Here is a 72,089-nt window from a genome sequence, read left to right as displayed (position 1 = left end):
GGGCTGACTTCTTTTTCTGGATTCTCCTGCATAAGTAAGAGCAGACAGTGACAGAACAGTGAGAAGCTAGCCTGAAGAATCTTTTTTAGCATGGGCAAGGAATATCGTAAGTGGTAGGTTGTTAAACTTTCTAGAATAAGAATGCAATTTTTAAAGATTTTGTTTCTTGGGTCTGTGGATTTCTCTGTAGTGACTTTATACAAAGAAAAAAAAAAGCCGTGTCCTTTGTGTAATCCATCTTGTTATTTCCCCTCCCAAGTATGAGGTTGTTTTTTTAAAAACAGTTTTTTGGTGAGTGTTTTCAAAATGATTTGTTTTCCCTAATACAGAATATAAAGAACAAAGAGGCAAGTTTACTGGTAGACACATGTGGGAAGAACCCTCACTTTTCCTAGAAGACTTCTTTTTTTTTTAATTTTTTTAATGTTTATTTCTGAGAGAAAGAAAGAGAGAGCATGAGTGGGGGAGGAGCAGAGAGAGGGAGACACAGAATCTAAGGCAGGCTCCAGGCTCTGAGCTGTCAGCACAGAGCCAAATGCGGGGCTCGAACACATGAACTGCGAGACCATGACCTGAGCCGAAGTTGGACGCTTAACTGACTGAGCCACCCAGGTGCCCCTAGAAGACTTCTATTGTCAATACAGAACATAACCACATTCAGTCTTGGAGACATTGCTTGTTATAAAGAATTATTTCCCATAACTAGATCACCAAACATTTTCTTTACTAATGTAGGTGAGTCATAAGACATGGAAATAGCTTCATTGAAACATATGTGACAGTTATAATTCCGGCATGGATAAGGTTATTTTATGGTTTTTATTTCTATTTAAATCCTTATTAGTATGATGTTTTAAAATAAGTCTAAGAAGCGGCTTGACATATATAAGACAGTTGCTTTAAAATATACATGTAATAGTATTACTTTTCATCTGGCTCCACTGTTGATATCCAGATGGTGGATGTGCAAGTGGAAGTTCACTTATTCATTGTATAACCTCAAAATGGAGCAAAAAGAAATCAAGGCCACAGCGTATTTGCCAGCCTGATCTTACATGAAATGTAAAATCATTCAAACGTTCTTATGGATTAATGCAGCTTACTGCTGCCTGCTGTTTGAGATTTCTTTGAAGAAAGTGATAGAAAGTGGACTTGATCAACATCTTATAATGAAGGCACACCTAGCCAGTTAACTCTCCTTCTGCCTCTAACTTTTTTCCCTCTCATGCAGTATCCAAACACCGTGGAAGCCATCACTGAGTTCTAAAAACAAAACGTCTAAACATATTTTTTTGCTTTCCCACAATTATTTAATTGTCTTCCTAATTAATTCCACGGTCTGAAATAAATTATTGACTTACCAGACTTGCCTATTTTCTGTGACAGCTTCAGCAGTAAACAGGCCATTAACAATTCATAATGAGCAGGACAAGTTTGTTTCTTCCATGTGCTAATTTGGTACCCCATTAGAGACTTCCTTTGACTCTTCTCTTTCCTGTCGACGCATTTTGGAAAAGGGTGACAGACTGCTATATGTTTGAATAGAGAGACATTTACAAGGAAAAATAAAACTCTATTTTGTTAAGTCCAACTACATATGCAAAGATGGTGCATGGAACTTTTGTCCTTTTCTTGTCCACTTATTTCTTTACTTTGTAGAGTAACAGTGGTGTTCCACACGTGGACCGAAATGTTCTTGACCTGGGCTATTCATCAATAATCAGTGAGTGCTTCCAGACTAGGTTCAAACTGATCTTCTATGAGAAAAGGCTAATATATACCATAAAAATAGATCAGAATATTCCCTCATAAAATATGCCTTGAAAGATGGGTAGGAATTTGCTAGAGGACAATATCCTTACAGGAGAAAGATTATGGGCAAAGAGAAACTGAAGAAAAATCCTGATAGGATGGTAGGTGGTATGGAGTCAAATAAAATTTGAATGGATATTGTTTAGTTTGGAACATAGGGATGGGAGACATTGGTACATAAGATACTTTATTTTGCGAGGGAATCAAAACACCTTGTTGGAGAAAATCAAGAGGACCTGACGGCTAGTTGTCCTGCTAGGTGTTGACCTGAGCAGTAGATCTGGGTAGTCGGAGGCTCCTTCCCCTCTCTCCGTCCTTAGAACGTACGTTCTGCCTACTATTCCCATACTAGCAGCTGTTTCAAGGATGTAGGCTTGAGAGAGGAAGGTGTTGTTGAGACCATCTGGACTGAATACATTACTGAACCTAGTTAAATCCTCTATATAAATTTTAAGATTCCAGTGGGCGGGTGTGGAGATCTATTCATCTTGTGGATGCCCAAGACAAGCCTTGTATGTGAGTTCCTGCCCTTATTAAAACTGTCACCAACCAACCTGGAGGAATCTGCCTCTTCTTTTGATCTCTCCTTGCCCTACATGTAGGGGGTCCGTTTCAGATTCCACCCTGGAAATTCCTGAGGTCAGTAAGAGTGGTTGTTAAATTTAGAACTGAGCATGGCAGATAGGGAAGCATCTTGGACAAATGCGGAGACTAATCGGAAATAACTCTTGTCTCAGGTGGGAGTCATTACCTGGGTTGGCTTAGAAGAGGAAAAGGTAAGGCAAAAATGAAGAGAAACAGGATGGCGTTGTCTACACTTTAATGTAATGTACACTTTAACTTTGAGGGAGTCAAGAGTAGAAACAAAGGACATTGACTAGAGAGGGTACTTTGGAATTAGGCATAGGTTCACGCTTAGCTCTGGACCTCAGTTTCTTTATCTGTAAAATTGGGGTAATGATGTATACCTCACCAAATGAGAACTTAATGCAGAGGTTGGCATATAGTAATGATTTAATAAATTGGAATAAATTGTTTAGTAGATAATTGTATTATTGCTATTTATATTATATATTAGGTTTGTCTGTGTTTATATTATTTATTTATAAGTACATTATTCAGTGAGATACATGGTATTTAAAGAATCTCAAAAGTTTGGTTGCTGAACCTTTGCTTTAACTTTCTGGGTAATAGGGGCACCTGTGTGGCTCAGTCAGTTAAGCGTCTGACTCTTGGTTTCAGCTCAGGTCATGATCTCGTGGTTAATGGGATTGAGCTACACGTGGGGTTCTGCACTGACAGCATGGAGCCTGCTTGGGATTCTCTCTCTCCCTTGCTCTCTGCCCCTCCCCCTCTCACTCTCAGTCCCCATTCAAAATAAACAAATACACTTAAAAGAAGTATAAAATAATCCTTCTTGGACAAGAGAGAGAATGATGGCTCTATGATAATAAATCAAGTTTGTAGGAATCTCAAGAAGTTGAACAGCAGAATGACAGAGTACACTGTGTTCCTTTAAGCTTCTTTTCAATCTGCTCCTTTTGAGCACAAAAAAAGATTGCTCAGTTAAACCAGGACATGAAATCTAGGAAATGTGTGCCCTTTTAATCAGAAGTTCATGTGTGCGGCCCCAACATTAGATGGATTGTTTTAATGTCTCCAAGTCGTTGTTCCTTGTTGCATCCATGCCCTTGCTATGTGACTTCTATCGAGAGGAAGGAGCTTTTCCTTACCTCTTGAGCCCGAGTTTGGTCATGTGACTTGCTTTGACCAATAGGATGTGTACAGTTGCAGTGCAAATAGAGGCTTGAAAAAGGTCTTGCTGTTTCCCCTTCTGCTCTTGTTCCCCTGCCTTAGGCAGGAGAACATAGTAGGTCAGCTTGTTAGAAGATGAGTCACAAGGAACAGAGCCAAGTCAACCCCAACATCCTGACAAAGGTCATCTTGGGCTAGCTGACTCTCAGCAAACTTCCAAACGTGTGGGGAGCCCAGTCGAGCCCAGCCTAAATTGCTGGCATGCAGAGGTTTGATGTAAGTAACTTTTGATCACGTTAAGTCTCTAAGTTTTGGGAGAGGTTTGTGCAATAGATAAGCCATATGTTTCCACAAGAGCAAAAGTATGAGATGAATGAGTACAGAGCTAAAGGGAAAAAAATGGAAAGGTAAGTATTTTTTCCTTGTGAAACTAATGATCTTGAACTAATTAAAAATAAACACTAGAAGCCAGGGTTAGTTTCAAGTTTATACCTCATTCCCCAAGCTTTATTCTCCTCTCCTCGTTCTGATCCCGCCACCTAGCCCTAATCAGAATCAACTTAACTGGAAAAGCTTCAGCAAATAACCAGAAGGCATATGATGATATGTCAGGGAAGAAAGAATGGAGAAAATTAATCATTTGCCATTTAAACTGGGCAACAGCACAAAATCATGGAGATAGCAATGGTGTTAAGGGTTCCATATCTTCACATTTGGATCCCATTTCTGGCATTATTAGATGTGAAGTGCTAGAAAATTTACTTTTGTTCTCATGCAATGTGTGTGCGTATGTGTATACATACATATATATATATATATGTGTATGCACATATATACACATATGTAGATACATATACATATATGTATATATGTACATACATATATTTGAAGAAAAAGAAAAGTATAGGAAGAACAATTGGAATGGAATAGTGGAATGATGACTGCCTTTGCTCCATGGCCACACTGCATTGCTTGTTCTTGCACACTTCTTGTCTTAACCTTGATCACAGATCATGTCTTCTTTCCAAGATCCCTTTATGAGAAAGAACTCAGTGTCTTTTATGTCCCCGTCTCCAGGATTTAGCATAAAATCTAGTAAGATAATCTTAATGTCTACTAAATGAATAAATGAATGAACCAAATCTCAATTGGAAACAGTAAAACAGGTGTTTGCCATTGATGTGTTGGCGTCCGGGTTTCCATTGCTGTTTTGAAAAGGAAAGTCTGAAAAACGCTTTCTTATTTAGGATTCAGTGGTCTTAGTCATGTTTCTTGTCTATTGCACAGGCCTGGGGCAGAGGTTTATGGAAGAAATGTTGGTCATATGGAGAACCCAGAAGTAAAAATGAAGGGGCAAGAAAAAGCCTGGGTCTGTTTCTACCCATGTCTTATGTCCACTCTGAGGTGAAGACCCTCAGTGAGAGACTTAACTGTGGCAAGAGAATGATTAAGGATTTAACTCCCCGGGATGTCTCCATATAGATCCATTGGAAACAGGAGCTCTGAGAAGATGAAAAGTTTTAATTGTAAGGGCTCATGTTATTAGCGCAGTCAAGTGGAGGAACAGTGAGGGGCTGCATAAAATAAGTGGAATATCATGTAAATTGATCTGAAAATTGCTTGTAGTTACACTATCTCCAATGAAATGAGTCATGCTAATTCAAGGAAATGTTTCTATCCCCTGTTAACAGCCTTACTGCTCTGAGTGCAGGAAAGTCATAGAAGCTAAAGAAGCAGGCTCTGTTCATCACCTACTCCTGGGAAGGGCAAGCCTGTTGCACAGCTCTCTAAAAGCTTTACTTTGCCACAGGGAAATGAATTCTGCAGGCCCGGGACCAGGTCTTCTGTCTTCTCCCTCCTCTCCTTGGCGTCTAGCATGGCATCTGTGTCTGGAACGTAGCATTCGTGTCCTAGAGATAAATGCATGGCTTTACATCCATTTATTTTCTTAAATGAAATCAGTAGCTAGTTGGAAGGCTGTATTTATTGGCTGATAAATCTTAACTACCCTGTTTTTGTTTTAATGAGTTTGGGTATGAGTGTGTGCTTGTATTTGTGTGTGTGTGTGTGTGTGTATGCATATAGCACACGCACATGTAGTGATAATGCGACAAATAATTTGTTTTTCACTTCTCTGAAGTAGTGACTACTCACTCACCGTATTCTGTTCCTTCTGAAACTGGCTTGGTATAGGCCACTCGGTTAAGAGAAAACTGCAGAACCCAGATGTGTAACTGTCATTTCTTTTTTTTTAACGTTTATTTATTTTTGAGAGACAGCGCATAAGCAGGGGAGGTGCCAAGAGAGAGGGGGACAGAGCATCCATAGTGGGCTCCATGCTGACAGCAGAGAGCCCAATGTGGCGCTTGAACTCACAAACCCTGAGATCATGACCTGAGCTGAAGTTATAAGCTCAACTGACTGAGTCACCCAGGCGTCCCATCTGCCATTTCTCTTTAAAAAAAATCTGCTTCACGTTTACAAAAGGCAGAATGGCAGTGTTTCCCCCTGCTTCATTACTCATCTTGAACAAATCACCTCTTTCTGGACCTTAATCTTGCCACCTGTATATGGGGGATCACATTTACAGATGTATAGGATTAGGTAGAGGTCTGCAAAGGGAAGGCAACTATATGAAAACATCAGGCAGAATCTGCAACCTTATTTTTATTCTTATCGCTGTATTTGATTTATTCTAGGAATTTTGATAATCACACTCTTAAACCATTTCTTAAAACTTTCAGTAATTTGCATCATGGTTGGGCCAGGAGAGCGCAAAATTGAATATTCATACAAGTGCAAATCATTTCATTTCTGCTTCTCTCTAGACCTGGAGCAAATGAATTTTAGCTTAAATTTTCATCATCACAGATACTAGGTAGCTGCCCTTGCTCATTTGCAGAAAAGCCACCTACTACACTGCGTTCCAATTTATAGTCTGAAACATTTTTAACACCTATTAGAAACTATTTCCTAATGTTCTCCTAAAGATCCCTATTTCTGATTTACAGTAATTTGCCTAGAAGATCATATAGTAAGTTAATGTGCATTTATTACATTCTTGTCCTTTAGTCTGTACTGGGTTTGGTGCTTGAGACACTGCTAAAGAAACATAGGAAAATTTCTGCTGACCAAGTGCTCAAAATTCATGTAGGCTAGTTTTGCTATCCCAACCCAAGTGCATCTTATTGTATCTGTATCAATTGATCTTTTGGAAGAAAAGAGTAATATGCATTGGAGTAGTTGGAGAAAACTCTATGAAAGTGATGGGCTAAGTGGCTAAAGGATAATGGAAAGAAAGATCCAGAGGAATCATGTAGGTACACCTAAGATTGAGCAGGCTGTGTGTGCCCAACTTTGGGGAGTATCATACACATAGACGGCAAAGCAAAGAGTGCTCCCTAGAGTTGGGCAGTGTACAACCTGCCCAACTCTACATTGTGGCTCTGATAAAGAGCATAACTTGATGGGAGTGGGAGGCAATTAGGGCAGTGGTAAAGAGTCTAAGCTCTGGGTTCATATGAATCACATTTATGACATTTAGAAGCTAGGGGACCTTGTGAAAATTAATTAACTTCTCTAAATCTTCATGTTTCACCAGTAAAATCAGATTTATAAAATTTATCACTCATATAATTGATGTGAGATTTGATGAAGATTAGAGTAATATACTATGGGTCACAGTAGTAAAGTTTAGTTTTTAGCTATTACTTTTTTGTTGTTGTAATTAGAAGCTTGAGAGAGCCTCTACAGACTTAGTCATTCAATTCATCAAGTTGGTCAGAAAACTTTGGATGAAATGTGTGTGGTGCGTATATGTGTGTGCATGCGATTTGAGGATGATATAGACAGAATTTTATGGATTTGTTATGAGGATCTATGACCCTCATTCCAGCCTCCTGCTGAGTTAAAACCAACTTAACATCTTAAAGAATATGCCTTATTAGTTATAAATACTTTTAGTAAAAAAGTGCTTAGCATATTATTTATTTTATTACTTAAAATTATTTTCAGTATTTTATTATCATTTATTTATTATTATTTAATTCCTCTTGGTCTATTTCCCAAGTATTATTTCCCAAGCACTATTTCTTTTCTTTTCTTTCTTTCTTTCTTTCTTTCTTTCAGTGCTTTAACCATGGTGTATATACTAAGTTGTATATTCCTCTCTCAGTAATGATGTAAATATTTTTCATGTTGCTAAATCTTTTTCATTACCACTCATTTTAATCTCTATATAGCACTGGAAGACTGAATATAAACATTTTATGAAATTATCGTTTTATCATTGAAAAGTCTCATGGTTTTCAGGGGGTTTTTTTTGTTGTTATAAAGCCTGATGGTCATCTTAATGCTTAATACCTTTCCTACATCTTGGTTTTCTTCTCTTTGAAGGGAATTTACTGAATAGAATTACTGGTTAAAAGGATTTGAATATTTACATGGTTAAATACATTTTATGGGGACCTGTTTCTTGAGAAGACATAGATATTTACGTTTTACCAATCATCCTTCTAAATTCCCCCTTTCCAGTCCCCAGGCCCTATCACCAGTCATCTTTCCAAAAGATACAGACCATTGCTGCTGATGTACAAGTTGACAGATCCCATAGCCAGCATAATTGCTGTCATCCCTATAGCTAGTATAATTCCAACAGAGGTTCTGAATCATTTCACTTCTTAAAGAGGCAAAGCCTAAATTACATCAAAAGCCAAATATGTCCTGAATTTAATTTCCCTTGTTTCCAGACATAGAGAGTGAAACATTTACCTGCTGGATGAGACTAGCAGTGGCTTAGTAGCTCAGCATGGATTTGGTGTTGTGAGGAGGGTGGGAATTGTAAGCAGCTCACCTATTTCTAGAACAGCATGGAGAAGGCCCTGAAATGAACCAAAGGGATGCAGGAAAAATGGCTTAAATATCGAGCAGCTACCACCTGTCACTCTGGTCTGAGTGGGTGAAATAAATTCATAAATTAAATGAAAGAAAAGAGCTAAAAATAAAATCATACGAAGTGAACGAAGCTGCAACTTTGAATACAAATACAATTCTATGTCTTTGGGTGAAATCCATAACCAGTTTTCGGCAATACCCACCTGACTTGCTCATTGAATTGCAAAATGAGAGAATATAAATCAGAGTTGACGACGAGGTCTTATTTCCCTCTTTAGAGATTTTAACTGAATAATAAATCATACAGATCCAGCATCATGGACCTCTTAGGATTCAGTTCCGTTCTCTTTGTTGGTGCCTACAAACAATAATTCCTACTATGTGATACATGGAGAGAGCAAACCTCCCATCTTCTTGCTGGCACCTTCCGTCCTAATTAAGCAGCTCAGTAAAGGCAGAGAAGATGTGATTGCTCTAGCCAGCGAGAGCAGAATTGGCGACTCATCTGAGAAATACCCAGGTTTCAGTTTTCTCTGCATGTCGCTATCAAGTTATTTTTTTAATGTAATTTTATTAACTATTACGTGTAATACATAGGCATTGGTCTGTTAAAAACTCAAGCACTCTGACATATAGAGAACAATAAATTCTAGTTTTGGCTCATCCCCCCTCTTCAGTCGTCCCAAATGCCCTAGAATTAACTTCATCAACACAATTAACCATATAAGCAGCCAATATCTCTCTCTGCATGCTTCTCCTATATATTTACATTCTTTTTATTTTTGTATGTATTGTGTTATATACAAACGCATTCATATATAGTTTAGGATTTTTAAAAATAATATTGTATTATTCACATTGTTTTATAATTTATTTTAGTAATATGTTTTAGGATATTTCTCTGTGTATGTATGTGTGTGTGTGTGTGTGTGTGTGTGTGTGTGTATATATGGCTACCTCGTTCTATTTAAATGCATTCAACTTGCAGCAGTGGCGTAAATATAGTCATTTACTTCATACTTTGTTATTATTGAAGAACACTTAAATGGTTTCCAGATTTTAACTTTGAGATGCAATGCTGCAGTAAAATGTATGTGTGTGTGTATTTGTAAATGCATCAGGATAGACTTCAAGAAATAAAATAGCTATGTTGGTTAAGACTCAGCGATTTAAACCTTTGATAAACCTTGACAAACCATTTTTCACAGTATAAAAGAATACTGTCACCCCCCAACACTTGGTAATACTGGATAATATAAATGTATTTGCCAAATTATAACTGAAAAATGTTGCCTCTTATCATTTTTGTTAATCCCTAATTACTACTGAGATTGAATATATTTTTTGAGTGTTTCTTGTCCAAATTGTATTTCTTTTACCATGAATTTTCTATCCATATCCTTTCCTATTTTTTTTAACTTGATTTTTTGTCTTTTTTACTGATATGTGTGTGTGTATAAAGTTTTTTTCTCTTTGGCCAAAAGTTTTTACTTTTTGAGTATTTTACTTTTAAGGAAAGTAAAAGATATTTTGTTGATGGTTATATACTAGGAAGAATGTGGTAGATATGGGGGTTGAGGAGAAAAGTGCATTTTATATTGTTCTCTTATTACTAGCGTTGGCCTATAGAGAGAGCCTGCCATACACTTTAGAAAAATAGATAGCATTTTGTAAGATTGGAGAAACATTATGAAATATAACTTTTAAAGATGAAATTGGTATGTACGTAAAATGGCTGACATCTGGCAGGTTCTCGACTCACTTCTATGTTTTAGTTTATATTTTCGTCCAGCATCTAAATCAGGTTTCCAACTAAATCCAGTGGATACTAGACAACTTCTAGGTATTACATTTTAAAGTTTAGCTCTTAGCATTGTTAGTCATCACCATGTTTCTCTTACTTGAAGGACAGAGCTCTCTTCCTCATCAATAACAGATAGGTATCAATGGTGAAACCTACAATTTCCTAAATTTAAACAACTGTTATAACCCATGTCCAGTTTCAGAATAAATGTTATTGATTCGATTTCTGTCAATATCCAGATGCTTGAGATAATATCAAATGCATTCTTCACTTGCATTTTTCACTCATTTTGTTTTCCATGAATGTGAAATGTGTTATGTCATGCTAATGCCACTCTCATTTCTCTTTCTTAGTGGTTCTTTAGGTCACTTTGCTGCTACTAAGAGAATGCCACTTCTTTATGATGATAAACTAACGTAGACATTAATTGATCCCACCTCTTGGTAGCCGTGCCTTTGTATAATCCAGTTTTCTTGTGCCTTTGTATAACCCATGGCTTGCTTCTATTAATAGAATACAGCAGAGATAATGGGATATCACTTCTGTGATCATGTTACATTATAGTGTAACTTCCTGTCTTGTTACCAGACTTTCTACTGACTCCTTCCTTGCTGGCTTTGGTGAAGTAAGTCAGTATATGGAGGGGCCTATTCTGCAAGGGACTGAGGGCAACCTGTGGCTCATAGCCACCAAGAAACTGAGTCCCCAGTCCAAAAACTGAAAGGAACTGCATCCTTCTCCAAACCTGTATGACCTAGGAAACAGATACTCTGTCAGCTGAAGTCCAGATGGAGTCCTAGCCATGATGGATCCCTTCACTGCAGATGACCCAGCTAAACTATTCATGGATTCCTAGCCCATAGAAATAAGAAATATGTCTTGTTTTAAGCTGTTCAGTTTGTGGTAATTTGTTATGCAGCGATAGAAACTCCAGGAAGTCTGACAAAAAAGCTAATACCATTGCCTCTCCGACTAAATCTTGCAGGGAAACACAAATCTGCGACACGGATGAAAGAGTGTGTTGTTGGATTACTTTGACGTACAAGTCTGGTGCGGGGTTTACAAGAATAGGTCCCTGAAGATTCTGGGGTGAAGAAAAAAAACCCAACAAAAAAAAAACAAATCACAAGACTACTGTGCTTCAGGACATGGTGTATTGATTCTCTATCTCTTCCCTTCACCTGGAGGGTGCAGTCAGCCTCAACGGAACCCTCCTCTAAGGGTCCTCAATGCTGTATGGCTTTCAGTTCAATGGCTGTTTTAAACTTTTTTTGAGGACCTCAAGCTCTGACTCTGCATTTTATTTGATTCCCTGGCAGTCCCTCTTGACTCTTATGTGACCACAAATCAAGGATTCTTGAATGTGCATTCCTTTAACCCTCTTCTCCACATCAAAATCTTTCACTATCTTCACATAATCTTTCTTGTTTTTCTCCTGTCTTCTCTCTTTAAACGTTCTACACCTTTCCCCTGTGCCTCTAATCTCATTCCCTCCAGCTTGCTGTCCTGCTGGCCTCAATACACCAATTATCCACTCTCTTTGAAAACTAGCAGTCCAGTCTTCAACGACTTTCCCATCCCACCAACAAACATCACTTCCTCCTAGCATTCAAACACAAAGAAATAATTCCCTTTCAAACAACAAAACAAATGAGAAAGCAAACAACACCAGACCAAGACACTATTCTTTAATTTGCAACCCATTTGAACTACCCAGAGAAAAATCTAGGGTTAGTCCACCAGAGTTATTCACCAGGGAACCAAAATTTGGAGGACACAAAAATTTAGGAAGAGATTTCAAAAGAAAATGGAAATACAAAGTATGTCTTCTCTAGCAAAACTCCCCAACTACTTCTCTTGCCATTTCTGGCTTCCATATGACTCTAGGTTCAGACCCTTGTCAGGGGACTTAGGTGGAATAAAGGCCAGGTCACAGATAGGTACTTTTCCTCCGCTAATAGCCAGTAGTATGACAGGAAGTCTTTTTGTTTTGTTTTTGTTTGTTTGTTTTTCCTCTTGTCCTGAATCTCTTGAGAGAGCTACTCAGTATGCAGAATTTGGGGCTATTTTTCTGTCAATCTTTTATTTCACTAAAGAAATAAAAGTTGTTTTTTTACCTACTACTTCCTCTTTAACCCCTTGCAATCTGGCTCCTGTGGTTCTGGTGAAACTACCTTCAGTAAATTGAATTACCTCTTTACTCAAGTCTTATATTTCTGATTTCTCCATAACATTTTCAAAAAGTTGGTCATCCCTTGCTTGAAACTCACCTGCTTTTTCTTAGAAAATGCTGAACTCCTATGGCCCTCATTTCTATCACTTGTATCTATTCTTTCTTTGGTTTTTGTCCTTAGCTTATTCTCTGCAAGATCTCCCTTGATGAATACCATTCTCCCTTTATCGCTTTGACTGTGATACTCAAATAGCTTTCTCCACTTTTAACTTCCCTCCTAATCTTGGCATCATCTAGGGATGTCTGGGTGGCTCAGTTGCTTAAGCAGCCGACTTCAACTGAGGACAGGATCTCAGTTTGTGAGTTAGAGCCCCACATGGGGTTCTCTGCTGTCAGAGCAGAACTGCCTTTGGATTCTCTGCCCCTCCCCTGCTTGTACTCTGTCTCTCAAAAACAAACAAACAAACAAACATAAATAAATAAATAAATAAATAAATAAATAAATAAATAAATTTGGCATTATCATTTCCAAATGTCCAAGGGAAATCCCTGCGAGAAATTCCTTCCTCAAGCTCAACAATATCCAGTGAATGTTTATATTGTAAATATAAATTGTAATTTATATTGTAAATTGTGATTGACAATTGTAAATATTTATATATAGGTGAATTATAAATATTTATATATATGTCTGTGTACCATTTTATTAACATCTTGATGGCAAGGATCCAGTTTTTCCTTTTCTTTGTTTTTATGTCATTAATGCCTACAGTAATTTCTGAACTATAGTGGGTTACCCAATAAAGATTGGCATTGTACGTTTGTGGATGGAATAGCCCTCCTTTGCTCACTAAACGGAATTAAATAGTCATGACCTGTCTTTCTAGCCTCACAATTAGCTCTCCAACCCTCCAAATACCCTATGTGTTAGAAATTGCCATGCCTTTGATAATTCAGTTTCTTTCATCAGAAATGACCTAATTCCCTTCCGCTTCCTGGCCCCATGTCTTCATTGTCCTAAAAGGCTATTATGACTGTTTTGACTATATTCCTTCTGTAGCAGAAAAGAATGAAAATAGGCTCCTTTGTTCTTATAAGCCTCATAAGTTTAATTGTGATAAGTGTAAATTATTTTGGAGGAAGAATTTCAAAAGCAACAGGACAGTCTTTTGCTTCTCATGGAAAAGCTGAATGATAATTCTGATGAGCTTTCAAACCACTGTTTTGATTCTGTCTTTTTTTTTTTTTTTTTTTTTCAAGCCAGGATAGGAGTGGCTTACTTATGTTAAGGACTTTAGTCTTAAGGGGCGCCTGGGTGGCTCAGTCCATTGGGCGTCCGACTTCCGCTCAGGTCATGATCTCAACGGTTTGTGAGTTCTAGTCTGGCGTCAGGGTCTGTGCTGACAGCTCGGAGCCTGGAGCCTGTTTCGGATTCTGTGTCTCCCTCTCTCTCTGCCCCTCCCCTGCTCATGCTCTGTCTCTATCTCTCAATAATGAATAAATGTTAAAAAGAAATAAAAAAAAAAAAAACTTTAGTCTTAAGTGTTGTTTGTGTTAGAAATATATATATATATTATTTATATATAGATAATATATATATATTATTTGAAATATATATATATATATATATATATATATATATATATATATATATATTTGAGCTCCTGGAAATTTTGGAACTGGAGAGAATTTCTATTGATTTACATAAAAGTAGGGACTGGTTTTCTCAGGATCGTATGACTGTTGCCTCCTGGATGTTATCCTGCAGGATGGTAGGTCCTCATGTCTCAATCATCCGCTGATTCACTCCCAGAATTCTGTCATTTGCCTCCTTAACGGTTATCTGCATAAAACAATAGCTTGTACAGCTCAGATAATTGGACAGATAGCTGGAGCTCTTGCCTTATATAGGTCTTCCTAAGGTCCTTCATGGCTCCATTTTACCCTTTGAATTTACCTCTAAAATGAATAGCCCTACCACCATGTAATATATAGCCATATGGATATAATTGTGAAAGATGCAAATCCAAAGTTGTGCAATTATAATATGAATGAGGTCTTACTTTCATGAACATAATATGAAATTATGCAGATGCCCTGAATTTATTATTTTTTTTCAAGAATCACAGAATTCCAGAGTTGGCAGGCTGAATGAGCTGTGTTGACATTGTGACTGCCACATGGCAGTGCCACTTTAACTGGTAAACAGAGATATCTGCCATCATTTGACAGGATTAGTTTTACAAATGCATATTTCAAACTAAGTGCGGTCTTTAGGATTCCATCTCTCAAATACAATGCAACCATTTTGCATGCAAATGATAAAAAATTGCTACACAGAAATTCTGCATAATTGCTGATTTGTAATAAGCAAGAAATTTATATGGATGGATAAGAAGAAAGGGCAGAAGAAAAGTCAGACTCCAGGAATAGATGGTGGGGGGAGTGATGAGAGAAGCTGGAATGAGGCATTTGGAACAGAATGAGCAGGGGATAGATCATGGCAAGCACAACACCGATGAGAACAGTGGGAGGGACGTGGGAGCACAGGGGGTGGGGGAGTGGAAGCTCTGGGGATCCCAAGAGGGACTAAGATTCAGGGCAATACTGGCCCCCAAACCATTTCCATTTGGTCCATTTGGCTTCCCAGTGAAGCCACAGAAGACCAGAAAGGGCAGAAACAGAGACTCTGCTCTGAGCTTCAGCTCAGCTGCCGCCCCCTCTCCACCCATCAGCCCAGGATATTCAACCAGCTCCTGTCCACACTGCAGTCTTCCTCCTGTCTTAACTGAGACTCTTCCTTGGCTCTGATTTTGGCTTCTATTCCTCCTTTGTTGTGCCCTGGATCTCTTTCATTCCCTCTTGGATAGACCTGTGGGTTTATTCATTCTACAGAGTGATGCTAGCTACTGTTTAGTGAGTACTTTATACTAGTCTTTGCCTCATGTACTGTATTCAACGATACAAAAAACCTATCTCCTCCCTGAAAGGAGTACAGTCCTTATAGTTGTTTTTTTTTATGTTTATTCATATATTTTGAGAGAGAGAGAGAGAGAGAGAGAGATCAGAGGAGGGACAGAGAGGGAGGGAGAGAATTCCAAGCAGACTCTACCCTGGAGGTAGGGGCTTGATCTCAAGAACCCTGAGATCACTACCTGAGCTGAAATCAAGAGTCAGACGCTTAACTGACTGAGCCCCCCCAGGCACCCCTAAGTTTTCCTTTTTTAGAGCATAGAGCATAGATACCTAGCTTTGCTATGTGAACATATTTTGGGGGGTGGGGAGTGGCACTTATTAAGAGCTTATGAGCGGGCTGCTGTCAGACAATGCCTTCAGCTCTTATGCTATGCTTTTGTTCTAAATATTTGTTTGGCGTGTCAATCTCTATTTGTTGTGGTTTTAGACCCCAAGATCTTGCATGGAAATTTAGTGTTTCACATAACGATGTACTGAGATTTTATGCAAAAATAGCTTCTCAGCACTTTGTGTAACTCCTTTTACACATTAATTTCTATAATCTTTGAGCAACTGTGATCTGGCAAGAGCTAATGTTGCAGTTGCTCCCGGTTCCTGAATGGTTAAGGAGGTTCATACATTTTATTAATGTAATAATAGATTTTATAGTTAACTGAAATATGTAATTATAAGTGCCCACTATCAATATTGCCAGCTTGATGCTTGGGCTGAGATTCGCATTGATTGAAACACTGCAGCTTTAAAATTAATTATGAAGGGAGTTAATGGTCATTTAAGTTTTCCCACATGAGGGGAAGAAGTGGAAGAAAAGTATGCCTGGGTAGCAAGTGATAATATATAATATGATAAATGCTTTAGGAGAAGCATGATGGGGACAAGATTTACTAGCATGACAGGGATCCCTTAAAGAATTCCTGTCTGCAGTAGAAACAAAAACAAGCACCAGAAAATCTGCAAGGTAATGTATAAGGAAAGATAAAATGTGGTGGCCAAAGAGAGAGAAGGAGTCACATGGTGTGGTCTGGGAACTAGGATTTTTTTTTTTTTTTTTTTTTTTTTTTTTAGACTTGAATGAGTGGTCCTGCTGAAGCTCTAGGGAATGAGAGACTAAGGTGGCTTAGGATGGAGTCTTTGGAGAATTGTGGATTGTTAATTGGATCTGCTTTCCTGTTCTTCACAAGGCAAATTAAAAAAAAAAAAAAAACCAAAGAACAGAATTTGTTTTTAATTACTTTTAGTTGCTGCTGCCCTGCCTTTTTTTTCCCCCAAATAATCCTCCATGGCAAGACTGAACGATGTGGAGCCCTGGGAAGTGTTCATGTTACAGGTACATAGAGTAGTAGACGGATGTTCATTAGAGGCACCAAGGTCATACTGAAAGTGAGGGGAGGGGAGACAAATTCTGGGGCAAGAGGAAACATTTAAAAGAAGGAACTACGGAGCTGAATCCTGAAAAATGAGCAGGATATTTTCTCTGATGGTCTCTCCCCTAACCTCCTACCTGAAAGCCCATGTAACACAGATTTAAGAACAAGGTCTCTGGTCCCGGTCGCCTGGTTCTCATCCAGGATCTACTGCCTGCTAGTCATATAGCCTTTGGTAATTTGCTTAATTTCTCTGGGCTTAATTTCCTTCTCTGCAAAATAGGAGTAAATGGAATTACCTATGTTATAGCGTTGTGTCATTTAAAAATGAATGTATTAACAGGTGCCTGGCACATAGCAATGTAATATAAATGTCAGTTATTATTACAGCATATGGCAAAACAAGAGAACATAATATATGCAAGGAAAGGGTAGGAAGTTTTGTATAACTGGAATTTGGAGTGTGGTTGGGAGATGACAGGAAAAGATATACTGTGAAATGCCTGGTATTCAGGCTAAGGAGTTTGGCTTTTATCCCAAGTGCAAACGGAGCCATTGAAAAGGTTTGACTAGGGGAGGGGAGGGGAGGTATTGAATTGTGTCTGGCAAAAACTAAAAAGACATGTTGAAGTTCTAACTCCCAGTAACTCAGAATGTGACGTTATTTAGAAATATGGTCATTGCAGGGGAGCATGGGTGGCTCAGTCAGTGAAGTGTCTGACTTTGGCTTCCATCATGATTTCATGGTTCATGAGTTCAAGCCCAGGGTTGGGCCCTGTGCTGACAGCTCAGAGTCTGGAGCCTGCTTTGGATTCTGTGTCTCCCTCTCTCTCTGTCCCATCCCTGCTCATGTTTTGTCTTTCTCTGTCTCTCAAAAATGAATAAATGTTAAAATAAATTAAAAAAAAAGAAATATGGTCATGGTCATTACAGATATAATTCCTTATGATGAGGTCATGCTGGAGGTTCGGTCTCTATTCCAGTACGACTGAGTGTCTTTAGGAGAAGACAGCCATGAAGAGACAGAGGGAGAATATTAGGTGAAGACAGAGGTGGGAATTAAAGTGATGTGTCTACAAACAGGGAATGCCAAGGATTGAGGGCAGTGACCTGAAGCTGGGAGAGAGATATGGAACAGACTCTCCCTCTGAGCCCTCAGAAGTAACCAACCCCACTGACATCTTGATTCCAGACTTCCAGTCCCCAAAAAGATGAGAGAATACAATTCTGTTGTTTTAAGCCACTCAGTTTATTATGGCCGCCCTGGGAAGCTCATCTGGGGGTAAGGGGGCTCCGGCTTTAGCTTTAAAAAAATAAAATTATCAACTGAGATAATTACAGAGTAATCTTTATGTATCTGGAAATTTTCTAGACAAAGAATTTTAAATTTATAAATAAAGAGAAAGTATAGTATGAACAAGCAAGCAAGCACACTCTGGTTTTCACGTGGGGAAATGGAGTAAAGAGAAACAAGATTGAAAGTAGAGAGCAAATTAGAGCTTCTTCTGTTGTCTTGCTCCTGCCTTTGCTTCTAGGGGTTTCTCTCAATGGACTTCAGCTCTAGCTTCCTGTTTCCCAGGGGATTCATCAGTGTGTCAAGTATGGCTCTCCCAAGCGAGCTTCTTCACTGCCTCTCCTGTTCCCACAGGTCATGCTGCCATGTTTAGCCACAGCATGCTGCTGGATTGAATTCTCTGGAACCCAGTACTTCCTCAGTATAGGAAAATTATTTAAAAACTTCAACCTCATGACTAGGAAAAGGATTTAAAAATAAAAAATATAAGTAAGAAGAACTCCAATGTTTTAGGATCTATTAGACTTTAAAAAGCAAATAGCTCCAGCTGGTCTAAGTAGATAATTGACATGAATTTCAAAAATTAAGGTAGAAGAAAGAATTGTTTCTCTGCAAAGCTGTTTTCCAGGAACTGCAGAAGCAAGCACTGATAACAGTCTAGCCTTGTTTTACCTAATGTTTTTCTTGTTGCTGTATACCTACAGTGTATGCCTGTGTGATCAGGTGAAAAATTGCTGGGCAAATATGTGTAAGAACTGCCTTATGCTTAATGGAGGTGGCATCACTGGGCAAGAAAAGATGCTGAAGGAGGCTCATTCCGCAGGGAACCAGGCGGCTGGGGCATGCTGTCACTAAACTCAGGCTAGGAATGGAGTTATATAGATTTGGTTAAAAGAGGCAGGCAGCTAGTCTTTAGAATAATAAAGATTTGGACTGTTTGGTTGACTTTTATTTTTTAATCTGTAATTTTATTTCAGAGAGAGAGCATGAGGGTGAGCAGGGGAGTGGGGCTGAGGGGAGAGAGAGAGAGAGAGAGAGAGAGAGAGTCCCAAGCAGGCTCCAAAACTCAGTGAGGAGCCCGAGGCGGGGCTCAGTTCCACTATCCAGAGATCATGACCTGAGCTGAGATCAAGAGTGAGATACTCAACCAATTGAGCCACCTAAGAGTCCCAAGGTTGCCTTTTTTTCCCCATATAGATAATCAATATGATTCCCCAGCAAGAAAGTGGATAAAATTATACCCCAAACTACAAATTAAAGCAGAACTATCCAAACTGTGCTTCGTATAACAATGAAGTCCTTTGTAAAGTTAATGGTGTTGGGATGGGGTGTGGGTTTTCTTGTAAATTTCACTGGATTCTACACTATTAATTTTAAAGGGTAGCAAAAATAGATACAATTTCCTAAAAGCTAATCAATTATGGAGAATATCAGCATCCCCCAGTATACCAATATTCTATTGAATATAGCTTGGAATACATGGTATTAAATCATAGTCTTAGAAGGTAACTCAAGCTCATTCCTCTTGAATGAGTATATATAAACAATTTCAGAATTATGGAGATGTTCAATTGTCTAAATTGTCTTTATTTTTTTAAGTTTTTTTCTTTTCTTTTTTTTCTTTTTTTTAACATGTATTTATTTTTGAGAGACAGAGAGATAGAGCATGAGTGGGGGAGGGGCAGAGAGAGAGAGGGAGACAAAGAATCTGAAATAGGCTCCAGGCTTTGAGCTGTCAGCACAGAGCCTGACCCAGGGCTGGAACTCACCGACCAGACCACAAGATCATGACCTGAGCTGAAGTAGGCAGCTTAACTGACTGAGCTACCCAGGTCCCCAAGTTTTTTTTATTTTAAAAGAGAGAGAGAGAGAGAGGCGTGCATGCACATGAACAGGAAAAGGGCAGAGAAAGAAAATCAAGCAGGCTCCGTGCTGTCAGTGCAGAGCCCGATGTGGGGCTTGATCCCACAAACCGTGAGATTATGACCTGAGCCAAAACCAAGAGCGCAATCCCACAAGCCATGAAATCATGACCTAAACTGAAACCAAGAGTCAGACGTTAACTTGCTGAGCCACCCAGGTGCCCTTGTCTAAATTGTTTTCAGAGGAGACAATTCCTTATCAACCTTATTATTTTGGGTTCTTTACAGTTAGAATGCCTTATGTCATGTGAACTCCCTCATGCAAAGGCAGTTGTTTTCTTAATCCGTGTAATTAACAAAAACCAAATGCCCACCCTGTATTAGAATCTCTTTCTCAAAGGCCAACCATGGGGCCTGAACTTCCAAATATTTGTTTTATGTTTGTTTTGGGGGATCATTTCTAGAAGGCTCAGTTAAAATGGAGCCCAAACTTGCAAATAACAGTCATAAATCCCAGGGATTGGATACATCAGAGATGCTTAGAACTTAGATGGTAGAGAAGGAATCCTAAGAAAAATGACAAAGACATGGAACATGGCACAATTCCCAGGAGAGCTGAGTTAGTGAAGTTCCTAACCATGTTTCTAACATTTCCGGAAGGCTTCTTTCAGGCAGTTGGTCTTTGTGGGAGGGTGTGGGGGGGGGGTCCTCCAAAATGACAAAGTGACAGCAGATGGAGAAGAGAATGAAGGGAGCCCCTAAATACTTTTCTTTGTGAGCAATCCTGCCCTTAACAAACTCTATCAAGACTTTTTGCCTCCCTGAGGATTATAATCCTCTAAAACAGTACCATTGCTGCAATGACTCTGCTACAACTCACCAGCCACGCTCAGGTGGAGAAAAGGTGGCTAAAATAAAATTTGCATCGTGGATTGTATCTTTCTTGATGCCTGGCCAATTTTGCGGCTTCATGTAATTTACACACGATTTCACGAAGCTCAGGATTTAACATCTTTCCATACTAGATGTTTGACAGGTCTTCTCTGTCATTCTCCTTCACGTTTCCCTTTGTATTTTCAGCTCCAACAGATGCAGATTTGCCAAAACGAATGTTAATTGCCTATTTACTGTCTCCCTGCCTGTTCAATTTACTCACAGATCATTTCCTATTCAGAGCCCGGCAGCAGGTTTGTCTCTCATTTACTCCCCTAATCGGCTCAGGTTCTAAGAAAACCACATTTAAAAAAATCTAGCCTTCCCAAACCTCACCTTCATCCACAAAAGGCCTCGCCGCACTCAGAACTGAGCTAGTCCTGCTGGAAGACAGACAGCAAGAAACCAAAGGAAGAAAAAGATCCCTGAGCTGAATTTCTCTTACAGCAAGTCATTAAGAAACAAGGAAGCACTGCCTCTACAGATGCATCTTTCAATAAGCTGAATTTGACCTTCTTAATTTCTTATCCATTCAAGGGTTTTCCCGAAGTTCATCCCTCCTACTTAGCCACTTAGTAGTACATTTTAGTTTCATCTCACTGATTTCAGCACCCCAAATCTTTTATTCCATTTGTTCTGATGGTTAAGCAAAGGAAGAAAGACAAGTGGAAAGCAGATACTGTGACTCATCATGAGAGACGGTTGAAAAGTCTCATCAGCTGGAGCTGAGAGATGAGGAAAAATATGGTCTTGGGAGTATGAGTGTACTTAGAATATATGTTTCCTGGTCACCAGACTATTTGTTTGCAGGTAACAATTCAGATCTGATTTAAAGCTTCAATTTCCCTTGTCAGATGTAAAATTCCCTTGTCAGATGATATATATATATCATTAGCTATATTGAATAATAAAGGTTAGAGACCAAATAGTTTGTCAGTATCTGCAGAACTAGTGAACATATGTCCAACCTAGGAAATGGAATACAGTCTTGAGAATTTTTATTTTCAAACATAAAAGCTCTATGCACAGAATCGATGCATGCCTGGATTTTGGCATGATGATGCCTATCTATGTCCAGCACAACCATTATGCTCTTTGCACATGCAAGCCTCACTCATCAGGGGCAGAAGTGGGTCAGATTAGATCGAGGCCATTATGATGGAATTTGATTTGATTGGAGCAGTATATCTGGAACAACTTTGATTTAGATCAAGGAAAGCCACAGCTTAAGTGATAAACACAAAGGCACTGCTTATAGTTGTGTTGTCCAAACCCGTGGTTACTTAAATTTAATTTTCAGATCATTAAGTAAATTAAAAATTCAGTTCCTGAATCACAATTGCCTCACTTAAAGTGGCTAGTGGCTATTCTAGTGGACAGTACAGGTTTAGACTAATCCCTTCCTTGCAGAAAATTTATTACTCAGCACTGATGAAGTGTTACTCTTTTATGGACATTCAGAACAGTCAAGGTAGCTCTGCTCCCAGATAGAATATTCCAGTCTTTATGTCCTTGAAGTAGCCATATTAAAAGAAATAACTGACCTATCTAGATGGGAACTTCCCTTTTTACCATCTGAAGAAGCACCTTGTCTTTACAGAGAATTGAGTTTTTTGTGGGTGGAAGTGGGGTGGCAAAACTTTATTCCTAAATATGGAAGGACAAGGTCACAAAGGAATTTTCTAGTGTAAGAATAGATCTCCTCATTGTCGAAGGCTATATTTTTTATCATGGGAAGGCTAAAACCAGTACATACTGATGACCTATTATAAGAGATCATCTCACCTCTCTCGTTTAGTGAGACACTCCTCCCCGCCATACTGTATTTGGCACTTGGATTTACAGACAGAAATAAGATCATGTTCCTTCTCGTCACCTTATTTCTTAACAGGGTCAGATGAGCCTAGACAGCACCATAAACACTAGGGTTTATTCCACCGCCTCTCTTTCTAAGAGTTGTTTTCGGGGACGCTTTCTAAAATTTTTTATTTTCTCCCTGGCTATTTGTTCCTGATTGTTTTACCTACATGTGTGGCAGGGCTAGAAATTGGCCATTCTGACAGAAAACAAAGCACAAAACAAAACAAATTAAACCTCTTTAAAGAGGCTATCTCTATTCCCATGAACGAGATCTTTGTTCCCAATCCTTCATTTCTTCTGAGAGCTTTGATTTGTCTTGCTTTCTTCCTTTGGGTGCAACCAATCACTTAGGTTTAGACTATGTGCATTAGTCATAAATGGTAAAAACAAAAAAAACAAAAAAAAAAAAACAAAAAAAATTTAAAGTGAAAATGTGGGGAAAAGTAGGGTAAAAAAAAGTATAGGTGTAATGATCTCAATAATGTTAAAAAAAAAGAAAAGTGGGGGGCGGGCATAGAAAGTTTGAAAAGAATAAACCACAACAGTAACCACGGTTATCTCTGGGTGGAAGAAATATGGATTAGGTACGTTTTCTTTCTTATACCATTTTGCATTTAAATAAAACCACTTTTCTTATAAAAAAATCTTTTGAAACAGTATCTGTAATGCTCTGGTTGTATTACAAGAATTCTTTGTTCTCTTTTAACCTATATCAACATATCTAATTTCAAATAATTATATTTGTGTATAATTCTATCTGCATGCAATTTTGGTTTCTATTTTTCTTGAAGAAACAGATAAATACATTTTAGATAAGAAAACATGAATTGTATGTCAAGAAAGAAGAGACATAAATCTAGCTCTGGAGGCCTTGAAATCTAGAGAAGGAAACAATAAACAGGCTGCATCTTGATGTTGGAATAGAGGGACAAAGTTCTATAAAAAAAAAAAAAGTAGAACAAAACTGAACAGAACAGAAAAGGCTTTATAAAAAAATGACAGTCAGGTTCACTCAGGAGTCTACATCATTACACTGATTAATTTTTAACAGCTTCATTATATTCTAATCGATTGATATGTCAGATTTTACTTAACCCAATTGTCTAATTATAACAATGTCTATGTCTTAGTTACTTTCATGCTCTCACTGGCTTTGGAAGTGCTACTATGATAAACTTTAATTCAAGAATCCTACCCCTAGGAATTCAGCTAAAAGAAATTGTTTAAATGAGAAAAAAAACTTTAATATATACATGGTTATAAACATTTTCATGCCTGTTGATGTATGTTACCAAATTATTGTTATTATGATTAACTTAATTATTATTTTATACATTTGTGATTTCTAATTTCATTTTGATCTTTGCTTCATCTTTTAATGTGGGGAAATAGGTTCTACTCACATAAATGAAGTAGAAAAAAGCTTAGGGCAAAAGCCACCACCCCAGGGTGGAAGCACTGGAGGTTAGCTAGCCAGATATTGTAATGGGATCGTGAGTAACTTGTTATATCACCTGCAGGAAATTACTTTCCATCTGATGCCAATATATTGTTGTGCATTGATCACAAATTCCACTTGCCCACCCAGGCCCTTTGCTTTTTACACACACAAGTTAATGATTACTGTCTGATTGTTTTCTCCACGTTCACATGTCTAAGGTCTTGTTTTCTTCACATTTGCCATGTGGGTAATATCTTGTGAGCTCAACAAATAAGGAGATGAAACCCCCTCTTTGGTGCTCTTGTCTCCTCCCAGACATTACTCTCTCTTGTATTCAATTCTGTGCCCACTCTCTTGCTGGACAAGAGAGAACTCTAGACTCATAGTCTGCCACATTTTAACATTTTTGGCATTTGGTCTTTTTTGTCCTTGGTCTTCTTCCCCATTTTTCTGATCTATCATATGTCTGTTCTGAACATTCTTGGTGGGCAGCTGGCCTCAGAATCAGATATTGAGTTGACAGTTCTCACCTAGACTTATAAGTGAGCCGTTCTGGATAGTCCATGATCTCTGTAGTGACTAGACTTGAATTATATTTCAATTCAAAGGAAACTAGCTTACATATATTATCTACTTCTGTGTGGTGAGGATTATCATAAAGTAAAGAATCAAATGAATCATCAAAAATGTAGACAGACAAATCACACGGTAATATCCATAATATATAAGCACTCTAGAAAATTTGTATGAAAATGATTAATAATTCTAGATTAAAATGGACAATGTCCATGCATACATTTTGTAAAAGAAGAAATACAATAAAATAATGGAATATATGAAAGAAAAATTTGTGGAATCAGAAAAACACAGCTTAACATAGTGAGATACCATTTTTTTCCCCTGTGAGAAAGACATGTTGGAAGTGATTGCTATATGTAGTGTGGGCAAGAGAGTGGAAAAAAAGTTTAGCCAGTGTTGGTGTACCTGTGTAGTTCTTTAGAAGGCGATTTGGTGGCAAATATGAACATTTTAAATACACATACTGCATTAGGCAGTTTAGCCTAGGTTATTTTTTTTAATTAATTTTTTTTTTGAGAGAGAGAGCACAAGCAGAGGAGGGGCAGAGAGAGGGGGACAGAGGATCTGAAGCTGGCTCTGTGCTGACAGCAGCCAGCCCGATGCAGGGCTTAAACTCATGAACTGAGAGATCATGACCTGAGCTGAAGTGAGCCACCCAGGCTCCCCAGTTTAGTCTAAATTACACTCTCATGTCCACGAACCCCCAAACTGCAGTCATTTATAACCACGAAGTCTTACTGCTTTTGTTTCTCCACATATCCATTGTGGGTTGGCTGGCATTCAGGCTGATGAAACACCATTTGTAGGGGTCATCTTATGGAAGGATGAGGGAGAACATATACATCCTAGCTTCTGAAGAGTCCATTTATAGTCTATTTGCTGGCTGGCACACTTGGTGGACCGTGTGACTCTTGATCTTGGGGTTATAAGTAAGTTCGAGCCTGTGTTGGGTGTAGAGATTACCTAAAAATTAAATCTATTTTTAAAAAAATGTCTGGATGAATATGTAACAAATTACTGACCTAATTATCCCTGGGGAACAGGGGTAGAAGGCAGGGAAGGAGAGGGAGAGAATTGTACTCTTTAGTTTTTAAATTTCTGTGCTATTTTGTATTATGAAATATCTTACAGAAAATTAATGAAATTACACATGTAGTTAACATGTAATTAAATATGTTAAAATATGGTTACTAAATCTGATCTCAGTAGAGCAATTGAACACTTCTATGAATTCCATTTTACATATTTTTATTGAAAACTCACTTATATTTTAGTGTTAGACATAATTGCTTAGTTATATGACCTAATACAATAGCCCAGGCACCTCTGTCTTCTTGGTGCATTTTATTTTAATTTTTATTTAATTTTATTTATTAAAAAATTTTTAATTTTTATTTATTTATGTTTTAATATGAAACGTATTGTCAAATTGGTTTCCATACAACACCCAGTGCTCATCCCAACAGGTGCCCTCCTCAATGCCCATCACCCATCCTCCCTTCTCTCCCACCCCCCAATCAACCCTCAGTTTATTCTCAGTTTTTAAGAGTCTCTTATGGTTTGGACCTCGCCCTCTCTAACTTTTTTTTTCTTCCCCTCCCCCATGGTCTTCTGTTGCAGCCACTCTGGAAAACAGGGTGGAGGTTCCTCAAAAAATTAAAAATATATCTACCCTATGACCCAGATATAGCACTTCTAGGAATTTACCCAAGGGATACAGGAGTGCTGACCCATAGGGGCACTTGTACCCCAATGTTTATAGCAGCACTTTCAACAATAGCCAAATTGTGGAAAGAACCTAAATGTCCATCAACTGATGAATGGATAATGTTTATTTATTTTTGAGAGAGAGAGAGAGAGAGAAGGGAGGGAAGGGTCAGAGAGAGAGAGGGAGACAGAGAATCTGAAGCAGGCTCCAGGCTCTGAGCTGTCAGCACAGAGCCTGATGCGGGGCTTGAACTCAACAGACCACGAGATCATGAGCTGAGCCAAAGTCAGACACTTAACCGACTGCGCACCCAGGTGCCCCAGTTTGGGCATTTTAAACAGAGAAAACTTTAGAAACTTAAAGATCTATTCTTGTCTGTTTGTTTGTTTGTTTGTTTGTTTATTTATTTATTTATTTATTATTTGTTATTTCATTGAGACATAGTCCTCTTTCTAAATCCAATGTTACATGTGAATCCTCTCCCCAGAAAAATATACTTCAATGTTAATATAATTTTTATATAATTTTACGCGTTTAGGAGCCTATTGATTCCAGTTTAAGAATCTTCCACCCTTAAAATGTTTATAGAAAAAAAGGGGGCCTGAATGGCTTAGTTGGTTAAGCATCCAACTTCAGCTCAGGTCATGATCTCACTGCTTGTGAGTTCAAGCCCCGCATTGGCCTCTGTACTGACAGTTCGGAGCCTGGACCCTGAATCAGATTCTGTGTCTCCCTCTCTATCTGCCCCTCCTTTGCCCATTCTCTGTCTCTCTCTGTCCTTCAAAAATAAATAAACATTAAAAAAAATTTTTTAAATGTTTGCAGAAAAAATATTGTCTTTCTTAGACACTTATGACTGAAAAAATACTTCTCTATAATGAGACTGCCATGTTGGTGTCACATTCTATTCTGGAGCTGTGCCGTGCTATATAGTAGCTATTAACTATGTATGTCTGTTTGAATTTGAATTAATTAAAACTAAGCAGCTAAAAATTTAGTGCTTAAGTCACACTGACCACATTTCACACGCTCCATTGCCATGTGCAGCTAGTGCCTACAATATCACAGAGCACAAATAAAGAATATTTCCATCTCTGTAGAAAGCTCTGTTGGGCAGTACTGCTCCAGATCACGTGCTCCAGGCTTCAAAGTGAATAAAGATACAATTTAGATTAAATAATTTTAAATAATAAATTATTTATAGCAAAGTAATATTTCTTCACCTATAGGCACTGTCATATAGGTTATCTTATTTATTCCCCGTAACAATTGTGTGAGGGGGGTTATTATCTTCATTTTACAGATGAAGATACCAAAGCCCAGGCAGTTTGAGTTCAGATGACAAACTTTAGCATAATCTGTGCTTTCAAACCCAGACCTTGACCATGCTGGTGAGCGCTCTTTAGTATTCTAAGCTGCCTTTCCTATTCTAAGGCTTCAGGTTCACACCCCTCTGGAAAAAGTAATATTAAAGCTCTGCTCTATCAAAGGTTTCTTATTCATTGTTATGCAGAGAATAACTATTGTCTGACTATTTTCTCATATGTTTGTACCGACAGTAATGGGACATCTTGCCTAAAGGCTTGCCTGAAGATAGCACAGTGCTCAAGAGTTGGAAAGCTCATTCCTATAACGCATAGTTAGAAATACATAGAAAGGTACTTCTCTTGTTCTGCTTGCCAATGGTGCCCCATTGCTTCAGTATCTGGACCAAGCCATTGTTTAGGCTGTTTGAAACAATCCTACTGAGGATATTTCAGGGGAAAAATTGATATACAAGAAAGCCCTTATTGTAATCATCGTATGGCATGAAAATGGCTTTAAAATAATGCCTACCCCTGGAATTCTCTAAAAGGTGAGGTTTTAAACAGGACCTAGACTACACTTGAACTCATTTTTGTTTCCAAAATACCTCTTGGTCAATTAAAGCTGGGGCTAAAAATAACCTATAAATAGCCTATAATTAGGGCTTTCAGGAATCACGTATAGAGTTTGCTACATCAAACTTTCAGAGGGCTGAAACCTAGCCATTGCTCAGCCCACAAAGTCATGCAGAACTCAGGTCTGGGTTACTCGGAGTAAGGGCTGGCTTTTTCTAATCTACGTGAGGATGCCATTGGCTTGCCAAGCCGTATTCTCATGGGAGGTTTTCCATGTGGAAAATGCCACACAGAGGGAAAAACTTTTCTGATTTGCTTGATAATATCATGCGTAGATACGTAGCAAAAATTTTTTGAATGACACTTAATTGCCGACATAAAGAACTTCAAGTAGGAGGGGCTGAAAGTACTCACCATTGGATTTGTGCACGTTTTAAAGCAAGAAGACAGTTTGCTGATGCCCAAAGCACTGATAAAAAGTGAAATGAATTCTAGAGAAGAGAACTCTGGATAAAGATCAATTCATCTGTTTATTCAATAATTCATTTTGAAGAAAGGCAGCTGTATGTCAGTGTAGTACTTTTCAAGTTGTGATCTGCAGAGCTCTTTAGGGCTTATGTGAGTAGAAGCGAGGCTGGGAGAAAGAACCAGTCGGGCTTCCGATGCCCACTCCTGCTTCAAACAGAGCAGCTGAGAGTTAATCCATTTTACATTAGGGACTTCTAACATTTGAAGAAACTCTCGTGGCTAAAATATATGTGAAAACAACTACCCTAGAAACTTCACTATAGCTCTACTCTTTGAGTAGTCACCACATAATTTAATCTTCACGAAAGCCTTCTGTGGTCTTATTATCATCCATTTGTGAAACAGAAAGGTTAGTATCTTATAACTTGTTAATTAATATCTAGTAACTTGTTAATTTCACCTAGCTAGTAAATGGCAAGGCTGAAATTTCAACAAGCTATAACTTCCTTCCTTGATAGTGTGCTATCAAGTAATCCTAAACACGGTGTTAGCTCGACTGCAATAAAAACAATGCAAACAAAATGTCTATTTTTGGAAAAATAAAATTCATATTAAAAATGATTATTAAGACACAGTTTGAGATAAATCCAATCCCAATTAATTTTCCTAGAAGGAGCTGTATTTAGAGTATTATGTGGTGACTATTGATTTACATCATTTGTCTGGCTAAGTCTTTGGTCGCATAGCTTCTAAACCTGACCCTCTGATCCCAGAGAAAACTCAATAATCGTGAAATAATCATTTCTTTCACAGTGTGCATTGAGTCTAATCCCTCTTTTTATCATTATCTCTCCATTGCCTCTCATCTGTAGAATTTTTACCCATTTTTGAGGGTCTAACTTTCTTCTCCTCCCTGATTTCCTCGCCCAGTTTTAACCAATTTCCTCCTCTGAGTTTCTGGAGCATTTTGAATAAAAAATTTCATTATGTGGTTACATATAAAAACATAAATGTGTTGCAATTATCTCTTTATATGTCTTATAGGACAAGGATTCTACAATTTACCTTTATTACTCCAACATGTATTAGATCTGCAATAAAAGTTAGTTGAATGACTAAATATAAGAATTAATGACAAACCACTGAAACTCCCCACATCTTGAAAGTGTGAACTGTTTAATGTGGTTTCCAAACAGTCTCTCCACCTCACCTATCCTTCTGCTCCCAGACCCCAGAGGACACTTTACCAACAAATAAAGGAGGTGATTGAAGACCAGCTCTAATGCTCTTTTCTGGTCCTTTCTGAGGCACGTTCATCTCTCCAGCCTTCAGAACGCAACCTTAGGAAGATTTTACTCCTCAAAGCTGGGAATTGCTTTTAGTTGTGGAGTGACATTTGATATCACCTCTCCCCACAACAGCTCCAATTAGAAATGAGGACAATGGAAGTTTTAGAAGTTACTAGAGAGATTCTGTATTCTTTCCTTCCCTAATGCTGTTCAGTCCCCTGCACTGTTTATATTTTATTTGCGTGATTTCTGGTTTCTGATGCTTCTTTTGGGATGAGGACAAATATCATGACTTATTCCTTATTTTTTTATATCACCCTTCTTCACCACAGTCTTCATGCAGGACTCGGCAGTGTTCTTTATAGGTCATTCCTGAGTTATGAAATAAAATGGCTGTCTCTGGTCAATCTCTATACAAAATGCAGTATAGCATGCCAGTGCATTGCAGTCATGCTGGTGTATTGCATTCTTCATGGTACCTCACACACGTCACTGCTATGTAAGCAGTAGTTTCAGCCACCATTCTTAAGTTTGTATTTCAGTTAGCAAGAAGTTTTTTTTTCTTCTTTTTTTTTTTTAATTTTTTTTTCAACGTTTATTTTTTTGGGGACAGAGGGAGACAGAGCATGAACGGGGGAGGGGCAGAGAGAGAGGGAGACACAGAATCGGAAACAGGCTCCAGGCTCTGAGCCATCAGCCCAGAGCCTGACGCGGGGCTCGAACTCACGGACCGCGAGATCGTGACCTGGCTGAAGTCGGACGCTTAACCAACTGCGCCACCCAGGCGCCCCTAGTTTTTTTTTTTCTTCTTTACCAGGCACTTGATTGTATGAAGTGCTCCACGTGATCTCATTTGAGATAAGTCATCATGGTCCATCATGGTCCCTGCACCTCAGGTCTCATGTGTCACGTGCCTGTCACTCTAACCGGAAGCCTGCATCAGTTATCCATGAGTGGACGTGGCACGAGAATCTTGGGCAATAGTATTCCTTCCTTACTGGATGGAACAGTGACTTCAATACAATATTCCTTTTTTAAAAAAATTTTTAAGGTTTACTCATTTTTCAGAGACAGACAAAGCGTGAGTGGGGGAGGGGCAGAAAGAGAGAGAAAGACATAGAATATGAAGCAGGTTCCAGGCTGTGAGCTGTCAGCACAGAGCCAGACATGGGGCTCCAACTAACGGACTGTGAGATCATGGTCTGAGTTGATCTCACTTAACTGGACACTTAACCGACTGAGCCGCCCACGCACCCCAAAAGAATATTCATTTTTATGGAACTTTGGGTATAAGAGACAGAGAGAAACAGTAGAAAGTATTGAAAGGGTCATAATACCACTGTAGAGGTGGAGAGAAAATTAGATCAAAGAGAGGAAGAGATGAGGAGACACTGAACGAGAGGCCCCTTCAGTAAGAAAAATGGAAGCCAGTATTTGAATGGACAAAGTAGTCAAGCAGAGCTACTCTAGGCCATTAGTGGTACTGCGGCACCTGGAGAGTAATCCAGCTCCCCTGAGCAGTTCAATTTCACTCCCCCCCACCCCCCATTTTTGTAGCTCATGAGGTTACCTAATGCCTCAGGCTCTTTCAGGTTTCTTTGTGAAACATTCTTCTGCAACACTTTGTGTTAAAGAAAAGATTAAAGGTTAATAACATTTGGGTCAATTAGGACCTTCTAGTTCAAGATTTTGCATATAGACCAATTTCGATTTTACGCAGTCAATATACATATGTTCGGTTGGTGTTTATAAATTAGTACAGCTCAACTGAAGGTGTATATAGAGCTCTCTATTCAATTTCTCCTCTTTCTGTGTCTCATTTTTTGCCATTTCTCTTAAGTACAAGTAACAGAATCTGCCTTTAGGGACCAAAGAATGTCCAAAGAGAATAAACTCAGCCATAATATTAACGGTAAGAAAGAGTTAAGGCAGTTGAGAAAGTTCTGTGTTGTTTCTCAAAAAAACAAATTCTGTTATGTGGCTTCAGTAAGATAAAGAAGGTATGAAATATTTTCCCAATCCTCACAAAGGAATGGGCATATTCCTACACATAGGTATGTGTATTTGCTCTAGCTTGCCCAACTTATAGCAATATTTAATGACCGAATGGTGATCAAGTACTGAACCAGTCAATTTAAGGTATGAAGACTACATGCCTTGTGACTTTAAATGGGAATTACAACCATATGCCTTTGGTGGTTTGGGTATTTAACTGTTTAAATCAGTGGACTGGATAAATTACTTTTTGGACATCTTCAAAGGTATGATTTTGTGTTCATTTATGAAGGTTGCATAGCAGATTTTGAAATGGGTAAGTGCAGCTTGAACAATAAAAAGATCAGAAATACTTTATCAATGGCTCTGTAGGTTTGTGTTTTAATAGCTTTGTAACCATGTAGTAAACACTCTGGGGTATTTCAGTACAAATGATACAGTATTATTAGGAGTTGTAGTAATCATAGATGTGATTAAGAAAGGCCCACGTCATGGTTCATAATGATGATCTTAATAAATTGTTATCGCTATAAATGTTCTTTTCTGCTCAGTTTTCCTACTGTTTTCATTGCCTCTGCAGCTGGTTCAGATAATCTAAAACAAGGACAAAGGTTATTTGAATGAAGGGTGCTACAAGTACAAACACTTTGTAAAGAAACCCAGAATCACATTGCCTAAGTCATAATGGTATTTCCCATGGGTAAAAACTGTTCTCCCAAACCTACTCTGGTGTCCACACACTTTGAAAAAACCATTAGCTGTGGACTTTATTTCTTCTGATTTTCGGGGGAATGCAACAAAGTTCTCAAGGAGGTTTTTATTCTCTTCCTGGGTTTTCTGTTACAAAGCTCAAAGGGAACATATACAAATGGTCAAAATAGTCTGATGACTTTTGGACTGCTAAGTTGAGGTCCCTTGGGGATGTTTACTCTTTCTGACTTACTTCCCTTTCATCTGCGGGGAGGGAATCTCTCCATGAATGAGTTGTTGATGACCACAACTGTATCTTCCCCTTGTTGTCCATTTGGTGGTTCACTCATTCTGTGGATCCTTTTTAAAAAATTTTTAAAGTTTATTTATTTTTGGAAAGAGAGTGGTGGGCGGGGGGGGGGGGGGGGGGTGGGCAGGCAGAGCAAAAGAATCCCAAGCAGGCTTCGCATTGCCAGTGTGGAACATGATGCGGGGCTTGAACTTGACGCAGAGCTTGAACTTGATGCGGGGCTTGAACTCACGAACCTCCAGATCATGACCTAAGCCAAAGTCAAGAGTCAGATGCTTAACTGCCTGAGCCACCCGGCGCCCCAGGAATTGGGCAACACAGAACTACAGAAACCCTGTAAAAGAAGTTTGGATGACCTTTTGTAGATAAGCATCAGGAATGATCTTTGAAAATAACCATTCAAAGCTAAAAACCTATGAGACACCTTTTTACAACTTTCTTTAAAAAAAATGTCCTAGTGTTAAAGAACTGAATGGAATCTTTCGAAAGAAATTTTGTGAAATATGTAGACCAGCAGAATATTTTTATTGAATGAAGGACAAATGATATTCTGAGAAAATGCAGTCTGGGACTCTATGATCTGAAAATAGAAGGCCAACACAATCCGGACTCTGATAGAGATGCACAGTTTCTAGGTTCCCATAGCATACTGACCATGTTTAACTTTAGAATGAAATTTTCAGACGTTCCCCTCCCCCACCTTGTTCCTCTGCTATGTGATCCCATGTGACAAATATACATTATTAATGGTCCGTCTTTGCTACTGACTGGATTCATATTATGGATCACTGGTGCCCATACCACTAAAAGCCACTTCCTCTACATTGGTACTCCGTTAATAGTTCCCTAGTTTGTAGTTGTAATTCTATGCCACAGGCTCTAACCACCATCTCTGAATCAGGAGCTGACAGATATGAAAAAGGTTTGAACAAAACCTAAAACCTCATCTAGAGGAAAAACAGGCTTCCCAGAGTCATTATAACAAAGTAATAGTCTCCACCAACAATAAATAACATTTATTAAAAACAAAATCTATATAAGACTCTTTGTTGGACATTTTTCATACATGATTTCACTGAATGCTTTCTCTCACCCTACAAGGCGGAAATTATTTCTCCTGTTTTGTAGATAAGGAAACAGGCTCAAATTGGGTCATTTGTTTTTAGCCACACCACTGGTAATTGGATTCAAATGAAGACTTGTCTGACCCCAAACCTGTATTCTTACCGACTCACCTAATGTTAAATTTCTGCTGGTGGCTGAGCCCTTATAGTTTAGAGGGCAGAGAACACAAAATGATAGAAGGAAGGACAAGGTCTAGATTTGTGTGGACTTAATTCCAGTCTCAGCCATAGCACGTACCAGCCATGTTACCTTTCACACACCTCTGAGCTGTGGTTTCCTCATTTGTAAACTGGGGCCCACAATTGTAGGCATCTTCTAGGTTTCTTGTCAAGTTTAGATGAGGTAGGGCCTGTTGCATAAGTGCCTTATTGGTTCTGTAACAAATCACCACAAACTTAGTGGCTTAAAATAAGACAAACTGATCATCTTAACATTTCTGCAGTGCTGAAGTTGGAAGTGGGTCCTGCTGGCTAAAATCAAGGTATCAACCAGGCTATGTTTCTTCTAGAACCCCTATCAGAGAATCTGTTTCCTTCCCTTTTCCAGCTTCTAGAGAACATCCATGTTCCCTGGCTCATGGCCTCTTCCACCATTTTCAATCCCAGCAATGGCTGGTGAGTCTTTTTTCATGTTGAGTGAGCTTAGTGTTGACCCTTCTGCTTCCTGTGTCTGCTTTCAAGGACTCTCATGATTACATTGGACCCACCCAGATAATTGTACAAATCTTCAGATTTTATTTTTTTATTTTAAGTTTTCAAATCTACTGATTTTATTTTTTTTTAATTTATTATTTCTTTTGAGAGAGACTTCATGAGCAGGGTAAGGGCAGAGAGAGAATCTTAAGCAGGTTCTACCCCAGCATGGAGCCCCATGCGGGGTTCAGTCCCATAAACCATGAGATGATGACCTGAGGCAAAACTAACAGTGGGACACTCAGCCACCTGAGCCACCCAGGTGCCCCCTCACATCTATTGTTTATAGTCAGCTGCTTAGCAATCTAATTCTCCTTTGCCAGGTAACATAACATATTCACAGATTCCAGTCATTAATTAGGGTGGGGACATCTTGGGAGAGGGGCATTATTTTGCCTATCACAAATATAAAATATCTTGTGCTTTTAAAGAACTTACTATATAATTTATGATGCTATTATTAGGATTATTTTAATATGCAGATAATATATGAATCTGTTTTCCTTACGAAAAACAACTCAGAGATACATATACCTACATTCATTTATTTACCTGTGTGTGTATGTATGTGTGTGTTCCTAAATCCCACTCCCTGCCAGTAGTAACTACTGTTAAGAGTTTAGCATGAATCCTAGTAGCATTTTTGAAATTCATTTCCAAATCTATAAATATGCATTCATATGTATATACATATACATATATGTATCGAACATAAAATGGAATTATACTATTCACATCACTTTATAATTTGGACATTTCAAATAGTTATTCTCCCTCAGTAAGTGTATCTCTACCTTACTCCTTATTCTGTGCTGTTTCATAGTGGGAATTACTATAATATATAAACCCAACTCCTGCACTGTGAATTTTAAGGTTGTTATGACTCCTGTTTTTACAAACAATGCTACAGTGAGCATCTTCGTGCACCCTTGCAAATGTATCTCTGGAAGGGATTTCTTAGAGGACAAACTGATGTTGTAGTTTTAAAACATTACTTAAATTCTTTAAATAGACATGCATATGTCTCCCATATATGCATAAGTACAATTAAATCATCTGTGCCCCATCCTCTCTCTCTTCTGCCCATAGCCACCCCGCAACAATCAGGGTAGCTTTCTGGTATTCATACTGGTAATAGATCCCACCTCCAGTCTGCTGCCAGGTTTATGGGTGTAGAGTCTAATATAATTCACTGTCACTTTAACTTATGCTTCCTTGCTCATCAGAGATATTAAACAACTTTCCTTATGATTATTGGTCATTTAAATTTGCTTTTTCATAAATTATTCATATTGCTTCTATTGGATTGGTTATCTTTTCATTATCAATGTGTAAGTGTTCTTTATTATAGAGACTAATCCTGTGTCATCTGTGTTACAGACATATTTTCCCAACCTATCAATTTTTTATTGATCTAGTTTCTGATGTGTCCTGAAGTGGGTTTTTTTTTTTCACTTTTATGCAGTTGAGGATGCCTGTTCTTACAGAGCTCCTGAGTTTCTAGTCTTCATAAAGGAGATCTCATATGCACTTAAGTGGCTCGTATAGCTTTCTAATGCTCATCAAATTTTAGTTTGTTATTTCATAATCCTTTCTGAAATTTATTTTTATATGTGATGCAAAATAAAATCCTTAATATATTTTCTTTGATTGTGTACAACTAAGGGCAGCACCAGTTCTTAAATAATATATCCTTAAACCTCTAAATTAAGCTACAACATTTGTCATATATTAAATTTAAAAATATAGCAGGATCTACTCTTGGGTTTTCTATTCTCTTCTACTGATATGCTTGTCTGTGGTTCTATTAAAACTGTAGTCCTATTGTTTTAATGGCTTTATGCTATGTTCTGATTTCTGATAACTTCCTCCTTGTTCTCCTTGCTAGTCTCGGGCATGCATCTTTCCATAAAATCTTTAAGATCATTTTTAAATCTACTTCAAAACAAATAAGAACAAAAGTAAATGAATAATACACCAACATCCTGTTGGGAGTCCAAAGTAATTGTATTTGTATTAAATGTAATTATATTAAATGTAATTGTGTTAAATGTAACTATGTTAAATTAACATATTTATTTTAGGAAAGATATTTATTTTCTCCCTCTTTTTTAGCAACACAACCTTCAAATTTTAGCTGGGTGTATAGGTACCTGGAATAAAGCCTGTATTTAATAAACTTTGCAAATGTGTGAGCTATGTACTTAAGTTCTGGTAATATTCCCATTACCTTCTGCTAGCATCTTGCCTGGACAGACTAAAATGTGTGGTGGAAAAAAGTAGCTGTGATAATCAACTTAGACCTTGAGACTGGCTCAAGAAATAGGGACCTTTATGGTTATGTTTTATTGTTCATTAATTGTTTCTTTTTCCCCCTTTCTTCTACTAATTTATTTAAGAACACAGCAGTAGGATTGTATCCAAATGTATTATCACCCTGTGGTGACAGAGAAGCTATTAGGACTTTGTCTAACCCTATATAAGGGACACAAATTAGTCACCTGGGCAAGGGGCAAAGATGCTAAGAAGCCATGTTTTGGACTTTCCCGTATATGTTCTGTCTAGCCCTCTATATTCCATTTCACCTTTCCCCCCCTCCCCCAACAACTGACATGTGTGTGATACATCAATAAGCATCTTCACTTCCAGCTTCCTGTTTGGTTCACTCTGTGGCAGACACTAGTGGGAGATGAGGGAGAATGAATTCTGATCTTATGTTCTTTCTGTGCTGGCTTATCTCAAGCTGGCTGCTTCAGTGGCTCCACTGAAGACCCCAACTCTGGCAGACAGCCCTTTCTGTACAGCTACTCTCAGAGTTCTACTATCTACTCCCTCCCTTCACTGCTAAGAGTGGTCATGGCCCCCTGCTGTTATGAGCCCCATCTTTTGTCCATTTCTCTCATGTCCACACATTTTATTAAAATCTCCGTCATTGCCCAGCTTGCTGAGTATGCTACTTTTTTAATCACCAGTTTCCCGACAATGCACTAAATTTGCCATCTAGAACACTCAACCTCAACTGACTCTGGTGTCTCCAAATAGTGTCCCTGTGAGTATCTCATCTTCTCCTGAGAGTCTTGCTTTTTCATAAATTCACATGCCATGTAACAGATTAACACAATCGCAGGAGTTTAAAAGTCACCCATTTATTATCTTCTGTTTCTGTAAGTCAGAAATATGGGCTCAGCAGAACTGCGTCCTCTGCTCAGGTGCTCATAAGGTTGAAATCAAGGTGCCAGCTGACTGTGTGTGTGTGTGTGTGTGTGTGTGTGTGTGTGTCTGTGTGTGTGTTTTAAGTTTATTTATTTTGAGGGAGAGAAAGAGACAAGCAGGGCAAGCAGGGGAGGGGCAGAGAAAGAGGAAGACACAGAATCCAAAACAGGCTCCAGGCTCCAAGCTCCAGGCTCCAAGGCTCTAAGCACAGAGCCCGATACGGGTCCCAAACCCACAAACTGTGAGTTTGTGACCTGAGCCAAAGTCAGATGCTTAACCGACCAAGCCACCCAGGTGCCCCAAGCTGACTGGGTTCATCTGAAAGTTGGAATTCTCTCCCAAGGTTGTTGGCAGAATTAAATCCATGTGGTTATAGACCTGAGGTCTTCTCTTACTGGCTGTCTGTTGGGTAGTGGTCACTCTTAGCTCCTAGAGGCTGTCCTCAGATACCAGACACATGGCCCTCATAACATGACGGCTGCTTCTTCAAAGCCAACAGAGGATCTCTCTAGAGTGAGCTATCACAGAGTCTAAAATAATATAACATAATTATATGAGTAGCTATCCCATTACCCTTGCCAAATAAACTGACCTAGCCAAGGGAGAGATATCCCATTATATCCACAAGTACTTCCAAACTCAAGAGGAGGGGTTTATGCAGGATGTATCCCTGAGGGAATGAGAATCTGGGGGACCCCTATAGAATTCTATCTACCACAATGGTGAAGGAAGATTTTGGGGTATTTAACTGCTTTAAGTACCCTCAATTAACTTTGCTCTTTTCTTCATTACTATACCCTCACTATCTGAGACACCCATGCCTCAATTTTGCAACCTTATCAGGATTCTTTTGTAAAAAAAAATGACCTGTTGATAGGCTTTCCCAACTATTGGCTTTAGGTTCAGCTGTCTTGGGTCTCATAAGATTCAGTGATTTAGTTTCTCCTTATGAATTCTCTAATCTCCTGCCTGGGGGGAAGGGTGGTGGGGGGAGGGGAAGTTTCAACTAGGCTATGGTTACCCTGGAGCTTGTTGGAGAAAGAAGTTTGATGACCTTACCATCACATATATAGACTTTCACTTAATCATTCTGTCTTCAGGCCAGCATCTTACCTCTTACCTGTACTATCTCCTGCCTGTAATTCCCAGTCTGGGGTTTCTTTGGTTTAATTTTTTCTGGTCTCCTATGAAGGGCATGCAGGAGTGGTTGCCTGTCTGCTCCAGCAGTGTTGGGAAGCTGAACTTTCAACTGCTCTCCTGTAGTCTTTAAACCAATACCATCTTGTTAACGCCCCACCATGCCTGCCACCTGTAATGCTCTCAGTGTCTCTAGCTTCTCAGTTTTGGGGGGGATTTTGTGAGGAAAACCTACTTGTTCATCTTCACATTTATGTGTTTGGCAATTATCTGCCCTGATGACTCATTTGCTGTTCCTGACTAACAGCTTTCCATTCCCACCATCGTGCTTTGGAGTTCTAGAGATCTCCTTGTGCACTGGATATATTCACTGAAGACGAAAGTTTTTGTTTCTGTGTGCATTCTGATTGTTGTTTGAGGGTGAGTGATTCTCAAGGGAAAAAGGGGACACACCTGTTTTTATTCTGCTTTGAAAACCAAAGAGCAATGTTCTGATGATGATGATTACTGTCATTGTGTAATAAAGTTTACAGGTCATGCTATCTGCTTGGGGAGTTTGGGTTCTTTTTACACAAAGAAGGTTTCAGCTTGTCTGTGAAGGGATAAAAGAGATAACAGTGTGACCAGGACAAGTGAAACTGACAACGTGCATGAATTACCTGTGTTGGCGTAATCGTCTACTTGCCCTGTGCACTGAAGAAAATCCCCTTACTAAGTCGGTCAAGTCCCTTGCAGTTGAGAGAGTGAAGATGAGATCTCTTCTCTCTCCAGATAATTCATGTCAGCAACAGATCTACTGGTGACCTTGGTGTGCTTCAAGCCACCTTTTTTTTTTTTCTTTTTCTTTTTTTTAGATGCAAATAGTAAACACAATGGAAAACATGAATGACAGAGTAATATTTGAGGAAGAATTCCCATTAATAAATCCCATCTGGACTAGTCTTTTTTGTCTGATATAAATCTATTATTAGAGAGCTCATTCGGCCTGTTGAAAGAATGATGAAATATTTGTATCTCTTGAAGAGATCGTGTAACTTCTGGCTAAGGCATCGTAGAGGACATTTGGATGAAGAAGACACAGGAGACTTCAAGGAACTCATGGGTGGTAATACTAACCAAGACATACATTGTCTCTTAGTTTTAGTGGAGAGGTGGATAAAATAGTAGTAAAGGGCTGGAACTAAGCTCATTGGACCTTAAATTCAGCTTCATATTAAAAAAAAAAAACCATGAAGATTCTGTGTATACACGTGTGTGTGCACATGTGCAAACCCACACACTGGTACCTCACCCCAGGCTAATGGAACCAGAACCTCTGGGGATGGAGCTGGGGCTCTAGAATTTGCAAATGCTTCTTAGATAATTCTAATGTGTAGCTAGGGGCACCTGGGTGCCTAGTTGGTTAAGCGTTGGACTCTTGATTTTGGCTCAGGTCAGGATCTCAAAGTCATGAGAATGAACCCAGCATTGGGCTCTGTGCTGACAGCATGGAGCCTGCTTGGGATCCTCTTGTTCCCTCTCTCTCTGCCCCTCCCCCACTTATACGTGCACATGCTCTCTCAAAAAATAAACTTTAAATTTTTTTTTAACGTTTATTTATTATTGAGAGAAGAGAGAGGCAGAGCATGAGCATGGGAGGAGCAGGGAGAAAGGGAGACACAGAATCCGAAGCAGGCTTCAGGCTCTGAGCAGTCAGCACAGAGCCTGATGTGGGGCTTGAACCCGCGAACCGTGAGATCATGACCTGAGCCAAAGTTGGATGCTTAACCGACTGAGCCACCCAAGTGCCCCAAAATAAATAAACTTAAAAAAAAGTGTAGATAGGGGTGCCTGGGTGGTTCAGTTAGTTAAGTGTGTGACTTCAGCTCCACTCATGATCTCACAGTTCATGGGTTCAAGCCCCGTCAGGCTCTGCGCTGACAGCTCAGAGCCTGGAGCCTGCTTCGGATTCTGTGTCTCCCATTCTCTCTGCCCCTCCCATGCTCACACTCTGTCTTTCTCTCTCCATCTCAAAAATAAATATAAACATTGAAAAAATAAGTTAACAACAACCACAAAAAACTCTATCCCCAAAAAAGTAGAGCTAGAATTGAGAGTTACTAAACTGAGGTTATAGATAACTTTGGTGGAATCTCAAGACAGGAGGAGAGGTAGTCCCTTTTTTCTTTTTGTATTGACATCTCATTTGATAATTTCTGTGAAAGCCATTGAGAAACCTGTAAACATTCTCTGCTCCCTGTACGCTTCCTTTATGGGCAGGAGAGATAGGTGATTGGTTCTCCATCACTGAATCACTGTCTCTTCACATAGAGAAAAAAGAGTGAAAAGGCCCTGGTTTTGAGCAAAGAGCAAAGGCCAGGTCAATTAGCATTGGAGAGTTTTGCTCTGTTTCCAAAGGTAGAGTTCCCCCTCTCTCCACTTGCCCTGCAAACCCATCCTCCCCCTTTAATCAAACCACCAATTGCCATGTCATCAGTTTAATCACGGGCTTCCTTTGGAAAGGTTTGCTGCTGAGGAATTAGTTTCCAGCGTCCCTGAACCCCTGTGAGCAGCCTCACCTCTGAAGCCAAAGAGAGAGCTCATTTGGAATTCAAAGGCTTACCTGCTTAGATCTCTGCTGCAAACCCCAGCGTGTCCTGCTAAGAAAACATTGCTCAGAAATAAAGTTCTGAGGGCTTGCCTGGCCCTGGTTAAGGTATTGAGTTCAGGTCTTATTTTTTAATCATGTTTAAAGAGAGGATCTCTTTTCATTCCTTGTAATCAGACTGGTCTTTCATTTTGAAAGGCAAACCAAGGCAAGAACAAAACAGAGTGTCATCAGTTTTATGGGCAGTTCATGGCTCACATAGACATATTTCAGAATTACAGCTAGGAGAATGAGCATTTTTCTATTAGTGTGAATTAATTCCCAGGAAAATTTTCCCCTTCCGTTGTCAAGGAGGAGGGAGTTAATCAAAATGATTTCATCTTGCTCCAAAGTAGTTTCTATCTGCATTATCATTGTTTTCTGGTTGTTTTGTTTGTTTGTTTGTTTGTTTGTTTGTTTGTTTTTAACCAGCATGAGCAGGTTTTAATACATTTGTTGTAGCCTCTGAAGACCTAGGTATCTGGGCATAAACTGATCTGGATTCTATTCTGTTTTGCAAATCCATACCCAAGGTGGTCCTCCTGAAAAGTGGTTGCAGACTTTTCATTTCAAATGACAATGAAGGAAACTAGAAGAATATAGATGGAGTTCTTAGAAAAAAATTTTAATGTTTATTTTCTGAGAGAGAAAGCAAGTGAGGGAGGAGCAGAGAGAGAGGGACACATAGAATCTCGATCAGGCTCCATACTCTGAGCTGTCAGCACAGAGCCTGATGTGGGGCTCCAACCCATGAACCGTGAGATCATGACTTGAGCCAAAGTCGGGTGCTTAACCTACTAAGCCACCCAAGCGCCCCATAGATGGAGTTCTTTTCTTTTTTTTAATTTTTCTTTTCTTTTTTTTTTTTTAATATGAAATGTATTGTCAAATGGTTTCTATACACTACCCAGTGCTCATCCCAACAGGTGCCCTCCTCAGGGAGTTCTTAATCCCAAGTGGATTTTTCAGCATTGGAGTAGGCAGGAGTTAAAAAAAAAATCAACTCTGTTTGACTTATACATTTGTTATAAGATGAATATTGAATGCTTCAATGCTAGTTTTATCAGCCCATTTTCTCTGAAATAATATTGCAAGTATATTTCACTTCTTTCCTCCTTGACTCTCAAACATTCTGTAGGTTATGGATAGAAATGGTCCCCAGAGAAAGAGAGAAAGGGACAGTGAACATTGTCAATTCTTCAGTGATGTTGGAACCTATTTGAATTTAGGATAGTGACATATGTATCCCTTCAACATATCTATTAGGCAATTTCCCAGGTTTTAAGTTGAATATGTGGCATTGGAATAGTGAGTTACCATATAATAGTGCCTCTATTTTGAATTTCTTTATACAAAGGGAGAGAAACAGAGCCTTAAAAAGCACGTATTTATATTATCACAGAAAAGGAAACAATTTCTATAAAACTGACTACTCACAAAATTTCTAAGTTGAAAAAGTTTTTAAAACATTTTGGTGAACTTTAATATTTTCATAGAGTTGGAGAAGACATCCTTCAAGGAGCGAGCACATGCATTTTAGATTCTCCCCCAAGAAAAAGACTTGCTGCTTTGCTTTGTTCTCTTGTTCTTGAATGAGAATCTAAGGGAACAACACATCTTTTTTTCTTCAAATCTCAATTGATCCAAATTCACATTCAGTCTGTGGAATCCAGGAATGTATTTGTATTTTACCCAACCTGGATTGCAGTGAGCTTTTCTAAAACAAATTAGACCTTTGTCTCCCTTCTTCCCCCCGATCTGAAGGCATTGCTACGGGTTCTTGGATCATTCTTGTCTCCTGTTGGTCTCAAATGCTCTACATATAATTTTGATGACTCCATCAACCACAGTAGTCTGTGACAGCATGGAGTTAATGGAGTTTGGGTGTTCTTTCACTAATAATTTATCCACTTTTACAATTTGGAGACATAATAATGAGAAAGACATGCCCTGACCTCTGTGTGTTTACATACTACCAGGCAACTATCTAATAAATCATTTTAACAAAATCATCTGAAAGAAGATCTGTAAGATTGCCATAAACAAAATGGCACAAGGATTCAAAAGAAACCAATGTAATCAAGCGAATTAAGAATTAACACTTCAACTAGACATCATCTCATGGCAATTCCCAACGGAGATGCAATGGGCAAGATATTTCTGGAAATAGTGTAACTGTGAAGGGCTTGTTTCTTGGGGGAGATTATGGAGTTCCCATATATAAATTTCCTTCCCTGAAGTAATGAGAGACTACAACAAAGTCTTTCTACACAGAGCATCCTATTTTTTTTTTTCCTTTTGAGCTTTAATAACCATAAGTCAGGCAACAATCAAGTCTGAAGAAATAAGCAAGTACAAAACCCTGTAGAATGGAACCAGGCTACTACACAACATAACTCCGAATGAGCAAGATGACCTTGGCTATGCCTTCACCTGTTCACCTCAAGGCTTAATTCCGAGAAGACACTGTGGGGCAGGACAGACCCACATCTGCCTTTTCACCCTTGCTGATCCACAAACTGAAACGATGCTTATACCTTCCAGAATGTTCCCAGATTTTGCTGCAACCCTAGAATAAATATTCCAAGACAGCTTTGATTCTCTTGTAAATGTAGGTCTAATACATTTTTCTCCTGTAAGATGTGATTTATGGAACGTGAAACTGTATATTCCAAATTGTCCTTTTCTAACCATCTCCCTTATGCCTGAAATTAGACACCTAAAGAAATAACCCTTTAACTTAGAGAAATTCATTACTGTTCGATGTACATATGTCTTAAAACACATGCTCTATTAAGTCTTATCAGTCATTTACATCTCAATGTGAATTAGTTTAATTGCATATTTTACTCAGAGTAATATTTAATGAGAAGGAAAAGGAGGCAAGAAATAACATTTGTTAGGTTTAGGCAAGTAAGTACATTATTTCGAGTAATCTAATAACTTAGTGAAAGACACATGATTACTGACAAGGACTCTGGAATTCAAACAGGCTAAATTACTGTCTCAGGTTAGCCCAACTAAAAAAATAGTATATATCCAGTTTTGTGTGAATACAAATTAAACACATTTGGAGGAGAGAAAAGTGGAGGAGGAAGAAAAAGGCAAGGAGAAGAGGAAGAAGAAGGAGCAGTGATTGGTGTTGCCAAATTTTTCTGCATATTCTGTATATGTGCAAAGCACCCTGTTGTTAAGAGTGGTCTTATTGGACAAAATGACCTGGTTGAAATGATATTTCTGCACAGTTGTACTGATGAACAACAGGGACGATCTCTGTATTGATAATAAATGATGTGATCCATACATCTGTATTGCATCTCTATGAGGGGATAAACTTGAGTAGCAAAGGCAAAACCAAACAGAGTAGCAGGTAACAAACAGCAACTACACAACTCATTTGACCTTACCATATTGGTCTCTCTTCTCCGGTGTATGAAGGAAAAGGAACACTCATAGGTTAGCGCTTCAGGGACGGTGAAGATGTGAGCATTGGTTGGATTCTGTTACTGAGAGGAGCTACAGGTGGGCAGTGGCTTGTGTTTAGCACACATCTACACTTAGTATGCACTGCTTGGAAATGAAACTGTTGAAAAATAGCTCTTAAAGGTAAACTTTGGGGAATATGTTTATAAACATTGTTTTACCGCTCACGGTCGTGTAGTGGAAAGACTACATCAATATCATTGCAACCACTTAAACTGGCTTTCCCCAGAGTGTTGAGTACGTCTGGTGGTATGGGAGATGATTTGGCTTTGGTAGTTATATACATATAATAATATATATTTTAATATACATAATATATACTAATGAAGAAGTTTATTATTTTAATAAATAATACAACACACCTTTGATTTGAAAGGAATATTAGATAAGGTGAGGCCAAGTTCATTTATGTATTGAATGTGTGAGCTGATTAAAATATATTAAGCTAGAAAAAAATATTAAGTTAATACTCATGTGGGTAGTATCCAGATGTAACAAAAATTATGATAGTGATACATTAATGAAATTTGGAAAACACACACATTTGCACATGCCCACCAGGCAATAAACTATAGGAGACCAAGTCAGCAAACTTAGGGGCCTTGGTCTTGTTCATATCTTCAGTCCCTTGTGAAAAGTGTAGCACATAGTAGGTGTTCACTAAATATGGAATAAATCAATAATAAATGAAATTTATTTAAAAAAATTAAGTTTATTTACTTTGAGAGAGAGAGCATGCACATACGTGTGAGTGTGCAGGGGAGGGACAGAGAGAGAGGCAGAGAGAGAATGCCAAGTAGGCTCTGTGTGCTGTCAGTGCAGAACCTGACTTGGGGCTCAAAGCCACGAACTGTGAATCATGACCTGAGATGGAATCAAGAGTCCAATGCTTAAGCGACTGAGCCACCTCGATGCCCCCTAATATGAAATTTTAAAAGCTATATTTACCTATCCTGTGAGTTTGGGGAAATTATTCCTTCTGAACCGCCAAGTACTCATCTAATAAAAAGAAAATGATAATAGTTATCATCCTCCAATCCCACAAGGCTATTGTAAAATGTAAATACAATGATATAAACATAAGGGCTTTGTAAGCCGCTGAATATCACACAAATTCAAGGTAATTTTACATTAAGTTCCTAATCCTCGTGTCATAGATTGGTAACATAGGTGAATGAATTACCATTTTCCTTAGTGTTAGAAACCATGCACGTATCATGAAAGAGTTTAGTGCTCTTAGGGCATATTGCACATTTTCTTCCAAGTGCTGCAAGAAATAGAAATATGTGATACAGTTGTGCTTCTCATACCCTGGTCTGGTGACCAGTGCTTGTTCTTAATGTTTTACCAAACCCATAAATAGTTGGACAGTTTTAGAGGAAAGAGAACGTAAATAACTTTATGTACACGTATGCATATGTGTATGTACAGATATGAAATACATGATTTAGCTTTGAACATTAGAAGTCTTTCAGGGCTCTTAATAATTGTCATCAGGAAAATCTGCCCATATACCACCAGGATTGTCTTGAACAGTTAGCCTTGGTGCAATACATGAAAAATGGCCACTAATATATTTTGCCATTCTTCCCAGCAAGAAGTAGATTCTAGGGTGCCCGAGTGGCTCAGTTGGTTAAGGCTCTGACTCTTGACTGGCTCAGGTCATGATCTCATGGTTCATAAGACTGAGCCCCGCATCAGACCCTGCACTGACAGCACTGAGCCTGCTTGGGGATTCTGTCTCTTTTTCTCTCTCTCTTTCAGCCTCTCCCCTGCTCACACACTCTCTTTCTCAAAATAAATCAATAAAGAGTAAAAAAAAAAAATGGATTCTAATTCATCTTCCCTTGAAACAGAAAGGGAGATAGTGAATACTTCTGACTAACAGAATAGGAAGGAGGTGACACTTAGCTAGTTTCTGGGTTCAGGCCTTAGGGGACCTGTTTCCATAGCCTGTTCCCAAGAGCACACTTTCTCTGGGAGCCCCGAACCACCAGGTCAGAGCTCTGATTCCCTTGAGACTGTCATTCTAGAGAGACCACTTGTAAATCTTCTGGTACGGAGTTGAGCTGGCCCAGAATCGCTGACAAAGCCCCAGATGCAAGGGGGAAATTGTCTTGGCCTTTCCAGACTGCGCTATCTGCCAGCCGAATATTGAGGACGTTCTTCAACAACACAGGGAACTGAGAGGTGTCCAGCCCTTCTTGATTCCTGACCCGTCAAACTGTGAAATATAATTGAGAGGTGGTTTTATGAAGTACTGGGTGTAGTCTGCTTTACCGTAATAGATAACCAGAACACTTTCTTTCACCTCAGCCATAATAGCTCCACATAATTTGTGTGTTCTGTATAGTTGCTGAAGTTTTCTGTTTCATGTTTCTTAAATCCTCAATTCACACATACAAAATAATGGCTCCCTGAAAAATGAAAGCAGTAAAATAGTTCTTTTAATGGAAATCTTATAACTTCAAAAATAGCAATGTGAATATTGATGAAAATTTCAGTACCGGCATGGGATACATTTTTTTTTTTAATGTATGGGATCAAATGAGGCGGTGGGCTTTATTTTTTATTTTATTATTATTACTTTTTATTAAGTAGGCTTTCATGCCCAGCATGGAGTGCAGCATGGGGCTTGAACTCACAGCCCTGAGATCAAGACCTGTGCTAAGGTGAAGAGTTGGATGCTTCACTGCCTGAGCCACCCAGGTGCCCCGAGGCTGTGTGACTTTTAACTGAAAAAAAACAAAAAAAAAGTACAATTGAAAAAATATACACATAAATATTGAAAACTTCAGACAAGTTTATCTGCTGTTAAGAAATTCGGTGAAAAGTTAGCATAAGATTTAGGGAGTCCTTTGTGTCATTTTCATGCAAAGGAAAGTAACCTCTAGGAATCCAAATTACTTTAAAAAAATTTTTTTAATGTTTATTTATTTTTGAGAGAGAGACAGAGCACAAGCAGGGGAGGGGCAGAGAGAGATGGAGACACGGAATCAGAAGCAGGATCCAGGCTCTGAGCTGTCAGCACAGAGCCCGACATGGGGCTCAAACTCGCGGACCGCGAGATCTTGACCTGAGCCGAAGTCAGACGCTCAACCGACTGAGCCACCCAGGCGCCCCTCCAAATGACTTTTTTCTCATAAGTACAAAACAGTTTTCAAGTAAAACTTGATGTCAACAAGGCATCATTCAAAGTTTTTCTTTCCTAGCAAAAATGAGGTATAACTCACATTAATAGAAGCTTGTAAAATCAGCTGACAAAACTAACAAATATTATGCTCTGACACTTATCCCTAAAATTCTTTTGCAAGTGACACTAATGAATATTGCATGTCATATGGAGAAGAAATCCAGTTACTAATGTGTGCATTTCTGCCAATAGAGATTTGTCGTGAAGTTTGGATAAAGTCAGAAGGTGAATCAGTTAGTGTGTCATGAGAGGTTCACACGTAAGAGATATGCTCCACAGCTTTCTGTTCTTTTTATCACTGAAAGCACAACCAATGGAGGAAAATACTTTTGGTTTGCTTTATAATTATCTGATAAGCCATGATGTAGACTACTACTACCAGTCCATCAGGCTTGGCACGGATCATGTGGGTTGTGTACCCACTCTGTGTGTAGGGAGAAGGGTACTCCTACAAGAGTAAACCTCAGGAAATGTGGTGGCCAGCGATTTGCTTTATTCAGCGTGCAGACGAACCCTGAACATTGGGAAGAGCGTCAGTTCTTAACTGTTGGGAGTTAATGCTTTCACCATATTGCTTGAAGCAGCATATCAATTTTGCCACGCTGACCATCTAGAGAATGGCAATCACACATGAGTTTAAAATCTAAGAGGAGATTCAAAATATTGATCATTAGTTCTGAAATTCCAAGACTGTTTTTATTATTCCAAGTGGCTTGGTCAAGGGGCGATACATTCACATCTTGACTTATCTGAATGTATCACTTCACAAGCACCACAAAACACATTTTTTCAGTTGTTTAAAAAGCATTTTTTTGAGAATAGTTGACATACATGTTACTCTGCCTCCCCTCTGGCAACTATTTGTTTGTACTCTGTATTTATAGGTCTGATTCTGCTTTTTGTTTGTTTACTTATTCGTTTGTTTTTTTAGATTCCACATATAAGTGAAATTATATGGTATTTGTCTTTCTCAGCCTGAGTCATTTCACTTAGCATAATACCCTTTAGGCCCATCTATATTGTCTCAAATGGCACAATCTCATCCTTTTTTATGGTTAAGTTATATTCCATTGTGTGTGTGTGTGTGTGTGTGTGTGTGTGTGTGTGTGTATAATATTCTTATTTATCCATTCATCTATCAATGGATACTTAGGTTACTTCCATATTTTGCTCTAATAATAAATACTGCAATCAACATAGGGGTGCATATATCTTTTCAAATTAGTGTTTTCATTTCCTTGGGTAAATACCCAGTAGTGGAATTATTGGATCATAATATTTCTGTTTTTAATTTTTTTGAGGAACCTCCATACAGTCTTTCACAATGGCTGTACCAATTTGCATTCCCACCAACAGTGCATGAGTGTTCCTTTTTCTCCATATCCTCTCCAACACTTGTTATTTCTTATCTTTTTGATTTTAGCCATTCTGATATGTGTGAGATGATATCTCATTGTGGTTTTGATTTGCATTTTCCTGATGATGAATGATGTTGAGAATCTATTCATGTGTCTTTTGGCCATCTGTATGTATGTCTTCTTTGGAAGAATATCTAGCCGGGTCCTCTGCTTACTTTTTAATTGGATTAGTTTGGTTTTTTGTTTTTGTTTTTGTTTTGTTTTGTTTTGGCGTTGAGTTGTATAAGTTTTTTTAATATACTTTGTATTTTAACCCTTTATCAGATATATCGTTTGCAAATATCTTCTCCCATTCAGTAGGTTGCTTCTTTGTTTTGTTCATTGTTTCCTTTGTTGTGCAAAAGCTTTTCATTTTGATGTACTCACAGTAGTTGGTTTTTCCTTTTTTTGATCTTGCCTCAGGAGACTTATCTAGAAAAATGTTGCTATGGCCCATGTCAGAGAAATTACTTCCTGTACTCTCTTCTAGGATATTTAAGGTTCCAGGTATCCCATTTAGGTCTTTAGTTGGTTTTGAACTTATTTTGGTGAACTGTGTAAGAAAGTGGTCTAGTTCCTTTCTCTCGCATGTAGCTGTCCAGTCTTCTTAGCACCATTTATTGAAGAGACTGTCTTTTCCCCTTGTATATTTTTACCTTCTCTGTTGTGGGTTAATTGACCATATAAGCATGAGTTTATTTCAGGCCTCTGTTCTGTTGATCTATGTGTCAATTTTTGTGCCATTACCGCACTGTTCTGATGACTACAGCTTTGTGGTATACCCTGAAATTTGGAATTTTGGTATTTCCAGCTTTGTTTTTCTTTTACAAGATTGCTTTGGCCATATGGGGTCTTTATGATACTATATAAATTTGAGTATTATTTGTTCTAGTTTTGTGGAAAATGCTGTTGGTATTTTGATAGGGATTGCATTCAATCTATACATTACATTTGTTAGTATGGACAATTTAATAATATTATCTCTTCCAGTCTATGAACATGGAGTATCTTTCCATTTGTTTGTGTCATCTTCTGCTTCTTTCATTCATGAGCAAAATGTTTAATTTTAAGGCAATGTGCATGGATTTAAGAAGACTTAATTTGAATCATTTTAAAAATAACTGAGAGTTGAGACTTATCCCCAAATTGATGATTTTATGTAGGCATTAGAGAATAAAACTATATATATATATATATATATATATATATATATATATATATCAGTAATAAAGTAGAGATATCACCTTACAGTTTCCTTCTAACCTGAAACATTCAAAATTCTTTCTTTTGAACGTAAATGCTTGTGGTTTTGCCCTCTAATAAGGGCACTGAAAATAGACTTTGGGGAGAAATTGCTTTGAAATTCAAAGTCCATTTAAAAACCAAATATTCAGAATTATCCATCAGAGTTACCCAAGCTGGTTTCCATTCCAATATCCTATAATTATAGGTTTTTAAATAGGAGTAAACAAACTAGATTTTTATCTGACCAATGTATTCTATTCATTATTGAATCATATGCATAGTAGATTCTTTGGTGAAAGTTTATAAACTGTATCACCCTTTTAGTAAAACAAAAGTATTTTTATTAAAAGTAAGTCCACTGATAATTGGGAAAGTCCACTGATTATTCTCTTTTCCAAAGAGAAAAGAGAACTTATGAGTGATTGCCAAAGGTTAAGTCTTGGGGGAAGGCTCTAAATACCAAGGGCAGCATGAGGAGGTCTTAGGGGTATTGAAAATGTTCTGTACACTGTTGTAATGATTACCAAAATCTACACGTGTCTAAAAACTCATGGAATTATATGTCAAGACAGGGTGAATTTCATTATTTGTAAATTTAAAAAAAATAAAATGAGGGGCACCTGGGTGGCTCATTCAGTTAAGCATCTGACTTCGGCTCAGGTCACAATCTCACTGTCCATGAGTTGGAGCCCCGTGTCAAGCTCTGTGCTGACAGCTCGGAGGCTGGAGCCTGCTTCAGATTCTGTGTCTCCCTCTCTCTCTGCCTCTCCCTTGCTCATACTCCAACTCTCTCTTTCTCTCTCTCTCTCTCTCAAAAATAAGTAAATCTTAAAAAATTTAAAATTAAAAAATGGTTAAAATGCTAAATCTTAAGTGTATTCTACCACAATACAATACAAAAGACATGAGAACAGCATAAGCAAAGAACACACCTAAATAGGACTCTCAGGCATTATGGGAATTTCTATTCTTTACGAGAATTTACTCAGGGTGTACCCACTATCATGCCCTGTTTGGCAGGAGGAATCTGCCATACCTGAAAAACCTTCCAAAAAATCATCTTTATTTTTATCCTCCCCTCTGCAGAAGAGACCTCTCAATGTCCAGACAACACTTCTATCAGGTACGACAATAAATTTGCCACCAAGTCGGGCATGTCCCCCAGGCCTAGTGTCCTGGTAGCAAGGCCTGAAATGTCTTGCTCTGCCAGTGTTGTGCAAGATCTTTTTTCCAGATCTTTGCTGCACATTCAGAAACCTCATTGTGCTGTGTCTGTGTTGCACGACCTAGGAATTTTCCTTTTTTATTTTTATTTTTTTAAATGTAAGTTTGTCCGTAGTCAGGCCTGGTTATATCTACAGTAAAATAAAACAACCACAGCAGAATTAGTTTCTTCTCCTTCCTGGAATTTTCTTCTATGTGAAGGGAGCTTCATATTATAACGTTCAAGGTTCCTCATTGTCTCCTCACTCCTCTCCAAGAGAAGTAACTTAATCAGTTTATTGTGTTTGGAAAGTAGTGAGGAATGCATAGCCAGCCTCTTCCTACTTCCTTCCTCTGAGAAGCAGCCTTGCTCACACAGATTATGTACTATCTTCTGTTCCTCCTTATTGTACATTCTCTAGGGATCTGCCTCAATGCAGGGAGATGCCTGAGATTGAGTGAATGTGTCTAGTTTCAGGTTTAACATTAGGCAGCATGGTATGTAGGACCAACATTCTCCCATTTCAGCTTTTTCAGTAAATAAGGGCAAGATTTTGTCCTCGCCCTAACCCCCTTTCCTCACTCTATTTGTTTCATTTTCCCAGCTAGTTTCAAACGTAGGTAGACAAGCAGGATGCTTTCACGAACTCACTGAAAAATCCCGACATTTGCCACATAGATTGATGAGTTTGAAAAAGAGGGAATGAGGAAAAGGTGGGAGACCATAATATGTGAGGAGTAATTGAGGTTTTTTGCAGACCCAGAGTAGGTAGGTTGAGGTTTGGAAATGCTTTATTAAAATGTATTGGGGGGCACCTGTGTGGCTCAGTCGGTTGAGCGTCCAATGTTGGCTCAGGTCATGATCTCATGACGTATGAGTTTGAGTCAGTGCAGAACCTACTGTCAGTGCAGAACCTGCTTCGGATCCTCTGTCTCCTTCTCTCTCTGCACCTCCCCCACTCATGCTCGCTCTCTCTCTCTCTCTCTCTCTCTCTCAAAAATAAATAAATAAATAAATAAATAAATAAATAAATAAATAAATAATTTTTAAAAATACAATACATTGGATATTCAGTAGGTGATGTGCAGGACGTGCCCTTTGTGTATAAAGACACACAGACATCAGGGAAAGTACAGGCCTCAGTAAGAGCGACAGTGTTAGCAAAGGTTTAGGTCCTACTGAACAGTGAGCCAGCCTTAGCAAAGGACTGAGCATCAGCAAAGATTGAAGAGTGATTATCGTAGCCTAAATCCAGGCAACAGGCCTTGGGAGACTTACCCAAACCAGCTGGCCTCTGACCGTACCAGCAAAGACTCAGCCGTGTGCTGAGGCAGTCTGGCTGCTGTGGGTGGGGCAGCCTGGCCTCACAAGGTTTTGCAGGAAATGGGATCCCCACTTTCTTGTCCACCATTCACAGAGGTCTCTGTAGGCAGGCTCAGACACACAAATTTTCAATCACACAGGAAAGACTTTTGCTGGTTTCTTTTCACTGTGGCGGATGGGCAATTTTTGCTGCTTTTAAACAGTAAAGCAGGTGATTTCTACGGAACTCTAGTGAGGCTCTAGCTGTAAATTGCTAATGCCAAATAAAGTGTCAATGTGAAATGACAAAGTGAAATGACAAGATGCTTTGGTGTTTTGCATTTTCAAGTAAGCAACAAGAGTAGCGAGCGGTAGCAGCAGAAGTGGGTGGTGGGGAATTGGTGAAAAAAAATGTTGATAGTTGTTGAAGCAAGGAGTTGGATGGATGGGAGGTAACTGCAAGACTCTCTCAACTTTTGTGCATTTTAGAGTCAGGCCTAAGTAGGCGGTACTAGGTCTTGTGTCTAAAGGGCCAAAGAGAATATTGTGGACAGTCCACTTGAATTCGAATGGTTTGTCCACAGAGTCTCAAGTTCGATGCCTGTAGGTTAAGTTCCTGAGACTTACAGTGAGGAAATGGCTATTTACTAATAATATATAAATCTGTCACTAGGCAGAGTCCACCCTCAATATGTCACTCGGTTGACAAAACCATGGTGCTCAGAGAAGAAATTAAAGTTTGTGAATATGCTGAATGGAAAAAGAAAGACACCTGAAATAATTGTCTCATCTTGGATGGGCTTCATTGGTCAATGCAACTGGACATAATTGGGAATATTAAGATATGAATTAAGTTTTTAGGTTTGAATCTGGTGTTAATCTAACAAATATATTTTTGTGGCCTATTTTTGAGTCTTTGGGGGAAAAAAATGACCCTGCACACCAGTGGCATCAGGAAAGTACCCAAAGGATCTGTACTTGCTTTGTGGTGGGACTGGGCGGGGGGGCAGAGGGGGCATAGGGGACACCTTCATAAAACCAGGAGCAGGCCCATTCTCATAGACAGACCCCCTCTCTTCCCAAAGAGGAAGAGCCACATCTTAGTTGATCATGAACTTCTTGGTTAAAATGAATGGGTTAAAAGAACAAATAGTGAATTATTTAGAGGGAGTGGGGGAATGCTACTTCTTTCCCGGGTTTGGGGCCTGCTTTCATATGGAAAGTGCTCCATTAGGACAGCACTACCCACTAGGACACCTCTATCCATCTCTTTGTTCATCATTCCTTCCTTCACATGGAGGAGAGAGATAATCCCTTCAACAGGTTAGAAGAAGAACCTGGACACGAGTAGCTATGAAGTCATTAAGGCCATTCTTACCTATCAGATACATGATAGAGTTGCATCTCTCTTCACAAATGAGCTTCGGCTATTACTGACTCCGTTCTTCTTCCACAAGGACTAGATAGAGCCTGTTCCAGCAGCCAGGAGGATGATGTTGGGTAGAGCTCCCAAATAACCCTTGATGGTCATGTTGCCAGAGCCTCTGTAACTTGGAAAGGTTTGCTGTTAGGCTACCATGCAGCCTATTTTAATTGAAGTGGAAATTGGTTCCTAGAAATGTTCCCATCAAAAACTAAACTACGTAGCATTGCCTTATTAAAGCCCAGGTAATGAAGAGTGGGGCACCTAATATTGAAGTTTGGAAATATTGTGAACCATTTTATTCAGTGGCAGAGTATTTGGTAAAAAGCATTGCCTGCAATAACTCAAAAGGCAGATAATGTATCCAAGGAGCTTATAGGTCATAGGGAGGAGGTTAGAAAAAAAGAACATTAGTACCACATGCTGCTTACTGTTTATGGCATTTGAAAAGGTACTACAATCTCAGAACAGAGGGGCTAGTTTGCAAGAAACTGTGAAAATACAGAAGAGCCATGTAGCATTAGAAAGGGCCATTACTTCTTTCTTCAAAAGGCAAACTATAAGTCATAGGAACTCCTTGAGTAGCAAAGCTGAAAGACTGAGAAAACTCAGCCCCGTTAGGAAAAAATCAAGGATTTTAGTCATCACAACTTGTTAAAACTTGAAAATAAATAGATTAATGTAGCATCCAGTAAATCCTTTCAGCTAGACAATGTGGTTCAGGGAATTGAGGTTGAAGATGTGGTTCTGACCATAGAACTTGATAAGCTCCAAGTACTTATTGGTAAGTCCAGACAGAGAGGCATGCCTTTGGGAAAACAAAACAAAACAAAACAAAACTGCAATCTTGACTATTGGTGTGTGGATCTGCCTAGAATCAAATAGAAGAAAATATCTTTGTTTTGAGAATTGTACAGTCTGGTAAACTATGAAACAATACTAAAATAATTTCTGACTCTTTGAGACTTATAAAAAAATATCCTTGAAACCCTAGCCTCCCATGAGCAGGAAGTAAGCTGAAAAAGAAGCTCTGCATCTCAAGAGGGAATGTTCTCCAATGTTCTCTTCAGATGTGGTCAAGGAGAATAATAAAGAAGATCTTTCCAAAAGGTAGAGCCAATTGCCATAGAGATTTCTGGATCGTGAGGTCTTTTCCAGGAATCAGAGTTAAAGTATAATCAAGGAACATTACCTTCATCAGGAAAATGGGCCCATCTAGCATCTGCTTAGAATCACTGTGAACCAGTGATACAGAATGTCTTCTATCCTTGAGTTTACCCTTTTCTGAATGGCAATGCTAGGCTGTCCTGTTATGTTTCATGGTTGTATGGTGTATATACAGGTGGAGGACGTGAGGCTGTGGGGAAATAACTTATCTTTGTACTTCATAGGTGTCTGGAGCAAGAAGAGTCCTATCTGGACCGATACAAATGTTTCTCACCTCATCCTTTGATGCAGAAACTTCCATTCCACTCACAGATCCTAGACTTGACTGATTCTTTGACTAATAGGGACTTTGGGTTGCCTCCCTAGGGAAAGAAGTGAGTCTACTTTTGTGTATAAAGGATAGTGAACCAAATATTTGGTGGCAGGAGCAAACTACAAGTTTTTGGGGGCTGTTCACAAATATGCTGCTGCTCTTTTCATTCCTTGAACGTAGCAGGACTGAATTTCCCTACTTACATAGGTTTCATTTGACCATATGGCTTGTTTTTCTGAATCTAATGTGGGAAGTTAGTCACTTCCACTAACAAGTTTAACAAGCAGTGGGCTTCACCAAGCCCTCCTCACCATCGCCACAGATATTACCAGTGGTCCAGATATTGGCTACTCCATCAGCTTGGGTCTGGGAGTGAGTTGCACCTGTAGCATACCCCTAAGGCTGCCTAAACTAGAAATGTGTGTGGGCTGGAAATAAACTTGGCCTAGCCTGCTGATACAATATCCCTGGCCATTTCTCTCCCCTTCTTTTTGGGAGCAAACCTTCCCACGGAGGGTACACGTTGTGCTCCTGATTACCACACGTCTTACAGATTCAGTGATGCCTGGAACTCATGTATTCGAAAGCTCACTGCTGGAGCTCCTGGGTGGCTCAGTCTGCTGAGCGTCCTACTTTGGCTCAGGTCATGATCTGACAGTTCTTGTGTTCCAGCCCCGTGTTGGGCTCTGTGCTGACAGCTCAGAGCCTGGAGCCTGCTTTGGATTCTGTGTCTCCCTCTCTCCCTGCCCTTCTCCTGCTCTAGATCTCTCTCTGTCTCTCAAAAATAAATAAACATTAAAAAAAAATTTTTTTTTTAAAAAGCTCACCGCCTACAGATGTAAGTTAAGTCTTCCAACTTTGCCTTTATAAGTAATACAGATGATTTGGCCCTCATCCATGAATTCTTTGTCTTATTCCCCATTGTTTCAAAATTCAGGTATAAAAGAGGAGGGTTGAATTGGGACACATCAAATGCAATGTTTCCTAAGCAACATTTGCTTTGCCAGGCACTATTCTAAGGGCTTTATGTATAGTATCTTACTTAATCTTCACAACTATGTTATGAAGGAAGTTTTATTCCTCCCATACCCATACAGCCCTTACTGATATTCTTAATATTAACAATCCTTACAGAGGAGGAAATGGAAATACAGAGAAGTTAATTACCTTGTCCAATAAATTTATTTCATTTCTTTTATCTTTATGATTACCTATTTTATTAAATAAGAGGGGATACTATCAAAAGTGAAAGACACATTATTCTTTTTATTTGTACAACCCTGTGAGATTTTTTGGTTGCAGAATTTTAAAATTCTGCATTACGCTTTCAGGAGAAAAGGATTTAGGATCTTTGGGAATAAGTCAGCATTGTTCCCCAAATAAGTAATTTACTAAAAAAGAATTCCAAGAAAGTAAAGGAATCTGAGAATTTATTTTAAAAAATGTACTCATTAAGAGACCATCAGAACAGAAAAATGAGAAACTCTGGAACACTTCATATTGTCTATTATAGTCAGTATGCAGTGAAAATTTGATTTCACTTTGTAAGATACTGAGTCTTTCGATTACACTTTGAAAAATCTTTGAATCTCCTTGTTGATATGCATAGATACAGATATCGGATATATAGTTGATTAAGAATTTAAGACCACTTAAGCCCTCAAAACAATCATGCATTATCACATTTTCATATAAAAGAGTTTTAGCCACCAGCCTGTTCTCTAAGCATATACATTTACAACCTTATTTGTAACCTTCTTTCCTAGTATAAATTTACCTTGAATTGGTCTGGAGCCAGAATTTCTGACAGGTGGAGTCAAGCAACTAATGAAGTTAGTGCTTCAGCTGCTTTTGCTCCTCGGGATATAACCCCATTAAGTTATGTTAGATGGAGGGAGAGTCTTCAGCATAAAAGGGTTATGAAAAGAAATGCAATTAAGTAGGTGGGTGGAAGCTCAATATACTGGAAGTTCTTAATGTTGGAAATTTCCATTGTTTATACAATTTTGTCCTAGAACTTTCTAAATAATAAATCTTTAAGTACCTTCTTAAATTGTTAATCAGAATAATACCCTTGATCCTGACCCCTTTTCCATCAAAATCTGCTTGATGAATCAGACATGAAGATAGACCAAATAGTTTTATAATAGACCATTATATATTTGATACCGTCTCATTAGCATTATTATAAATCTTTTAAAGGTCAAGAGGTCTCATGTATTTTAGCTCTAAAATGTTATATGATATATGTCAGTCATTTAATTTTTCAAGAATGAAGGTATAAATATTAAAGGACCCCACCATTAAATAGCATATTCAAGGAAAATTTTTTTTCTGATAATTCAGAAATAATTCACCTAGGCATATTTATAATTCTATTTCAGTTTATTTCCAGTATTTAAAGGTCATATAGATTAGTGATCTGAGGGTAGGTCAAGAAAGAAGCCATTGGTAATCCCTCCTGTTTGTATGGTGTCTTCATTTTTCCAAAGATATTTTATGTACATTAGTTCGTTTGATCCTTCATATAATAATCTGAGTTAGGTATTTGCTGTCTTCATTTTTTTTTTAAGAGACAGAGAGGGTGCAAGTGAGTGAGGGAGCAGCAGGGGGGAAGAGAAGCCGGGCTCACCTGGGGCTCATGTTTTTACCCAAAGTGGGGCATGAGCTCATCCATTATGGGGCTTGAACTCACCAACTGTGAGACCATGACCTGAGCTGACATCAGACGCTTACCAACTGAACCACCCAGGTGCCCTGTCTCCACTTTTAATACGAGAATATCCAGGCCCAAAATTGTGTCCAAATCACACAGGGCTCAGTCTCAAAATGAAGTCTTCTGCTTCCAAGTCCAGGGTTTGGGTCAGAAGATCACTGTTCCGTGTTTAGTTGTAATATGTGTTTAGAAAACTCAATGTGTATTTATGTTTGTTTGACTTTAACTAGAGGCCTGATGTTTGTTTTTTCTGTGTTCACAGAGGAGAGAAGAATCACTACCACAACTTAATTTAAAACTGCACATTTTAGCTATGCATAGTTCATGTGGAGTGATTGCTAGGATACATTGAAATCAATATACTTTCAACCACATAACACAGAAGACTCCATGCTAAGGTTAAAAAAATAATAATCATTGTCTTTCTTATTTATTCATCCAGGTGAATGTCTCCATGTTTCATGACTGCAGCTCACAGAATGGGCATTATTGTGTTCAAACACCAATGGTACAAGCCCCCGACAAAATTCTGCACACTTGTGCTTCATTGCTGGCATTCTAAACTCTTTGCCTTGACCTATGCCAAACTCAGTAACTTTTTACCTTATACAAATAGAGAACTATTGGTTGCAGTGAGCTGTTTTAATCCTCACTTAAAACTGAGGCCAGATTTCCAACTCAGCTCATATTAAATACGTTGTTCATCTCTGGCCCTTTGACAGAGCAGTAGCTATGCAGCATTCCATTTCAGAGATGCCTGTCAATGCAGCAGTGGGTGGACTCACACTTTCTGTGCATTTATCACTTTAAGATGGAGATGAAAATGCTCTGGGTAAATGTAAGTTATTATCAACCATTTACAGGATTAAGGACTTCCCCAATACAGGGTGATGCCAGATACGTTATTAGCTCTGAAGAAGCCATTACAGTTTATGGTGTCAATGATCTGATGAGAGCATATAATAGGGACATCATCTCTGTGACCCAGCAAATATCATTCATACCTTCGATGAGATGGAATAAAAGACATTAAACTTATGGGATATCTTAAGTTACAAAAAGAATGGTAGGAGAATGTTGGGTGACCTTGTGAATCAAGTCTGTCATTGTTTCCAGGGACAGTAATAAAGGCTAAAATGGCAGATATATCCATTTATGTGTGAAGCCTTTCCAAAATATCTGGGGAACTGCATAGATAATTAAAATAATTGTAAACCATTGTATGGTAGAAACCAACCACAGCATTAATAATCACAGAAAACAGAATTTCCGCAAATCCCTGGGCTAACTATCCAGCCATCGTTTCTCTTTGTTTTGAGTCATACTGCAAAATATAGCCCTTTACTTCTCCAGTTCCCTGTTGCAGAAGATTAAATATACAAACAGCCATTTTGCATAATGTAAGTTTGAAGTTTATTTGTATATGAGTTTATGTATGTTTATTAAACACCCTCTCCATACTTCTATTCCCATGCATCTATCCACGCACCAAACAGAATTCACCGAGGCAGGGCTGATTGGGGAGGATTCATTGTATCTTTGCCTCAGCCATGTTTATTTTCTCTCCTTTTCTCCCGCCAGCTTTCTTTTCACTGCTATGAATGTCACGCTGATTTCACTTTGGGGAATCAGTTTTGCATTTCTCTTGATCTGTTTGAGCTGTATCTCGGTAGACACCAGAAGGGAGTCAGAATCTATATACTTAAGCAGTGGGGCACCTGGGAGGCTCAGTTGGTTAAGTGTCAGACTCTTGATTTCAGCTCAGGTCATATCTCACTGTTCCTGAGTTCAAGCCTCACGTCCGGCTCTGCACTGACTGCACGGAGCCTGCTTGGGATTCTGTCTCTCGTTCTTTCTGCCCCTCCCCTGCTCACATGCTCATGCTCTCTCTCTCTCAAAATGAATAAACATTTAAAAAACATATACTTAAGTAGCAACACCGATAGGGAAATTAGGTCTTAGCATAAGTGAGAAGCAATTTGGAAGAAATGTAGGGGGGAAATATCCCTTCTATAGCTACATGTTTCCTACTTCATTTGTATTTATTTCAATAGGAGAAGGAACTATATAGTATGAAATGCCCTTTCAGAGCAAATATGCTGTCTAAATGGGGCAGGGTCATATGCATTCTAAATAGTAAGCTGGGATAAGAATCATTATATTATCTGTCAAATGACAATGGTAATGCTCTGCCCAATCAGATGGTATTTATTATTATCATCATAATATTTGTGCCCCCTGGACTACCAAAACTTTACATTTTTGCAGATTATAAATACTTTTTTATGTATAAATTCAGAATCTCAAAACATCTATGTCAGGTAGATAGAAGTTATTTTCTGTATCTTACACATACAAATATCAGGACACAGAGATATGATGTTATTTGTCCATGGTCACATAGTTTGTAAGTGGTGGAGAAGAGATTTGAACCCTCATTTTTCCTAGAGCCCGAACTTGTCACTACTCTCTGACACTGCCTCCAAAGACAGTGCATGGTAAGGACTTGGTGAAAGAATCAGATGTTACTTGAAAATGCTGTCTCTCATGCAGGGCATCTGAATGAGCCGTTCTGGCCTTCACCTAGGATCCTGAGCGCTACAGAAGCTAACACCTCTATCATTAAGAATATTCTGGAAATAGAGAATTTTGATTATTTTAAGGGAAAAGGTAAGTTATGGGAGGAGCTAAGAGGTTATGAATGACAAAAGGGTAAAATCAAGTAATAGTCCATTGAAAACAGTTTGGATGCTCATTATATGATCACATTCTACTAGTTCCATACCCTCATAAGTTTCTGTCACTCCATAAAGCACCCGTGACCGCTAAGAGGTGGGAAAATTGCCGTGTTCCCAGGTACATTTTCCTATTAGGGAATGCTGGTAGCGGTGGAGCGGGAATCTTGGCACCTGGGAGAATATTTGTAACCTTGATATATCAGTGCTATAGAATGTTCTTCCATCAGTACCTGTCCTGTACAGGTTTGTGTGTATGTGCGCATACATACACAGGCATATCGGTGGTAGGATAGAGTTCCTCTACACTCCCTTCCACACTCCTTCCAGCAACTTGATTTGAAAACTCAGTACTGCTTCCGTGTATGGGGCAGAGTTGGCTAATAAGAGTTATGATCCTTGGTTAGGCAGAGAGGAGTCCAGGAAGTGGCTGAAAGTGGAAACTTATTAAAGCAAAAAGGAGATGATCCTGCTAATTGATAGAAAGCAAACCAAATTCCAAATCTACATGCCCGTTAAGTCCCATTTTATCCATAATCTCTTAATCACCAGGGCCAAGGAGTTCTTACCCACGTCTCCTATAATTAGTATCAGGGCAAGACGCAGGTCTCTACTCTCTCTGTCTCTCTCTCTGTGTCTGTTTAAAATGTTTTTAATTTTAGGGGTTCTGGGGTGGCCCAGTCAACTGAGCATCTGGTTCTTGGTTTTGGCTTAGGTCATGATCTCATGGTTTATGGGGTCGAGCCCTGCATCTATCAGTGTGGAGTGTGCTTGGGATTCTCTGTCTTTGTCTTTCCCTCAAAATAAATAAACAAGAAATTTTAATATAGAATAAGTTTATATCTACAGAAACATTGCAAACATAGTGCTGCGAAGTTTAGTATACTTGCCACGTAGTTTCCCCTATTACTAACTTACTATGATAAATTTGTCACGAAAAAGCAATCAACACTGGTATGCTACTATTAACTGAATTTTACACTGCATTCTGGTTCCACTAGTTTTTCCCTAATGTCATTTTTCTGCCCTAAGATCCCATCCAGGTTATGACTGCGCTTAGCCATCATGTCTTCTTAATTTTGTCTGGTCTATGACAGTTTTGAGGAGTAATGATGGGCTGTTTTATGGAATGTTTAATTTGGATTTAGTGGATGTTTCCTTATATTTATATTGGGATTATGGGGTTTTGGAAGGAAGACTACAGAGGTGAAGTGCCACAGCCATCACATCGTATTAGGTCTACATGTTATCAGGGTGACTCCTCACTGATGATGTGAACTTTCACCTGGCCCAGAGAGTGTTTGCCCGTTTTCTCCCTGTAAAGATACTTTCCCCCCTTTACTCTTTGAAGGAAAGTCACTTGGCATAGCTCAAACTTGGGAAAGAATAGTAAAGCTCCACTTCCTGGATATTAGAGTATCTATATAAATTATTTGCAATTCTTTCAGTTTGAAAAAAGTTTCTTTACATTCCACAGTTCTTGTATCGCAACTCTACTGGTAACAAATTGTCTCAGTTTTTGTTAATTGATAAATGTCTTTGTTTTGCCTTCATTTTTGAAGGATGTCTTTCTGATGAATATAGTATTCTAGGTAGACAAATATTTATTTGCCATCAAATTCTTAATAGTTCCTTCCATTTTATTCTGGCTTACTTTATTTCTGATGAGAAGTTAGTAGTTATTATTATTCCATTGTAGGTAGTGACTGCTTTCAAGATTTTCTCTTTAAATTTGGATTTTAGCAATTTGACTATGATGCTCTTAGGCTTTCTTTGTCTTTATCTAGATTGTTTTTCTTGAGTTTATTGAATTTATCCGTTGATAATTATCATCAGATTTGAGAAATTTTTTGGCTATTATTTCTTCAAATGCTTTTTTAAAAAGCCCTTATTCATGGAGATGGGCACTTGTAGGGATGAGCACAGGGTGTTGTATGGAAACCGATTTGACAATAACTTATATTTTTAAAAAAATAAAAATAAAAAAGCCCTTATTTTCTTTCTTTTCTCCTTCTGGGATTACAAATATCACTGGACCATTCATTACTGTTGCACTGGCAAGTGACATTTTGTTTTTATTGTATGTGTTTGTATGTTTGTTTTATCCCTATGTATTTTAATTTAAATAGTTTTATCTGACCTATATTTAAACTTAGTGATATTTTCTATATCTAATGTCTAATTTGCTGTTACACTCATTTCACTACAGGTATTGAACTTTCACCTTTAGAATTTCCTTTTTTTAATATAGTTTCCATTTCTCTCTTATAATTCCTTATTTGTTAACTCATTATGTCCACCTTTTCCTTTAAGTCATTCGGGATATTTGTGATGGCTCTTTTAAAGTCTTGATATAACCATATCAACATTTGTGTAATATCTATGTAATTGTCTATGTTAACTTTCTTTCCCCCTGATTCAGAGTCATATCATCTTGTTCCTTCTTATATCTAATAGATTTTTACCTGGGGGTAGACATTGAGAATGTTACATTGTTGAGAATCTGATTGTCAACCTCAGCCCCTTCTGGTCGGAGTTTGGTTTTAGGTTTTGCTAGAGTAGGTCTGGAGTAGCCTACCTCCTCCAATGGCTTTTCTAGAGACCAGCATCTCAACCAATGGGTGAGTGTGTTCAGTGAGGCCTTTCCACTGTGGCTAGTCACAACTCCAATGTCTGCCAGTATTGTTCAACTCCTAGGATCTCTGTTTGGTTCACAGGTCCCTACTAGCTGTTCCCCAGAGATCTTGCAGAACATTTATTGCATATGTACAACTTTGTACTTGGCCAAAAGCATAAGGGAAGTTCTTTCTAGATTTATAGGGCTCCTTATCTATGCAGCTCCCTCGTCTCTGGTGCCCTGAGACCCAGATAACAATTTTCTCAGAAATTCTGGACTTTCACGTTTTTCTCCTGACTGTCAAGACTGCTGCTCTCTCTTGTATTCCACTTCCTTGTATTATGATTTGGATGTTGACTCCAGGCAGAAAGTCTGGTGAATTTAGAGCTCATTTTATATATTTTCCTTATCTCAAGTCTTACATTCCTGCACTGTCTGTTTTCCATTGTCTGAAAGGAATTGCTTTATATATTGTCTCCAAATGTATTGTTCCTTGTGGTGAAGTAAGAAGTATGATATTGGTTATTTCCTAATTACTTAAACTGGAAGACTTGTTTTGAAATTTATTTAGTCATTCTACCAATTTGGCCAGTGTTTCTAAGTATTCCAGACCTACTGTTTCCTAAGGTATTACTCTAAATCTTTGTCTTTATTTCCAATGCACAGCATCTACCAGTAGATATATAAGGTTATGCAGACTCTGTATTACAAAATGTGGGGAACCCAGAGCACTATCGGGATATTTTAAATGAGTGACATTAAAAATAGTACAGGTTTTTTAAAAAAAGAAAATAGTACAGGTTATTCTATGTCATAAAAGCCTTATCAGGCAACAGAGAAATGTTATATGTAAATGTAGAGACATTCAAAGATACTCAGCTTTTTGAGGGACAATGTCTGATCCTAAATAAGGCAGAGAGGAAGAATCAGACAAGAAATTAGAACCCTCCTATTTTGAGGCACAATTCACTACAGTTTTGTTTAAATTTCAGATTTTTATGTGATGATATCAGACCTCCAAAACATGAGCTTTACAGGATAGATGAATATGATGCTTTAACTTTACACCTTGTCTGTAATTAGCCCCTAAGAATGAATTGACCGGTGCTTTTTTTTTTTTTTAATTTTTAATGTTTTTATTTATTTTTGAGACAGAGAGAGACAGAGCATGAACAGGGGAGGGGAAGAGAGAGAGGGAGACACAGAATCTGAAGCAGGCTCCAGGCTCTGAGCTGTCAGCACAGAGCCCGACGCGGGGCTCGAACTCGTGGACTGTGAGATCATGACCTGAGCCGAAGTTAGACGCCCAACCTACTGAGCCACCCAGGCGCCCCAATTGACTGGTGTTTTTAAAAATTATCTTATTACCATAACCTGGATATACCTAGTACCTTCTTGGCAGAGAGGCAGGAATATTGGTGTTAATCACATGGGACCAGGATGAAACAGAACCAGAATATAAGTCTTTTTATTCTAAGTACTTGTAAGAACATGGGGAAGTCATAATCTTCTGAAGCCTCCTTTTTATTCTCTTAGCGATAAGTACATATTAGGAAATAACTCATTTGTTTACCTAACACACATATATGTGAAAGCACTTTTAAATAGTAAAATGCTATACATAATGTAAAGTTGCAGTTACATGGGGTGTTTTGTGGTATGTTTTAAGGGACATCAAAAAACATCAACACATATCCTTCATTAGCCATTAATGCCTAAAAACCCCATTATTTGACTCTTCCTCTTTGTTTAACACATTGACTTCAGAAGGGCCCCAACTGAAATGTAGGAGGAATTAGATTATGTACTGGTTTTGTTCATTGAACACCGATCTGAGAATGGAAAATAGAAAAGTAAACTTTTTTAGAAGACAGGGTTGGGAAGTTTTTAAAACTTGTGTGGTATACTACTGGCATGAGCAGGCCTAGAACAGTGAAGTCGCCTGAGAAGTAGGGAATAGATTATAGCAAAATGGGGTGCTGACAGAGAAAGGGATCTTGAAATAGGAGCTGATCTCTGCACTCTAATTTAAGCCCCACCTTAGCCCAAAATTTTTATAGCACTCAACACACTAATTTTCGCAATACCCTACCTGTAAGAGGCAGCAATTGCACAAAAGGGAAGCTTTAGAGAATATTAGCGATAATCTAATTTTAGTTTGAAGATTAATATGCCAAATTTTCTCTTAATTCTATGACCCAAGCATGTAAAATGACTTGCTCTTAACACAGAGTTTGTTGGTATTAGATTTCGGACTGAGCTGAAGGCCTGTGGCTCTCGGTCCTTGGTCCTTTCCACCCCTCCAGGACACCTCTTAGGTTTCCCATTATGGGAACTATAAGTGAGGACATAACCTGCCTGCAGTCATAGCACAAACCAGAGGCATGATTAAATCTCTGCCATGATTTCTGAACGTATGTTCCTACTCTCAGGTGGCTCCAGACCTCTTTAAGCATGCTCTAGTAAAGTTTTGGACAGAAATATAGATGTGTGTTTCTATCCACAGACAGTGATCTATCCTTATAGTATATATCATTGTTTTCTGTAATCCTGTGCTGGCATTGTTACTACCCAAGAGGTTAAAAAGATTGATGTATAACCTGGAGTGCTTTCCATTTCAAGAAGAAATACATGTTGCAAAACTGTCTTCTGGTTTTAGTCATTGCCAAAGTGTTATGCCCGAGATTGTGTAGACACATCAGTAAGCACCCTTAGTAGGTCTTGCATTCAAAATTCTGTGGAATGAGTAATTGTATGCATTATTAAGAAACCTGAGACATGGCGTGAGGTACCAATGAGTCAGGGTCGTCTTCTCCATGTCTAAAAAATAGCTGTCCAAGAATTACTCCCAATTAATTATAGCTCAGTTCACAGACAGAATAATGAGATTCTACAAACCTCTTTTTATATATTAAAAAATATAGATGATACTAAATGTTAAATGGCTCACTTGAGGCCACACAGAGTTTGTAGCAAAGCTACAATGAATTTCAGGCCCAGGGACTTAGTCCCGTGGTCAGGGCTCCTATGAGGATTCATACTATTCAAGTGGAAAAAACAAAAACAAAAACAAAACCCTAAGTCAGGAAAATATCTTGAATAACTGAGTTTTTCAGATAAAAAAGAGAAACAATAGAATATTTCATGATAGACTGTCAAAACATATGTCTTTTATTGGGTCTGACACAATCAGACATATAAACACAGACATACACACACTCAGAAACCCATTCCAGATAAAAATTGGGTGAAATTCCCCAAGTTGCTGCTTTGTCAGCCACTGGTATCATCAAATATTTTTAATCTCTTTTCTGAGCACAACTCAGATATTCAACAGCTGGGAATAAATAAGCAATATAAATCTCTATTTCTTGAAAAGAGAAATGAAGTCTATACCTTTCAGATAACTTAATAACCTCTAGCATCAGTAATAAATATCCAGCTTTCTGTGTAAATTACACTGGGTCTTGGAATATTGTACCCAGCCCTGAGTTATTTGTTTCATATATCGTATCTCTGTGTATACAAATTAGAAAGAACTGCTTTGGAATGTGATTAAATTACAGTTACAGGGAGGTGCGTGATGATATTATAACTCAGACACATTTCTCTCTATGGGTTCCCTGGTTCTTTGCTATAATTGCATTTAATTAAATAACTACTCCAGAATTTCATGATAAGGCAGGCATTCTCAAGGGAGACCACCTAGTCATTCTGACATCCCACCAGTCTAATCTTGCCCTAGACAGTGAAGGCTCATTATCTGATGATCACAAGCCTTTCCAGCTGTTCCTTCCAAACCCTACAAGCTGCTCTATCTTTTGTAGAGAGCCAGGGTCAGAGAGAAGCTTGGCAAAGTTTTAACAGTTTTATGGTTCGGGTTGAGTTGTGGTGCTCTGTTCATGTTTGACCAGTGACCAGGCCTATTGCATGGCCAATCTGATCTTTGCACCTGTCATCAAAGCTTGATACTGACCTGCACAATCACGCTGATTCAGGATGGATCTTCATCAGGGTCCATTCTTCCACGGTTCACTAGTTGCACTGAGCAACATGTCATTACAGAGCTGAAGGTGGTGGGTGGGCCTTCTCAGAGAGGCTTTGAAAAATTGAAATGGATCTTTATTATGATGTCAATAAGCTTAGGCACTGAGTAAACAGAACTCTTAAGTTCTAAGAGAAACCAGTGAAGATTATTTGGGTAGCTCATTCACTGTCCGTTCAACATTTCATTTTAATCAGAATGCATTCTGCAAGAAACTCCTATCTGATATGTAGAACAATGAACTTGTATCTGCTTGTACATAGACCCATGCATAAAAGGCAAAAACCCACAGCACAAGATGTATCACACCCTATCTCTGCAAATCACTGTCTCCCAGAGTCACAGATTTCATTATGTAAAAGTTTCATTATAAATTTTGCTTGGATCACTGAGTTCTTGACCTTTTTTGTTGCTTAACAAAACAAAATTCAGTTCAACATATTAATATTTTACACAATAAATAAAATGTAACTGAGAGGAAATTTTATATATATATATATGACATATATATATATGTGTGTGTGTATATATATATGACACACATATATATGACTCTATGATATCCATATCTATATATGTATATATACATATATAATTGAACATAAGTTTGTCTTGTGCTTCTTCCTTAGATTTTTATAAGGGTCATAAAAACTTAGAAGGGTGTAAGTCAAATGTTAGAACTTTTAGTTTTGTAAATAACTGGCAAAACAGACAGATAAGTAGCCTTTGCATGGCGCCCTGCACATGTTCATCTTTTAGACTTCAAGATGACAGTAGCAATATCAACTCTGATAATCAGCATGTCTGGGCATGCTGGGAACACTGAAGGAGCAGACCAGCAGAAGCTCCTTCCCATGAGGCCCTCAAAGCCTCTTGGACAAATTTATCTGAGGGAAGAGAGAAATCATCCATTGCTTGCCCTGTCCCCTAAATATATCATGGTATTAGAGATAGACACAGGTTAAGGACAAATTAAATGGCCTTTTTTTCCTAATCTTTGTATCACACTGGGGCAAAATTGTGCTATCCTGAAACCCCTCTAACATGGTATCATAAAAGGGGATACTCTTTTTTCCTAGCGTATGTACAGATCACCTTTCAGCTCTGATAACCTTGAAGCTTTAAGGGACAAGCTGGAATGTCCAGTGGCAGAGGTCATAACATCGTTTCACTAGATCAAATTTCCTTTCCTAAGGGAGGAATATTGGGGTAACAGAAACGTGTTAGGACCAGAGGAGACCCATGTTGAGTTCCAGTTTGACTACCAATTTCCCAAGTTATTAACCACTTGGAGCTTGGTTATATATTGTTACTCACTCATAATACCAATGAGAAAACCAAGGTTCTTTTTGCTTCTTTTATTCTAAGGTTTTCATACTCCTTACTAGTGTGACTGATTTCAGATAGCACGTATGCAACAGACTGATTAGTAATATCACTATAACAGCTTATAATGACCTTCCAAGATTGCCTTTTGATTCCTATGGTAAAAAGCCTATATTTGTTAAATATTATATAATATTAATGGTTAATAATGTACTCTTTGGAACCAAACAGCCCTGGATTATAATTAAGCTTTATACATTAATTATATGATCTTAGGCAAGTTAAGTAACCCCTCTATGACTCAGTTTCATTAACTGTAAAATGTTTATAAAAATAGTTCCATACTTAGAGTTGCTGTGGGGTTGAATGATTAATACTTGTAAAGCAATTAAAATAGTCCTTGACATACAGAAATATTGCAATAAATATTAACTCTTAATACCATTATGTTTTTACAGAAACAGAACGCATAAAAATAGGACCCTGAACATTATGGTAGCCTAGAAAATTTTATTGATTTCGTGTAGGTTCTGAATGGATCTCAATATGGTCCTTCTTTCGAAGGTCACAGAACCAACTTCAGTTCTTTAATTATAATATGAGCTCAGTGAATATCAGTGTGAACACTCGACACTTTTGCAATCTGTTAGTAGGATTATAAGACTTCGTACTGGAGGGAAAGAGTGAGAATTCCCACTAGAAAAAGATATGGCTGTAACCTGAGCAGTGTGTTTGTTTGTTTGTTTGTTTGTTTATTGAGTGGTGTTAAATAGTTCTTGTAATCCCCCAAGACCCATTAAACATGAAGGCATTTCATCCCAGGCTGCCAAATACTGGGAAAGATACAGTAATTACTACAGAAGTTTTCATATCTTAATTGGTTCTAAAACATTAAACAGTAAATAAATTATAAAGTAAAAGTTGACTAATTCATTATGAAGCTCAAATTGAAGAAAGAGGTATATTATTCAATTAAGCTATTTATTTTGAGATTGTTGTAGATTTATATGCCGTTGTCAGAGATCATACAAAGAGACATTATGTACCCTTTAAGAAGTTTCCCCAATGATAAGTAACATCATAAAACTGTAATAAAATCACACAACAAGGATATCAATATTGATACAGTCAAGATTCAGAACATTTCTATCATCACAAAGATCCTTCCTGTTACCTTTTTTTTAATGTTTATTTGTTTTTGAGAGAGAGAGAGAGAAAGATGAGGCTAGAGAAAGAAGGAGATACAGAATCTGAAGGAGCCTCCAGGCTCTGAGCTGTCAGCACAGAGCCCGATGTGGGGCTTGAACTCACGGACTGCCAGATCATGACCTGAGCTGAAGTCAGACGTTTAACCAACTGAGCTACCCAGGCACCCCTTTCCTATTGCATTTTAAAGCCATATCCACTTTCTTCCCATCTCACCACCTTCATAACCCATAGCAACCACTGATCTGTTCTCCATTACTTAAAATTATATACATTGGGGAATGTTACATAATGTAGTCCTATAGTATGGAAACTTTGGGGATTGCTTTTTTCATTCAGCATAAATCTCTGGCATTTCATCCAGGTGTGTGTACCGATAGCTTGTTCCTTTTTACTTCTGAGTAGTATTCTGTGGCATTAATGTATTACAGTCTCATTAACCATTCACCCGTTTTTGTTTTTTTTTTTTTTTTGGCGAGAGAGCACATGCAAGCAGGGGAGGGAGCAGAGAGAGAGAGAGAGAGACAGAGAGAGACAGAGAGAGAGAGAGAGAGAGAGAGAGAATCTTAAGCAGGTCCACACTCAGCACAGAGATCCTGTGACCCTGGGATCATGACCTGAGCCAAAATAAAGAGTCCGATGCTCAACCGACTGAGCCACTCAGGTGCCCTAAACATTCACTCTTTAAAAGATATCTGGGCCATTTCCAGGTTAGGGTGATTACAAATAAAGCTGCTATGAAGGTTCATGTACAGATTTTTGTGTGAACGCTAGCTTTTATCTGGGAAAAATGCTTAGGGGTGTAATTTCTAGATCAAGTTATAACTGCATATTTAAT

General features: G+C 38.5%; 1 long non-coding RNA gene across 1 annotated transcript; it reads left to right on the top strand.

Moving 5' to 3' along the window:
* Positions 1–50,364: 50,364 nt before the first annotated feature.
* Positions 50,365–62,316, top strand: LOC123582810. Its single transcript, XR_006704583.1, has 4 exons — positions 50,365–50,479; positions 55,802–55,807; positions 56,966–56,970; positions 62,304–62,316. It is a non-coding gene; the product is annotated as an uncharacterized LOC123582810 (long non-coding RNA).
* The last annotated feature ends 9,773 nt before the right edge of the window (positions 62,317–72,089 follow it).

Source organism: Leopardus geoffroyi, chromosome B1 (genome assembly GCF_018350155.1).
Source record: "Leopardus geoffroyi isolate Oge1 chromosome B1, O.geoffroyi_Oge1_pat1.0, whole genome shotgun sequence".
In the NCBI taxonomy this organism is placed as follows: Eukaryota; Metazoa; Chordata; class Mammalia; order Carnivora; family Felidae; genus Leopardus; species Leopardus geoffroyi.
This window is presented reverse-complemented; position numbering and strand designations above follow the sequence as displayed.